Source organism: Microtus oregoni, unplaced genomic scaffold (genome assembly GCF_018167655.1).
Source record: "Microtus oregoni isolate MIOR12 unplaced genomic scaffold, Mior012 000097F_ref0000449, whole genome shotgun sequence".
NCBI lineage: Eukaryota > Metazoa > Chordata > Mammalia > Rodentia > Cricetidae > Microtus > Microtus oregoni.
This window is the reverse complement of record NW_024544710.1, coordinates 2,656,679-2,728,767: the sequence shown is the minus strand read 5'-3', so window position 1 is coordinate 2,728,767 and position 72,089 is coordinate 2,656,679. Positions and strand designations below refer to the sequence as shown.

Sequence of the window (72,089 nt, the reverse complement as noted above, 5' to 3'; positions counted from 1 at the left end):
ACACAGACACACACATACACACAGAGAGAGACACAAATGAACACGCACATGCACACACATGTACAAACATGCACACACATAGACATGCATGCACACACAGACCCAAACATGAACACACAGATACACACACATGCACACAGAGACACACATGAACACACAGAAACACACATACACACAAGACACACACATGAACACATATAGACACACACATGCAAAGAAATACAGACACATATGCAGACACACACATTCACACAAAACAGACACATGCACCCATTCACACATGTATACATACACATGGACACACACATGCGCGCACAAATGCAAACACACAGATACACTCACAGACAGACACACATCACACACAGAAACACACAGACACACACACATACATTTTGAGGCACAGGCAGGTGCTCCTACATCTTCATCAGCAATCACAACTCTCTGTTCTGTTACTTCGTCCTGTGCCCTGCCAAAGACAACTGGCATCCCTGGTTTAATTTTCTCCCTAGAGCCCTGATTTAACTTGACTTCTGACCACCAACATGGAAGTGAATGGATATAGTCATTAGCTCAAGGGATACCATATATTCCCTTCTCTCTGGATTATGGTTCATCCTCAAGCCCCACTTTAATCTTAATAATTCCTTTGATCCCCTTGGAAGTGACTGAACACTTGCTCGTCATGAAATCATGTTCTTCCCAAGCCAACGTGGCTGACTCCTGCCTGAAATCCCACTACACAGGAAGCTGAGGAAGGAGAATAGTGAGTCTGATGACAACTCATAACACCAGAACAACTTGTCTCCAATAATAACCACAGAAAAGACAATAATAATAATAACAAGAATAAATACCATTGTCCTCTAGAATCTTGGAAATCTTCCATTTAAACTCCTCCATCCTCCTTTCCCCCTATATTCTTCTGCTACTGAAACAAATCTTTTGTAATTTTTTTGACACAGGTCCAAATGTTATACCATGTTCAATCCAAGAGATAGTTCCACACCAGGCTGTTTATCTCAGGACGGCATGCTCCCTCTGCAATCCAGAAAACCCCTGCCTTCTGCCATAGCCTCTGGCCAGACTTCTAGATGCTTCTCCACATTTTACAGTGGCACATGGGCACACATTTCTTCTCCTCCTTGGCAAATGCTCCCTGTGTCTGTCTGGATCCTACAGTAGTTCAAAGATACAGGTTCTGCTCAGGAAACCCAGCCATCCATTTCTGCCCCACCTGCATCAAAAGGAGCAGGAGCCTCCTTCAGGTTCCTGAAGTTGGGAACCCTTGCAACCTATGCTCATGAGTGTGCAGGGTAAGTGATGTCTTCAGCGTTTCCCCTTTAGTTGAGTAAGGAGGCAAAGAGCTAAAGAGCCTGGGTTCCCAGAGATGGTGGAGGGAGGAGAACAGGCAAGGAATGGGCAGATCTTATTTTTGATGCCACCCTGTGGGTACCTCAGTATCCAGCGGATCAGAAGCAAGGAGCTCGGTTCTGAGGAAGATGCATGTCCTTCCTCAAGCAACTCAGTTTCCAACCAATGAGCTGCCATCCCTCCTTTTTTCTCTCCTCAGGCCATGATGGTTCTGGACCAATGAGCTTTCATGTTTACTCCCCTCATCCTGACTTTGTCCAGACCTTACGGTTGCTCTGTGACCCACATTGACTTCTAGTGATTCATGTTAGCACCCAGCATCTCTGGGAAGAGAAATGAGACTTGCCCTTCCTAGTGGTCTTTACCCAGGTTTCCTCCTTTTTCACGGGAAATGCAAGGTGTCAGCACTTTCAGCATACCTCCTTGCAAAGCTCTTGTTAACTTTTCAAAGTCAGGTACGTGGGGGCTAAACCTGGGTGTCTGTCTTGCCACATGTCTTTAATCCCAGCAGTAGAGAGGCAGTGCTTGGCAAATCTCTCTGAGTTCATGCCCAAGGTGGCCTACAGAGTGAATTCTAGGACAGCCAAGGCTACACAGAGAAACCATGTCTTGAAAATCCAAAGGAAATTAGTCATCATGTGTGGGCTGGAGCGATAGCTCAGTCTGTACATAGAAACCATGAGGACCCGAGTTTGAACCACAGAACACATATAAAAATGCCAACTGTGGAGAAACGATCTTGCAGTCCCTACATTGGAGAGGCAGAGACTAGAGGAACCCTGGGACTTGCTTACCAGTTCATGCAAATAGGTGAGATCCTGGTTCAGTGAAATACAGTTTCTCAAGAAAGAAGGTGAAGAGGGATTGAGTATGACACCTAAAGTCCACCTCTGGCGCCAATATGCACACATCAAGAGGGGAGTGTGCAGTCACACACACATAACCCACATTCAAACCGTGTTTTGGTTAATTTCAGATAAATAGAAATAATTTGTACTCAGGCCCTATTTAGAACCAGAAGCTTCATTACTTTAGAGTAGCTACCCTGAATATTACCTAACTTCATGATGCTTGTTGCTTCTTAGGCTTTTTTTTTTATTTTGCTCTGTTTTAAAATTTATTTAAAGACTTGCTGTCTTATTCTATGTGTATGACTTGCATCCATTCATGTCTGTGCACCACATGGGTACAGTGCTCTCAGAAGCTGGAAGACCTTGTGGACCCTCTGGGACTAAATTTTGTTGTAGATGGTTGTGAGCTTCCAATACGGGTACTGGGAATCAAACCTGGGTCTCTAGAACTGGCCACCCATCTCTCCAGCCCCTAAAATCCATTGAAAAATGATCTTGTTATGTAGCTCAGGATGGCCTTTTACTTCCTGTGTAGCCCAGGCTGTCCTCTCACTCACCTCAGACTTGAGTGCTGGGATTATAGGCAGGAGCCCCATGGCGTGCTCACAATGGTTCTTGAACACACTGTGTAGAGCACCGTATTTGTAGGGTCAGAATAGAGCACGACGTGTGGAAAGCGGGATTTGAACTTGGGCAACTCCTGTTCTTCCTGCTGATGGTGGTGGTGTTTTGGGGTGGGGACAACCTTTGAGGGTCATGCGGGAAGAAGACAGCAGTTCCCCTTCTTCACTGACACCCTTAATATCTCCATGCAAATCTACTTTCATGCATGCCTTCTGCTCTCCCTATTTCCCAGATGAACTTCAAGTGAATTTCATTAAAAATGTTTATCTGTAGTTCTACAATTGGGGGAATGATCCATTTTTCTCTCCTTCTTTAGTTTGAGAAGGCCCCCTGGAGACCAATACACTAAACACTCTCTTATCTAAACCATACACTCTTATATGGCATAAGAGTTCCACCAGGTTTTTGTAGGGATTGAGGCTTCACCTTGCCATTTCAGCCTTTCAAACCTTCTTATAAAGTATTTTTGCATGCTTCTTCAAAGAATTGTGCTGGGTGAACAGTTGTTTGTTCAATATTAGCAATTGATAAGTACATCTTCCCATGATCTATTGCTTCATCTATCCACTGCCCAGTCAGATCCTTTGTAGCGTCTCAATAAACAATGGCACTGCTATACCAGATGTGTCACAACCACAGGTGAGAGAGAACCTGTACGGTGTGTGTGCTTCTATGGGCACACACGAACACATTTATTAAGTGTGTTCAGGTGCCCACGGAGGCTAAAAGAAAGTATTAGTCCTTCTGGAGCCAGAGTTAGAGGAACTTATATACCTCCTGATGTGAGTGGAATAACCAAACTTGCCTGCTTTGGAAGAACAGTAAACACTTGGACCTGCTAAGCCAGCTCTCCAGCCCATGGTTTTATTTCTTACACAAGACACTGTGAAATGTATCTTCTATGAGTGCTTTATTATCACTTCCCTCCTCATTACCCAATGGATGGCACCTCAGAACATAGTTCTGCACAAGCCACATACAACATCTTGCTATTTGAACTCCCCATTCTATAAACACTCAAATATTCCAAACCTGGAATTCTCTGTCCATAAGTCATTAAAAACATCTGAACATCATATTCTGGCCAGTAGATTTAACATGAGCTGTCCAAGCTTGAAATACACCAGAACTGAAATTCATCCAGAACACAGGAGCGCACAGCTCTTCCCAGACAAAAATCTCAGAGATACCCTATGATAAAGGAGATTCATGAGCAGTGTGCTACTTGATGATTTTTAGCAGCATGGACTTAGAAACTTGCCAAAGTTGGGGAGGTAAGCATAACTCTTGCTGGTATCATGCCTCATTAGAAAGCCAAGTGGAGTGGAGTCAACACCCAAAGCTGTGGTGGTGATCCTACCCATGCCTGCTTAACAGTTTAAAAACCTCTCCTAGTCAAAAAAATGATTACAGATATACAATAGACAGATTCAGACAAAAAGGCCTCTAAATGGGTCACAATGGATTTGATAAATATATATAAGCTTGAGGGAAGGAGGATAAAGGGTAGTGTCATAGACTAAAATTTAATTTTAAAAGATTAAACTGAGATTCATTTCTTGAGTTTGGGTATAGAGTTTATTTACTGGGTTATGGAGGGGAAAGGGAAAAGTGGGAAAGAAAGAAGAAGGTGGAAAAGAGAGTCAGAGAGAAAGGGAGAAAAGAGAAAGATGGGTCAACAGAGAGAGGCAGCAGCTACCTCTTTGGAAGAGGGACAAGAGAGAGATTCGTAAAAAAAAATAGAGTAATAAAACTTATAATAAGCCACATAAAAATGAAAAATATACAGAGTCTAGATTATGTGTACTATTGACACATAATTTTTTAACATTCCAGACTCTTTGGATATAGGGGTGACAGAAAATTGGAATGGTACTTATGACAAACACTTAGGCTCTTTTTGGGAAAAAAGGGCATAGACTCAAATCTGCTTACTTTCTGCGGGCATGGGCAGCGTGGGGAAGGGGAGAGACAGGTGTTCACATTTAGAAAGAGATGTGGCTGGAAAGGCATCCCATGAACAGTCATCCCTGAGAAGGCAGGCATCGGTTCCTTTCCTTGGGGGAGATGAAAAGGCAGGGGTCTAGGAAAAAAATTGTTATCACTAAAGATGAGAGTGCCAGGATGAGGAGCAGGTATGCCCTTCATTGTGGCATCCTGGAAAACTGGAGTGTGGGAGGTCCTGTCTGTTGGACAGACCAAGTGTCCTGAGTAGGTGCCTGCTTGAGCCTGGAGAGATGGTACCAGCATGGGTGTTCCAAGAGCTTGGCAGTCGAGGGGTTGGTGAGCATTATGGTGTGAGGTCCTGTCCATCGAGGTTCAAGAGACCTAGGAGTTAAGTGTTTGAGGAGTACTCTGTCCTCTGGGGAGAGCAGGGCAGGATTAGGGGCATTCGGGTCCACTGGTGTGGTGGCAGGAAGACAACTGTCAGCGTGTGAATGGAGAAGGGACCTTAAAAGAGAGAGAGAGGTAAGGTAGGTAAACTGCCAGTGGAGGGGTTTAAGCTGGGAGGTGATGGTTAAAAAGAAAGGGCCTGCCATAAAGCAACTCAAAAGTGCTGAGGCCCATAGGGGAACTTGGGGTGGCTGGCCCTTAGACGAGTCAGGGCAATGGGAAGAAGGGAGGGCCAACATAACCTGAGTTCAATGGAGAGCTTGGTTAGTTATTGTTTGATGTGTCCCATTGACCAGGATATGTTGAGAGCTTCGGACATGAGCTCCATGACCCTGAGCCATCAGACCTGCTGTTTCCCTGGAGACGGAAATGCTTCTATCCATCCTGTAAAAGTGTCCACAAGTGTTAAGAGATAACAGCATTTTTTATGAGTAGGCATATGGGTAAAATTAACCTGTCAATCTTTGTATGTGTATGTGGAGAGCTCCTTGTGGGTTGGCCTGGGCAGACGTCTGGCAATAAATGCTGTAAAATAGAATCTTTGACATGAGTGGGATTAAAAGGGGCTCCAAGAAGTGGAACAAAGCTTTGGGGAAGCAGTTAAGAATATTTCCACCCAGTAAATGTGCTGGGCAAGCAGGCATTGCTAAGAATGAATGAGAAAAAAAAATATCCTACAAGATGGTAGGCAGTGGCAAAGTTTTAAGGGAGGAGGAATGGGTCCCATCTACCCCCATAGCTGAAATTGGTGAGGGAAACTTAAGGCCTGAGTGAGAATAAAAGTAATGGACTTACCCGCCACTTGTAGCATGACCCTAGGCTCAGAGACGGTTATAGGATATGTCCAGTCTGGGCAGCGTCAATCCTCAGTAAGGCTGAGACTTTTGTAGATTGGCAGTTTCACTTGCAGATGGTGATTAGGCCGGACCTCCGTGGCTTGGCATAGAGGACAAGCCCACATGGGGCCTTGTGATTTCTAGTGTCCAGGTTGCTAGCAGATAGGGCACAACCTCAGAGCAGGTGTAGTGCTATATAATGCCATGTGGCCATTTAGGCCACACGTGACAGATCCCTGTGGTTTGCTTCCCTTGTTCCCATTCCTGTGACCTTAGGGCAGTTGCTAGGGCCTGGGCCTGTAGATTGATGTAGCTTTGTCTTTTGTTAAGACTCAGTGATTCCTCTCGGGCATTAAAACTTTAAAGGCAGCCGGGCAATGGTGGCGCACGCCTTTAATCCCAACACTCGGGAGGCAGAGGTAGGCGGATCTCTGTGAGTTCGAGACCAGACTGGTCTACAGAGCTAGTTCCAGGACAGGCTCCAAAGCCACAGAGAAACCCTGTCTCGAAAAACCAAAAAAAAAAAAAACTTTAAAGGCATTTTTACCAATTCCTATATAGGAGTTTGGGGACCATCATCAACCTTTTTTTTAAAACTCTTTCCCAATATCTAGTACTGACTGAGGAAGCAGAATAATTAGTAGAAAAGGAACCTAGCTGCTTTTCTACCTGAGAGAGATTTGGAAGAGAAAAGGGAGTATGGGAGGGGCTAGCCCAGTGCACAGAAGGCAGCCAGGAGTGGAGCAGTGAGGAAGGAGGGGGAGGGGAAGGTGGAAGTTGACCTTTGACCTCCAAATTGGGAAGAGAGGGGAAAGAATGTTGCTACAAAGGAGGGGGTTGGGAAGTGTGGGCTTGAGGAAGTGGAGGAGGGGCCAGTGCCTCTGGTGCTGTGAGACACTGGCTACTAAGTTGGGGGCAAGAGCACAGAGCCCAAAAACCATGGACATATATAGGTAAGCTCTGTTCATTTGTATCAGACAGGATCAATTTAAAAAGATTTTTGTAAGAGGATTACAGGGGCAAGAGAGGAACTGGCTTTAAACTGTAAGTGCCCACTTTAGAGTCTATGCCCAACTATGTGGCCTAGGTCCATTTTAGCATGTCCACCAAGATGGCTCTTAGGTCCAAAAGGGGGTTCAGAGATTGGATGCCTGGAGTCCCGATACAAACAGATCTCCTCCTCAGGAAAGCACAGTCAAGCAGAAGTGACCACAACCTGGGACTCGAATTCCTGGTATAAGCTCACGACTTCAGCAGGAATCCAAAAACGACAAAAATAAGTACGAATGGGTCCCCCAAAACCCTATAGCATAGAAAAGAAAAGGGACTCACCAAGACACACCCACTGTAGCTCAGAAGCCGGTTTTAAGCATAGCATAGAGATCTCGAAATGTAGACTAGGGGCCTTTCAACACGTGGCCTGCCACATGGATAGGGCCTGCCCTAGTTCGGCAGAACTTCCAAAAATATTAGGAATATTTCCTAATGCGAGCTCCCAGCAGACGTAAAATTCCCAATCAAGCCAAATTAAGCAATATCCAGGTTTAATGGGACTTCTGCACTCTTGGGTGGCCCCAACGGGGAACTGGGCAGCCATGGGAATGTGGCCCCCAGGAGGAAGAAAGGGAGACCACATGTTCCTCTTTTGGGGATCACTTAGATACCCTGGGGAGTGGTCCTAACCCCTCCCTGGAATTTGGAATCCAGACCAGGCCTTGGGGCTGGGATAGATGAGAAGGGCAGGGGCCTATGCTCCCAACTTGACACTTGGATCCCCCAACTCTGCCTGTTCCTGGGGTGAGATGTTGGCCAGCCAGTGGGAGTGTCCCTGCCATTGAGGCTTATTTGTAGCACCCCACCCTGCCCCCCAAGTCTGCCTTTTTGTCTGTGAGGTCCTGGGAGCCTGGGAAAAGGCCCTGCTCCTGTGCTGAGAGGATTGAGAGAGGTGAGCCAGTGGCACCTCAGTCACATGATCCAATGAAACTGCTTACAGGCCCCCTCCAACTCCCTAAGCTTTTCTGTCCATCCAGCAGGGTGTTGCTTGGCTGCTGACTTTCTTTATCACATTCTAGCCTGCCCCAAGCACCCCTTTTCATCTGTGGCTTCCTTGATCCCACAACTCAGCCTGCTTCAGGGCATAGGGAATCTGAGAGCCAGCTCCAGTGCTGAGGGGACCTAAGACAGGGCAGACCAAGAAAAACCCCAAGTACACAGTCAGACACAGCAAAGATTGGACCAAGACTCTGCTGACCTAATTTGAAGGAAGAGGTGGGCAGGCGCCAATGCTAGAAATCCTCCACCAACCTGAGAAGCAACATGATAACACCAGAATCCAACAAACACACAACAGGAACACTTGAACAGCCTAACCCAGAAGAAGTAGAAGAAATCGACTTTAAACCTTATGAAAATGATAGAGACCCTGAAACAGGAAGTGAAAAACTCCCTTAAAGAAATGAAAGAGAACAAATAAAGTTAGAACAAATTAATAAATACCTCAAAGATACCCAATAAAATCAAGAAAAAGAAATCAAACAGATAAAGGAAACAGTTCAAGACTTGAAAACCAAAATGGAGGTAACGGAGAAAACACAAACTGAAAGATGGTGGGATATGGAAAATCTGGGTAAATGAACTGGAACTACAGAGACAAGTATAACCAATGGAATACAAGAGATAGAAGAAAGAATATCAGGATACAATAGAGGAAATAGACTCATTGATCAAAGAATACAGCAAAAACAACAAAATCTTTACACAAAACATCCAGAAAATCTGGGAAACCATGAAAAGACCAAGCCTAAGAATAATAGAGGTAGAAGATGGAGAAGAATACCAGCTCAAAGGCCCTGAAAATATATTCAACAAAATTAGAGAAGAAAACTTTCCCAACCTAAAGAAGGATATTTCTATGAAGGTACAAGAAGCTTACAGAACACCTCTAAAAAGACTGGATCAGAAAAATACCCTCGCCATACAATAATCAAAGCACAAAACCTGCAGAATAAAGAAAGAATATTGAGAGCTGAAAAGGAAAAAGTTCAAGTAACTTATAAAGGGAAACCTATCAGAATTACACCTGACTTCTCAATGGAAACCATGAAAGCCAGAAGGTCTTGGCTAGATTACTGCAGACACTAAGAGACCATGGATGCAAGCCCAGACTACTAAACCCAGCAAAGCTTTATTTCACCATCAATGGAGAAAATAAGATATTCCAGGGCAAAAACAGATTTAAACAATACCACAAACACGGCCTTACAGAACATACTAGAAGGAAAACTTCAACCCCAAGAAGCCAACAACACCCACAATAGCACAGACATCTGACAACTCTCCACCAACACAACTCTAAGAAGAGAAACACACAAACACTACCAACAAAAAAATAACCAGAGTTAACAACCACTGGTCATTAATATCCCTTAATATCAATGGACTCAATTCACCTATAAAAAGGCACAGGTGAAGAGAATGGATACAAAAACAGGATCCAACATTCTGCAGTTTACAAGAAACACACCTCAACCACAAAGACAGACACTACCCCAGAGTAAAAGATTGGGAAAACGTTTTCCAAGCAAATGGACCTAAGAAACAAGTGTGTGTGACTATCCTAATATCTAACAAAATGGATTTCAAACTAAAATCAGTCAGAAGAGATGGAGAAGGACACTTTAAAATCTTAACAGGAACACTTCATCAGGATGAAGTCTCAATCCTGAATATCTATGCCCCTGATATAAAAGCACCCCAATATGTAAAAGAAACTTTACTAGAACTCAAATCACACATCAAACCCTACACACTAATAGTAGGAGATTTCAACACTACTCTCTCACCAATGGACAGGTCAACCAGACAGAAACTTAACAGAGAAATAAGAGAACTAACAGATGTAATGAATCAAATGGACTTAAGAGACATCTATAGAACATTCCACCCAAAAAGGAAAGAATATACCTTCTTCTCAGCATCTCATGGAACCTTCCCAAAAATTGATCACATACTCGTTAACAAAGCAAACATCCACAGATACAAAAGAATTGGAGTTACCACCTGTGTTTTATCGGATCACCATGGAGGAAAGCTAGAATTTAACAATTCCACCCCCAGAAAGCCTACAGACTCATGGAAACTGAACAGTCAACTCCTGAACCACCCCTGGGACAAGGAAGAAAGAAAGAAAGAAATTAAAGCCTTCCTTGAATTCAACGAAAATGAAGACACAACATACCCAAACCTATGGGACACTATGAAAGTGCTAAGAGGAAAGTTTATAGCTCTAAGTGCCCACATGGTCTACGAGAGCTAGTTCCAGGACAGGCTCCAAAACCACAGAGAAACCCTGTCTCGAAAAACCAAAAAAAAAAAAAGAAAGTGAAGAAAACTCACATTAGAAACTTAACAGCACGCCTGAAAGTTCTTGGGGGGAAAAAAGGCGAAGGCTAACCCAGGAGGAATAGAAGACTGGAAATAATCAAACTGAGGGCTGAACCAACAAAATAGAAACACAGAAAACAATCCAAAGAATCAATGAAACAAAGAGCTAGCTCTCTGAGAAAATCAACAAGATTGACAAACCCTTATGCAAACTAATCAAAAGGTGGAGAGAGAACACTGAAATGAACAAGATCACAAATGAAAAGCAGACATAACAAAAGACACTGAGGGGCTGGAGAGATAGATGGCTCAGAGGTTAAGAGCACTGGGCTGCTCTTCCAGAGGTCCTGAGTTCAATTCCCAGCAACCACATGGTGGCTCACAACCATCTGTAATGAGATCTGGCGCCCTCCTCTGGCATGCAGGGATACATCAAAGCAGAATGTTGTATACATAATAAATAAATAAATAAATCTTTTAAAAAAAAGACACTGACTCAGAGAATCATTAGGTCTTACTACAAAAGCCTGTATTTCACAAAATTGGAAAATGTAAAAGAAAAGGACAATTTTATGGTAAATACCATATACCAAAATTATATCAAGATCAGGAGAACAAGTTAAAGAGACCTATAAGTCACGAGGAAATAGAAGCTGTCATCTAAACCCTTACTGATACAATTTTAAGATCAATTTTGGTATACCACGTGCATAATTTTACTCTTGTTTAAGGTTTTATGTTTATGCAGCTCATTTAAAATGTAATGTATAGTGAAAATACAAATCAACTGCTATCTATAATAGTGAAACTCACTCAAAATAATCACACAGATACTGTATTCATTAAAACATTCCTTGGCCCTATAGCTCTAGTTTCTTAGTGGCTAATTCTTACATATTAATTTAACTCATTTCTATTAATCTGTGTATCGCCATGTGACAGTGGCTTACCGGGTAAAATTCCCAGTGTCTGTCTCCTGCAGATTCATGGCGTCTCTCCTCACACTGCTTTCTCCCTCCCAGAATTCAGTTCTGTCTTCTCTGCCTACCCAAGTTCTGCCCTATCAATAGGCCCAAAGCAGTTTCTCTATTAACCTATAAAAGCAACAGAAAGACAGAAGGACCTCCTACAAGAGTTGTTGTTAACTGAAGTATGTCAACCAAGAACATGGTTTTTGTGCTTAAAAAAATCACCCTGAGAAAGGCTCAGTGCTACACTGCGAACCCACACACCCAGTGTAGTCGATGGCCAGCTAAATAAACTTACTGTTGGCTTAAACTCAAGTCTGAGCAGTCTTCTCTGATGAACACCCCACAGCAAAGAAAATAACCAACAGTCATCTCATTATGATTCCTAATTATGGATGTGGTGTGGCCAACTGTTTTAAGCTCCTGCTGTTTTGACTTTCTGCTGTGATGGACTGTGTTTAGCTCTGGGCTGATATAAATCTTTTTTCTCCCTTGAATTCATTTGATCAGGTTATTTTATCACAGCAACAGGAGAAAAGAAACTAAGGCAACACTTCTATGGTCTATTGAGAGGTAGAGAAAGGGTTAAGGTCTAGTTGGGGGAAGTGGGCTATTAAAAGCTATCCTTGGCAGCTTTATTTGTCTTTGTACCCACGCCCTTTCTACCTACATTAAAGGGTCCAGCTTGCTTCACTATGTGCTCTTCACCGCAACATTCAACTGTAGATTAGAAAACCTCTTTTGAAAATTACTTATAGATCAGGACCAGGGGCACAGAGCAGACTCCTTAGATCCCTGGGCACTTTTACCAACACTATTTGCTTATCTTACCAAAGCATAAGAAGCTCCAGTTACCGCAACCAGTTTCAAGAATCTTGACCTCATATATGAATAACAAGGTTTCGATAAGAAAGGCCCAGGCTCCTCCATCCCTCTTTGCTGCCTATACTCTTTGTGCCATGGTCAGCATTACAGGAAGAGGTGTCCAGATGGCATTCCATAAGCAACACAGAAGAGGATCACGGGAAGCACTGGATAGATTGGTCAGAGATTTAGAGCACTTGCTGCTCTTGAAGAAAACCCAGTTTAGTTCCCAGCACCAACAGGGTACCTCTCAACCATCTGTGACTCAAAGTCCAAGGGTTCTGTCTCCCTCTTCCGGCGTTTACAGCTACCAGGCAAGCATGTGGTGCACATACATGTGTGCGTATGCATATGCACACACACATATGCACACATGTGCACACGGGGACAAATAGTCATACATATAAAATAAAAATAAATCTGGACAAATTCCCAGCTGAAGCTTCAGTAAGGAAGATTACCATTTTTACGCTCATCTAGTCCATATCACTTTCTGACATGATTCTTTCTTTAAAAAAAAAAGCAGAAAAAAAACTTTAAGAGAAATAAAATAGTTCCACCCACAAAATATGTTTTTCTATAATCTGAATGTAAAGGACCAGTTTTCCGTGTGGCCTTCCCATACACATTTAGTTATTTTTACTCTTTCCACACAACCACTTGTCTTGCCCATCTCCTTGCCCCCCTCCCCACTTGTTCATTGCTAGCCGCAGTATTCCGCTTTCCACCTTCATATCACATGTGTCCTAGTTCTGTTACCTTCTTTATCCACCTCCTTGGTGCTTCTTTCCCCCTTTTGTGGGCCCCTTTACAGTTTCCTGTTCTCTACCTACACTTAAGCCAAAATATACACATAGAAAAGTTAAAAGTCAGGATCCACATGAATATGAGGTACTGTATTTCTGATCTGGATTTCCTCACCGAGTATAATATTTTCCAATTCGACCCACTTTCCTGTAAATTTTAATTATTTTTATAGATGAATAAAATCCAACTGCGTATATGTATCATATTTTCATTATCCATTTTATCTGTTGATGGCCATCTACACTGATTCTATTTCCTCAATAGCAGGGATGTGCAAATGTCTGCTAGGAGATGGTGGGTACACATCCAGAAGTGATACATGTCGGGTATACGAACCTCTGTTTTAGCTTTTTGAGAAATCTCCACACTGATCCCCATAGTGACTGCACCAGTTTTATACTTCCACTAACAGAAAGGTTTCCCTTTACCCACAACCTCACAGGAATTTGTCATTATATTTTCTTCATGATGGCCGTTCTCACTGTCATGAAATGGAAATTCAAAGTAGTTTTAATTTGCCTTTCTCTGATGGCTATGTATGTTGAACACTCATAAGATACTTACTCACTACGTTTTTTTGAGAACTGTTTGTTCAGCTTATTGGCCCATTATATTGATTGTCAATGTTGAAAATTAGATGTTTTGAAGAATGGGAACAACATATTTGTACACCACATCGCCCTAACCTAGATCAGGACAGATGGCTCAGAGGATGGAGCTTGCTGGGAGTTCAGATTCTCAGTACAGATGGAACATCCAAAAACCATGACCTAAGTCTGTAACACCAGAGCTGCTGCGGGTACAGGTGAATACTGGGGGCTTACTGGCCAACAAACTTGGCCTAGCTGGCAGGCTTCAGGTTTAGTGAGAGTCTGTCTCCAAAAAGTGGAAGAGCTGGAGAGATGGTTCAGCAGTGAAGAGCACTGCCTGCTTCTGCAGAAGCCTCAGGTTATGTTCCCAGCACTCTCACAACCGTCCAAAACTCCAGTTCCAGAGATCCTACCCCCTCTCCTGACTTCCATGGGAGCAGGCACCCATGTGGTGTATACATACATGTAGGCAAAACGATTATACATATAAAATGTTTGTTTCAAGACAGGGTTTCTCTATGTAGTCATGGCTGTCCTGGAACTCACTCTGTAGACCACGCTGGCCTCGAGCACACAGAGATCTACCTGCCTCTGTCTCCCAGTGCTGGTAATAAAGGTGTGCACCACCACTGCCCAGCAGAATATTTTTTAAAGCTGGAGAATGATAGAAGAAAACATTCAACATTGCTCTCTGGACTCCATATGCATTTACGCGCACACTCACGCAAACATAGAAAGGTGAGAACACCCACACACATCCACACAACACATAAAGGGGCAAGAAACTCACACACATGCATGTACCACACAAACAGACCCACAAAAACACCAAATACATGAAACACACAAACACACACACTCAAACACTCACATATACACCAAATACATACACAACAAACACACACACACACACACACACACACACACACACACACACACAAGCACAGAAGCAAACCAAAGCAGCACCTTCTTGGTGCAGAGCTGAAAAGAGTATGAAGTCTTACACCACGGAAAGAACAGGATTTGGAAACATCAGGTATTTAAGGCTTTTGTGGAAGTTCATTTTAAGGCATTCATGTGCATCAGACATTTAACGTCTTGAATGTTCTCTGTATGATAGAGATACTCCACACCATCACCTGCAGAATTACTGGATAAGCAAGTGAAGAAAATAACAAAAGAACAGGCCCAACGTCATCCCCACCTTAGACAAAGGCTCACATTTCCTGTGTGTGTTGACCTTATGAGTATCAACCATGAGATTCCAGCCCTTTGGTGAGTGAAAGATGCTGACAAAAAGGGTTCAAGACAATGAGAAAGATCAGTGAGACAGGTTATATATACATCGGGGTTCCAGACCAGGACTGGACAATCACAAAGAGTCTGGAGATGACAATAATGGAGAGGAAAAGGAAGCTGAAGAAATTCTGGGTTAGCCTCTCCACCTTGGTGTAGCTAGGTAATTCACCTAGACATGAGTATGAAAGGAAATGAGCTACAGAACAGACCTGAAGAACTGATGGACTTGCTTATTACCAATTTAGCAGATACTTTGAACTATGTGCATCATCTATTCATCATGAGCATCTCATGCTTTTGACCTAAAGGCATATCTTTTAGGTAATGAAAAACATAGCTGTTATTAAGTCTAGTTTTTCTCAACACATCTTTATGTTTGCAAGACTCTTTAAATCCTGGGTACGTTAAAATTTTAACAAATCGTATTTTTAACTTGCAGTGAGAATGTATTTTATAGATTTTTCAAAAGTGTCAAATGCATAAGTTCTTGAATGAGTAGTAGCAGAAGAAATTAGAACTCACTTGTAAAGGGTATTAAAGTTTTTGTTGGCTTTTTCAGTCCTCCAGAAGAGCTACTCAGCTGCTGCCTATTGCAGGATTAGGAAAGCTTCCCTCCCCACAATCATCTTAATGTCTCAGAGGGTAAATTTTTAAGATCCACTGAGAGCCCAGTACTGCTCCAGTGACTGGGCCATGCCCCTCCCTGCTCCCGGCTGTACAGTACATCATAGGCCATCATTCTTGGCAGGCTTGGGAACATTGCTTTGTTTGGTTTCCTCAAAAGAGCACAAGAAGCTCTACCAGACATTCAGCTTTATGTTTCCTACTAGGAAAACATCCAATACCTAATATAAGATTGGTATATGACTTTGCCTCTGCAAGATCTTGGACTTGGGGTTCTCGTCATCTGTCTGGCAATTCAAGGAATGTCAGTGTCTTCTTATATGGGTTACGTCACTGGGATAGATGATCTGAATTGCCTGATCTACCGATTCTGCATGAAGAAGTCCAATTCAGAATTTTACTGTTGCCTTTTTTCTTAGATCCTGTGGCTTGAGAATTGAACTGAAGCCAATACTTGATTTGCTGCAGTGGTTTCTGCATCTCCGCAAGGGTTCTACCTCTAGCTACTCATTGATCTCCTTTTATTCACATTGTCATTCCCCACTCAGGGCTGTGCAAGTGTCTCAGGGATTTCATGTCTGTGATACCATTTATGTTTTGTGAACTGTGCACTGTTGTGTGTGATGTACTTTTAATCCACATAATTTGCTGCTACATATCTCGGTCTGTTTTATGCTCCTCGCTTTCACTAACTACACACTTTCAAGTCTTCGTCTATTTAGAAACCATGTGAAATTGATCTTGTCAGTTGGAGAACAGGCAGGAATTATTAGCAGATTTACAGATACTACAAAATATAGCAATATCACCGTGTGACACAAGAACAGTAGCGTCTCGTCTCACAAAGACAGTAGGGAGGTTTGGTGAGTTACTGTGCTCTTTATCCTTCAATCCTGATGTAGTTCTAAACCAGTCTAAAATAAGGACGTCTATTTTGATTGTAACTAATCACATAGCAACATTTGGCTCTGTACACTAATGTGCATTTCAACATACATGACTGACGTTGCACTCTGCTAAACATTTCCAAAACCCTTTTGTTAATAAAATACTACTTTTTAATGGCTCAGATCTGTCCTTCACCTTTATGGCAATACAATGTTAACTGGATCTACTTTGAATAGTCTTCTTGGAAAAGATGGAAAGAGGTGGGCTGCTGGGGCGGCTCTCTTGGATCATAACAGTTAACGGCTAAATTTTCAGGCACTTGAGACCCATTCCTAAATACTGGCAATTGCTATAATAAAAACTGTATAAGCTCACCACATTCATTGTAGTGTAAATGAAGAAATACTATGTGCATCCAAATTCTCTAATCTCTAATTATTGTTAATATCTCACTACTGACCATGTTCAAGCAGTAACTTAAAGTACTAGTGTGAAAAAAGTATCTCCAACTTGGGAGTTCACTGACATATTGGAACTGTGTAATCAGCAAATGAGACAACCTAGAGAATTCCCCTTAAACACCCCTCCCCCTAGAAAGCCTATGCTTGGCTTGCATAACAGCATATATTCTTTTACTTTAACACTTCTTGTTCAAATTGACCCACTCTAGAGATGCTCTGCAATGATGGGTATGTTCAGACCTAACCAATAACGTCATATAACGTACGAGAATCAAAATATAGCAGAGGTGAGGATTTTTAGACTCTGAACTGTGACAGTACATGACAAAGGGAGACAAACCAAAAAGCTTAACACTGAACATTTGCACCGATATCCAAAGAGAACTAAAATATGCCAGATAGAGACCCTTTCATTATAAAACACTGGAGGGCAGACTGTCAGGTCTGAAAACCCTGAAAGAAAGGCAATAGGCCTCACAAAAAATGAAAGGGCCCAAATACTGAGTTTCTATCCTTCCTCAAATGTGTATTGTATTTTTTCTGTTGTCTTCCCTCTCCTTGTGCCACATCCTTCAACAAAAACATACCCTCCCCTTCCCCAAGCTCAACTGTGGAACCAAGGCAAGGCTTGGACCAAACCCTACTGCAGGACCATGGGAACACAGTCATTTGTCACTGGAGGATAATGAACTGGGGGATCATGGGAAGAAAGGGGGTATGAGATGGGCTTCAGTCCAGATTAATTCTCTGAATCCTCATTGATTTTACATGTTTGTTCCTCTGCCATCAGATAGAGAATATAAGAATCCTGACTCTTCAGAGCCTCTGAAGACAAAGGAATTGTGGTGATTGGATAGCATCATCATCACACAGGTGTCATTGGAAACAGAAGCAGGAAGCCAGGCAAGGAGAAGTGTACTAGAATATTAACACTTGAGTGGCTGAGGCAGGAAAATCACCACAAGGTCTTTTTAGGCAAATCTCAGGTATGCAGTGAATTCAAGGCCAGTCTGCACTGCATACTGAGACCCTGATTTTTTTTAAATAAGGCAAAGAAGGAAGGAAGGTACAATAAAAAGTCCAGATCAAGTTATGTTCACTTCGCTAGCTGTCTGCCTGTTAAGGCCTGCAGTGCATGTGTTTGGAACATCAATCGAAGATTCAGAATATTCAGGCTTTAAAAGTGTTCCTAGAAAGTGGGAAGTACTCTACAACACATGGGCACAGGAGACTACTTCCTATGTATAACCCCAGCAGCACAGACATTAAGGGCATCCTGAATAAATGGGACCTCCTGAGACTTAGAAGCTTCTGTAAAGCAAAGGACACTGTCACTAAGACAAAAAGGCAACCCACTGACTGGGAGAAGATCTTCACCAACCCCACAACTGACAAAGGTCTGATCTCCAAAATATATAAAGAACTCAAGAAACTAGACTGTAAAATGCTAATCAACCCAATTATAAAATGGAGCAATGAGCTGAACAGAGAATTCTCAACAGAAGAAGTTCAAATGGCCAAAAGACACTTAAGGTCATGCTCAACTTCCTTAGTGATCAGGGAAATGCAAATCAAGACAACTTTAAGATACCATCTTACACCTGTCAGAATGGCTAAAATCAAAAACACCAATGATAGCCTTTGCTGGGGAGGTTGTGGAGAAAGGGGTACACTCATCCATTGCTGGTGGGAATGCAAACTTGTGCAACCACTTTGGAAAGCAGTGTGGCGGTTTCTCAGGAAATTCGGGATCAACCTACCCCTGGACCCAGCAATGCCACTCTTGGGAATATACACAAGAGAGGCCCTATCATACAACAAAAGTATATGCTCAACTATGTTCATAGCAGCATTGTTTGTAATAGCCAGAACCTGGAAACAACCTAGATGCCCTTCAATGGAAGAATGGATGAAGAAAGTATGGAATATATACATATTAGAGTACTACTCAGCAGTAAAAAACAATGACTTTTTGAATTTTGCATGCAAATGGACGGAAATAGAAAACACTATCCTGAGTAAGGTAAGCCAGACCCAAAAAGAGGAACATGGGATGTAATCACTCATAATTGGTTTCTAGCCATAAATAAAGGACATTGAGCCTATAATAAGTGATCCTAGAGAAGCTAAATCAGAAGGTGAACCCAAAGAAAAACATGTACTCATCCTCCTGCATATTAACCTTCATCACTTGATGAAAGGAGACAGAGACAGAGACCCACAGTGGAGCATCGGACTGAAACCCGAAGGTCCAAATCAAGAGCAGAAGGAGAGAGAGCACGAGCAAGGAACTCAGGACCGCGAGGGGTGCACCCACACAATGAGACAATGGGGCATGTTCTATCAAGAACTCACCAAGGCCAGCTGGCCTGGGTCTGAAAAAGCCTGGGATAAAACCGGACTCACTGAACATAGCGGACAATGAGGACTGCTGCGAAGTCCAGAACAATGGCAATGGGTTTCGATCCTACTGCATGTACTGGCTTTGTGGGAGCCTAGTCTGTTTGGATGTTCACCTTACTAGACCTGGAAGGAAGTGGGAGGTCCTTGGACTCCCCACAAGGCAGGGAACCCTGACTGCTCTTCAGGCTGACAAAAGAGGGGGAGTTGATTGGGGGAAGGGGAAGGAAATGGGAGGCGGTGGCGGGGAGGAGACAGAAATCTTTAAAAAAAAATAAAATAATAATAATAAGAAGAAGAAGAAGGAGGAGGAGGAGGAGGAGGAGAAGGAGAAGAAGGAGAAGAAGAAGAAAATAAACAAAATAAAATGGAAATGTTTTATAAATTAAAAGATTATTCGGCTTCTAAAAAAAAGTGTTCCTATAATTCCTATCAATTACCTGATGTATTACGCTGGGTAACAAATTATTATGGCCATTTTTGGGAAGGCCATGTGACTGATGTCTGCAGCATCAAGTTTTGAAATTTCACCCAATAATTAATTTAAAAAACTAAAGTATTTGTTCACTTGGGGCTTGGTGAAGGTAAACAATCCTCTGTGATATTTGTCTGACACTGTTTAAAAACAGCTCGTGTTGTTCAGTGCCTACATCATGTTTATTATTATTTTTTCACACACACATATGCCTAGACACAGTGACAAATCTTCAGGATTCCACATGGATGATTACAAACAGGCGTGTGCCAGTGCATATACAATCACAGGACAAATAAAAACGCTGAGATGCAAACCCACTAAGAATCCCATTGATCGATCACATTGGATCACAAAATACTGGTTTTCTAAGAATCATAAAAAACCATTATTCCAAAGAAATAATGGATATAGTTCAACATCGATCTTCAGTCAAGTAGACTCCCTATATCATAAAAAGGCCTGAAAGTTTATAAAATTCTTTAACACTTAAAATAATAATTTTAAAAAGGCAGGCATGGTGGTACATGCCTGTAGTCCCAGCACTTGGGAGGTGGAGGCAGAAGGATTGGGAGTTCAAAGTCATTGTCAACTATATACTGAATCCGAGGCCAGGCTGGCTACATGAGAACTTGTTTCAAAAATAAACAATTTAGCCGGGCGGTGGTGGCGCACGCCTTTAATCCCAGCACTCGGGAGGCAGAGGTAGGCGGATCTCTGTGAGTTCGAGGCCAGCCTGGTCTACAGAGCTAATTCCAGGACAGGCTCCAAAGCCACAGAGAAACCCTGTCTCGAAAAACCAAAAAAAAAAAAAAAAAAAAAAAAAAAAAAAAAAAAAAAAAATAAACAATTTACAAATGTTAGTCATTTTAGACATGAAACAGGATACCACACAGGCAGTGCTCTAGAGAGGCCTCCTACTCCCGGCTCTCAGGTCAAGTAGGACATGCACTCCAGATGTCCAGAAAGTGAGACAGAGCTGGCAGGCTTTGGTGGCAGGCAGGAACTAGGAGACTGTGGTCCTCTCTCTCCATCACTACCTGAAAATAAAAGGAAAAGTCAGAGTCAGGTTACATACGTCTCCACGCAGTAAGCCCACACACTTTGGTGCCACACCGAATCTATGATTTGTCACTGAAACCAGAAACAAACACCCCCCATATCTCTGATCCTGGCTCTAGCGTTTCTCAGTCAGGGTCACCATTATTTTTGTCAATCCTGAGGTCTTCAGATAGGATTCTCCCCTTCTCAGAGATGTACTGTCTCTTCACACCCCTCCCCCATATTTTCTGACCCAGCCTGCATCACCCACTCTGCCAGACCTCTGTGAGAAGCTAGGTCTCCAGCTTCCTTCACTGTCCTTTGTTCTTTGATGCCCACCACCCAAAGTGGCTTCCCACTAACACACTTCATCAGGGTTTTTATTTAGGCTTCTCATTGGGGCTCAGCCTTCCCGTCCAGCCTCCCAACTATGCCATTTTCCTCTGAGCAGTGACCACATGGAGCAGTGAGCATGTCGGGAAACATTCTAACTGGAAAGCATCCAAGCTACAAGGGAAATGCCTTGAAGACGCCAGCATGATCTCGTTCCATTGCAGACCCTTATCCTCCATACATGTCTTCCCAGTCTTCCTCGGTCTCCAGTGGACTGAAGATATTGCCATGGGCTGCGAGTTATTACACCTAGTTCTATTCCTTCCCTTGACATGCCCTTGGACTCCAATAAGACTTGGCCACCTTGGACGGGGGCTCAGTCTACAGGGACATTTTGTTGCCACTGTGGTGCTGGTGGTTTTGTTTTTACTTCATGTCAGGCCATTTGCTGTTGAGCAAAAGCACTTCAGAACTGGTGATTCACCGAGAAGCCCCTGATTTCCATCTCCCACCTTGGACTGAGCATCTGAAATGCCTGATCCAGAAGGTCCAAATCCAGGTTTCCACATATTACCACAACCAGTTCACCACAACCCTTCCAATTTCCCAACAACCCCTACCCCAGGCTCCATCTTGAAGAAGACAGCTACCTGGCATGCTGCCACGATGTTGCAGAGAGGCAGAATCACAAGGATCCTGAGAGTTGGCCCTGCAGCCTCCAGCTTCCTCTGCCACTCTAAGAGAGCAACAACAGAATCCTGCTTGGTGGCATTAGGGACCTGCAAAGGAAATGGCATCAGATAATGGCATCTGGGAAACCACACCTCCTCTCACTAACACAGGTGCCCCTTTAAGTATTCAGTTCCATCCAGCACCCACCCCCACCCTAGGCTTTTTTGCTCTTCCCATTCACTAAGCTCATTCCCTCCCAGGGACCTGGACCCCACTACTTTGCCAGGACCTGTGGCTGCAGAAGAAGAGGGCCAGGGGTAGCACTGGGTTGCAGGGTCGCACTTGAAAATCTAGAAACAAGGAGAGGAGAGGCCAGGGGATGAAACCCTCTGGTGGAAACCTACTACTGGAACACTTGGCAGACCAGGGGTTTTCAAACCAGGCTGGGGAAATCTGAACGATTCCAAGATGTTTGTCCTTTTCAACCAGCCACCTTCTTGGCCTGTTTCCTTTTAAAACGTCTATATTTTTCTTGACATGCTAACTTCTACCAAATCTTTCTTCCCTGTGCTGCAATGAAGATGACAAAGAACCCAAAGAGACTATGCTCTAATCTGCACAGCCGCCAGAAAGATGGGTGTAGTAATAAGAGTTTATTATTATTACATATGGCAACCTTATTATTACATATGGCAACCACGAAGGGACAACTGCTTCCACATAAAGCCTGAGACAGCTTGGGAAGTAATTCTAGAACAAAATGAAAGCATTGTGCCTGGTTTCTTGGTAGCAGCAATTTCTCGGTTCTACTCTGCTTGCTAGAGGCAAGCAAGCGCCGCATCTAAGAGAGGCTTCCTGACTCAGCTTTAGCTGCAAAGCCTGCAGCTCATTAAGAGGTTCTGCCACGAAACACTTAAACGGTGTTGACGAAAAGCTGAACACATGCTTTTCAGTTTTTAGCCATAGCAGGAAAAAAGCTGCGCCGTTTAAAAATGCCAGCTTTCTGGGCTGTCCTGCCAGGGCAAACTCTGACTCTTTTACGCAGGCGGTTCATGCCTACAGCCAGTACCTCAGCCATGAGGCTGGAAAGCTAAGGAATGGACTGGATCTAGCTGGCAAAGCCACGCCTTTAGTCCTACTGAGCTTGCTTGGTAAATTAAAGATTCATGTGGTCAGAAAAAGAGAGATATACAGTAAAGAGAGATTCAAAGACAGAGAAAATTTCTGAATGGTTTAAAGTGTGTTAAAAATATATGCAGACTAAAATTTAAAGTTCTTAAAAGTAAAAAACAAAAAAAGGAAGAGAGTTGTTGTGTGTGGTAGCACACGCCTTTAATCCCAGTGCCTAGAAGGCAGAGGCAAACAGATCTCTGTGAGTTCAAGGTGTAGTAGCAAACACCTTTAATCCCAATGCCTGGGAGGCAGAGACAGGCGGATCTCTGAGAGTTCTAAGACAGCGTGGTCTACAGAGTTACTTCAGGTCAAAGATACAGAGAACCTGTCTCAAAAAGCAAAGAGTTAAAAGTAAAAATAAACAAAATAGAGGTTAAAACAAAGCTGCACAAAGATGGAAAATATACAGAGAATTTTGATACTGTATGCTATTATGCTCTCTTTGAATCGTTTGAATGCTGAGGAAGGACCAACAGCTGCTAAAAGATATTTATTTGTAGATGCTGCTGAGCTAATCCAACATGGATGTTTTGATGCCTTGGCTTTGAAATTTGGATCTAAGGACATGATACTTTGGAAAGGAGTTTCTTATTTTGTTTTCACAGAGGATGAGACGCTGTTTATTTCTTCTATTCCGATTTGGTATGATGGACCACGCCCTCCTGAAGGGTTGGTGTGAACACCTTCAGAAAATTGCTTCGCTCAACTGCCAACTGAGATGAAACTAGCACACAGGTTATACCATGAAAGACCTAATTAACGACGCCCCCATTCAGCAGGAAGCAGTTTGGAGAGAAAAAACTGCGCCCATGTTCCCAAATATGGTTTATAAACGTTCTTTTACATTTAAAGGGGGATATGATATAGGTATGAATAATTTGCATTAGTATAGATTTTGCTTTATTGATAGAGATTTAAGGTCAATTTTGTTATATATATAAGTGTTTCTGATTTTGATTAAGGTATCGTGATTGTGTAGTTTATTTAAATATGTACTGTATAATTAAGAAATATAGGTTGTTAATGGATAATCATCGATAATAGTAAAGCTTGTAGTCATGTTAGTTAGATTTTCTAGATATATAGAGATATAGTTTAGATAGATATTCTTCATGTCTTTCAAATATTACAGAATAGGACATTTAATGTTTTAATAACTGAGGACTTTTCATGACAATGAGACACTCTGCTCCTGGCAGCACCAATCTACTTCAAGAGGAAGATGGGCATCGAAGAGGCACCTTATGGAGTTTGATAGCCATTTGGGCAAGAAACTGCTCTTGCCTGGACTATTGCATAAACTGGACACAGAGAACCCGCAGAGAGGGGACTACTGAACTTGCCTAAGGTGAAATGATCTTTCGGGGTTCCTGATTCATTTTGAAAGAGTCTGCAAGACATTCTGCAGGACACAACAGATAGTGACTGAACTGACTTTGAATTTTCCTGCTTTATGGAAATGTCTGCTGGATACCATGGGCCTGAAGGCTGAAGATGGATGCCCCAACAGTACAAAAGAACTTTGGGTGACTGTCCAGGCAGCGAGATGTCTTTGTCATTTCTAGAGTTTGAAGTTTCTTAGTTCTTGTTTACTTAGGTAATATATCTTTCTGGAGTCTTTGATGGAGTTAAGAATAGTTAGTTATAGTTATAGTTTTCCTTAGTTATGATAAAGATTATTGTAACTTTTACTTGATAACTGTTTTGTTATATGTAATTTTGCTATGTTAAAGCCTTTTTTTTTTGTTTAAACCGAAAAAGGGGAAATGATGGAGGAAGGTCATTGGCTAATAAAGGAACTGCCCTGGCCCATTTTATTGGTTAGAGGATAGGTGGGAGGAGTAAACAGAACAGAACGCTGGGAGGAAGAGGAAGTGAGCTCAGAGTCACGACAGCTCTGCTCTCAGGAGAAGACGCCTGAGAGAGACGCCATGCCCCACTCCCGGAATGAAGCTCTGACCCAGGATGGACATAGACTAGAATCTCCCCGGTAAGCGCACCTTGGGGTGCTACACACAGACGATTAGAAATGGGCTAAATTAATATGTGAGAATTAGCCTAGAAGAGAATGGGCCAAGCAGTAATTAAATGAATACAGTTTGTGTGTTGTTATTTCGGGGCATAAGCTAGACAGGCTGCCGGGGTGCTGGGAACGCAGCCCCGCCACTCTTATTACTACAGATGGGAGCCCCTCCTTTTTCAGGTACTGGCTCTTGCTTCCTTTTTTTCCCAGTCCACAGTGGTTATGAATTGATAAGTCAGTCTCTGTTCAAATGGTGTCAGTAACAGACAGGGACCGTGACAACTGCTAATGCCCCCCCCCTTAACTGTATGAGCAGATCTGTGTCTCTGGAATGCTAGACGACTCATAATGGAGTCCCAGCTAACTGCAGACTCTCTAATTTGGCATCAAAGCCCAGGGAGATGCCTGGTTCCTGCCCTTTGTCTGCAGACACACTGCCAGGACATACTGCCCCTATATACCCACACAAGACGTGGGGTGCAAGGCATTTGAACTCATTGGACAGTAACTCAATGTGACCTTAGCTGATTGGGTAATGTATGCATATATGCCAGTGAACATACACATTGAACCAGATCTGCACCTTGATGCTGGTCTGTGGAGGAGGTCTGTTTCCCAGGAAGCTCTGTGACTCTGTCTTTCTCCCCTCTCCCCTACTGAGATGCTAATGAGAGGGGAAACCCACAATGAAGGACAAGCCAGGCCTTTCTCTAGGAAGTCTTCTCTATTGACTTTAGCATTCCTTTAGGCCTCTATAGCATTCCCCATCATGACCCCAAATTCCAACCGAATCTTCTCTCACATCCATCTGTTGTGATATGGAGCAACAGCCCAGGCTCATTCAGGGCTTCCTATGTGGTACACCTTCTTCTACTTCTCTTGTCAATGTCATGAACGTAGCCTGTTGTCCCGGAGTGGCTACCAGAAAACATAGACTTGGAAAGATGAAATCACTTATTGGAACCCTCAAGATTAGGAATTCTCAAGGCGAAGTGCCTTCTCTTCACTCCTCCTTCTGAGGTGATGCCTCCTCCTCCTCCACACTTCCTCTTCTCCTATTACATTTCTTCTTCCTTCTCCTCTTTCTCCTTTCTCATTTGCCAATCTCCCATGGCACCAACCACAGTGCTTAACATGGAGTAATATGGATACAGCTGGATTTAGGGCCATATTCAACTCACCTTTTGGGCCTGACAGATGGATCACGAGGTGCCCAGGAAAAAGAAATCGTTGGTTGCTGCTCCAATTTCACTGGAACATGGGGCAGAATTGCCCATTCTCTCTGCTGGCTAGGCATATGAGTTCCCTGAGAACTTCCCTGCCGGAGTAGAGACAATAGTAGGAATTTGGGTACCCAGCCTACCATGAAAAGAGGAGAGATGAACATGTTGTCAGATGACTACAGCAACTCAGAATGTCAGAACTTGAAGCCCTTGAAGATCATTGAGGCTTACCTTTAATTTTAATTTTCAGTTCACACTAAAATCCAGGAAGATGCAGTTAAACCTGAGCTCACATGGTAAATCACGGCCGATGTGGGGATGGAACCCAAGACTTTAGGACACAGTACAAAGGGTCAGGGGAGGAGCTTCTGGAATCACCTCCCATAAGCACCAGAGTCTCCTTACCTCCTGTGGAACTTTGTGGGACCTGGCCTCCCTCTTGTGCACAGTGCTCTCCTGCCCATCTGTAAAACACCAGGCACAGCTTACATAAGCCTCACTGACACCATCCTTCCAAATATTCCGGCCCCATTTGGAGGGTTTACCACACTATGCCTCTTTCCCAACTCTGGGGTTGCTTTCTTTTTCTAGTGAATGGCCACTGTGGAGCCTGATTCAATAGGGGCAGGAGAACACTCAGGGCTAAGTAGCAAGACAGTGATAAAAGTAACAAACTTACCACTCGGCAACAAATGTCTACCTACAGAAAATATAAGCAAGGGATGTGGACATTTCTCCAAAGCATTTAATTCCTAACATTGGTTTGATGAGCAATTACCAACAGTCCCACTGCAATCTCAAGACAGGGATGCTGACAGAATTACTCATGTTCCCTCCACCTAAATTCAGGTTCCTTCCCTAACCAAAGACACTCACTGCGGCTTTCTGCTACACCAGCCAGCTTCTTGCCATGCTTGTAGAATTTAGGGGCAACAGCCATATTCTTTATCAGTCCTTGATCCAGGTGCCTCTTCAGCCTTGTCCTCTGCTCTTTCTTTGAGGCGATCACAGCAGGCAAGAGCCCATGCTGTTCCCTAAAGTGAAGGATGGAAGGACCAAGGTTAGCAATGTGGAATAGGCCTGACCCTTACCTTGCCAGACATGACACTCACAAGAAGGCAGTGCCCTGTGACATTTGAGGCATGGAAGAGGCAGAAACGCTTTTTATCCCTGCTTTGGGTAGAGAAGCAGTGGTTGTAGAAGTTGTACGAGTGGCCTATAGGCCTTCTGAAGGCAAATTCTTTCCCCCGGGGAGCTCCAGTCTCATGCCCACTGTTACATGTGGAGTCAGAAAAGCAGCGGGGTACAGCAGGTATGAGTTATGCTGCATGGCTTTAGGGTCAGGAGTGGGGGTCAGAGTAGCACCTGGGTCCCCCATCTCCAGGTTACTTACTCTGTCCTTAGAAAACTACATCTTCAGTGACTGGGACTTTTCTCTCTATTGTGCTCACTGTTGGACTAAGCTTTCACTTCCTCGTTTCCCTATGGCTTTCTCAATTTTCACCTAGGTCTTCTTATATAGTACCCTTCACAGAGTCCCACATTGATGGAGTAAGGTCATTGGTTAAATTTGTAGTAATAGGAGCGGCGGGCTTGCATCCCCAGCACCCCGCCTGCCTGGCTAGCTTATGCCCGAATTAACAACACACAAACTGTATTCATTTAATCACTGCTTGGCCCATTTCTATCTAGCCTCTTCTAGGCTAATTCTCACATATTAATTTAGCCATTTCTAATCATCTGTATAGCGCCCCTAGGTGTGCTTACCGGGAAGATTCTAGCCTATGTCCTTCCTGGTTCAGAGCTTCATCGCGTGCGTCTGCCTGGGAGCTGGGAGCATGGCTTCTCTCTGAGGCGTCTGCTCCCGAGAGGAGAGCTGTGGAGTCTGAGCTCACTTCCTCTTCCTCCCAGCGTTCTGTTGTTTACTCCTCCCACCTATCTTCTAACCAATGAGGGCCAAGCAGTTTCTTTTTATTTAACCAATGACCTTCCTCCATCACCACATATACGAAGCTCTTCACAGTCTCACAGATGTTCAACCTGATCATGAGTTTTTCTGTTTATCTTCTCTCCTCACAATCCATTTTCAGGCCCAGACAGTCCTGCATCTTCAACAATCACTACACTCCATCCATTCTGTCGCATCATTAATTGTCTTCCTCATGGCCTTCATTCTTTCACTTTCGGCCTGGGGTTTTATGTCCCATGCTCTCAGACAGGAGTCTCATGAATGCCTTATTTCCCTTACCTTTTCATTAAGGTTGTTTGCACACTTAACCTCAATCTTGATTACCACCTGGATCCCCCTTTACACTGCCTGTCCTCTTGCTTCTCATAAGGAATCACATTAGGCTACTCAAGAAGGTGAGGGAGGGGGATCAGAACTTCCATACCATTCTGGGTTAACTAGGGGGACAGTATCTCAAAACAAAAAAAAAGGTATCATTCAACAATACATAACCTACATGAGATGTAAGCTAAGGACAGAAATAGACAAATCTTTAAAGCATACAAAGGGCAAAGTGAAATATGAGCAAGGAGGTCAAGACCATGATGGGGACACCCACTGAAATAGTTTACCTCAGATACTGGGAGCTCACCAACTCCAGCCAGACAGGGAAGGAACCAGATTACTACCAAATTAGAACCTCTGAATGTGGGACACAGCTGTATGGCTGAGGAAGACAAAAGGGCCCTGACAGTGGCACCAGAATTTATCCCTACTGCTGGTACTGGCTTTTTGGGAACCCGTTCTCTTTGGACGGATACCTTCCTCAGGCTAGATAAAGTGAGAATGCTCTTGGACGTTCCCAAAAACAATGTGCGCTGGATCCTCTGAGAATTGGGGGGTGGGTGTGCAGTAGGTGGTAAGGTGAAGGGAATGGAAGAACGGGACGGATTGGGAATTGGGATTGGTATCTAAGTGAAAAAGACAGCTTACTTTTGAAAAAAAACAATACAACTAAAAATAGTAAGTGGTCATAAACTTGAGTGAGAGTGAAGTGGACATGAGAGGAATTGGAGGTGGAGAGGTAGGGGTGAAAATGATGTAGCCAAACTACTTGATGTGGAATTCCCCTCTGTATGCTGTGAATAACATTGGTTAATAAAGGAAACTGGCTTGGCCTGATTGGGCAGCGTAGAGCAAGGCAGGGAAAACTAAACTGAATAATTTTTAAATAACAAGACTTATGGTTGGACTCAGGAGATGACTCATCAAGTGAACATGCTTGCCATACAAGCCTGACAACCTGAGTTTGATCCCCCTGGGCCCAGAGAAAGGCCTGATGAGGTATCCTGGAAGAGAAATCACAGAACACTTGTAGTGAGATGGGAAGCGGCCCTGGAAGCTTCCTTTCTGCTAGCTAGCATTTACAGTACTAGAAGGTACTATGCAGGCTGCTGAGAGGAAGACCTCCTCAATATTCTTCCCTAGCTGTGAACCCTGTGAACTGCAGAAATGACCACCATGGCTATATATGTCCCTAGGTACCATAGTAAAATGTGTTACAGGGATAAACTGCTTTCTGCTTGGATTTAAGGCCTGCAAATCTGGCCAAGAATCCATGGTTGGGGAGCTCAAAGGTCCCAACGTAAATCTGCTATGGTGATTTTACTGAATAGATATAGTAGGCCTTATTCTTGAAATTTGTATATTTCAACCCATAGACTAGTGTATCTCCCAGACCCTGTCAGAGAAGTGTCTGTGTTTGAACAGTGAATGCCAATTAACTAAGAAACCTGTAACCATTCACGGTGTGGAGAACAAGTGATTATGGGATGCTAAGTCACAAATGGGACATCTATGTCATACACACCCCCAAGGCTATCCCTGGAAGAGGGGGAGGAAACATAAGACTCAGTGGTAGAGGAGGACAAGAATGAGATAATGTCGTCAGGAGACGCCAGGACTACTGCGTCCATGAACTCACAGCAGCTGTGGCTGCCCACCCAAGACCTGCACCAAAAAAAGTCAACATTCGACTATGAAGCAGGAAGGGGTTCTTGAGGGCCCACCTGTAACTGAGGTGTTATGGAGGTGTTGATGTCTTCTGGGGAAGGAAGAGTCACGATTTCTTTTAAGGCTGTGGCTACTGGTAAGGTGACCAAGCTCGGGTAGATGGCCTCATCGCCAGAAGTATTGGGAGAGCCCAAACTGGAGCCAATGGGTTATGAAAACAAACAAACCAAAAAATAGTACTAGAGAGATGGCTCAGCAGTTATGAGTGTGTACTGCTTTTGTAGAAGACCCAAGTTCAAATCCAAGCATTCACAACAGGAAATTGTTCATAATCTCTAACTCCAGCTACAGGGGATCCAACATCTTCTTCTGGCCTTCTTGGATACCAGCAGACACATGCAAAAGGCCCCATGTACATATATATTAATAAAAACTCTAACAGAATAAAAGGTAAGAGTTGGGGAGGTAGGGGTGGGCTTGGGAAGTGTTAAGGGGAGGAGTTGAGGGTAAATGTGATCAAAACACATTATATGAAATTCTCAAAGATGTAATAAAACTATTAAAAATATAAAGCAGCACAAGAAGTATTACAGACAAGTATTTCTCATGAACATAGATGCAAACCTCTCATGAAATGTTAGCAGTTTGAATCAGTGTATGGAAAAACATTCATTAACAAGTACACTTTACTCTAGGAATGCAAGACCATTTTACTATTAATTTTTCTTAGGTTTATTTATTTATGTGTGTGTGCGTATTATACCTGCCTGTACATATGCGCACCATTTGCCTGGTGTCCTCGGAGGTCAGATGAGGACACCAGATTCCCTAGAAGTGGAGTTCCAGGTGGTCATGAGCCACTTTGTGGGTTCTGGGAGTTGAACCCAGATTCTCTGCTGGAGTAACAAGTGCCCATAACTACTGAGCCATCACTCCAGTCCCTAGTTTGACACTTAAATACCACAAATAAAGCTAGCCTGGAGGTGCATTCCTATAATATTATTAGCACACAGGAAGCTGTAGCAAGTGGAACACCATAGGTTGGAGGCCAGACTGGGCGACACTGTGAATTCCAGCACTTTGTCTCCTACAGAGTAAGACTGTATATAAAAAGAAAGGGCAGGAAAAGAAATCCATGAATGAATTTTACTGTATTAGTGGGATAACAGAAGAGTGGTCACTAAGATGTGTGCCGGAAAGGGGATGTGATAATCTGAAAACTCCAGTGATAAAAACATCAAAAAAGAAGGTATGCTAATTTAGGAACATAGGGGAATATTCTCAATCCCATAATATCTATCTGTAAAGAAACAAAAAGCAAAAAACAAACCATAGAGGAAATGTTTCATGGTGAAATGCTAAATACACTTCTATTATTTTTTTATGATTTCACACAAAATAATGGGCCTAATGACATTTTCACAATGGTGTATTATACTTTGCTCACATTGACCCCCATTACCCTCTGCTGTTCCCTGTCCATTGAGTCCCCTTCATCCATATAGAAAGGATCCCTTGTACTTCCAGGTCCTGCATACACACCCTTATCACATTTACAGTGGAAGGTTGATTCCTCACATCCAACAACATATGACACCTATCTTTTTTTTCTCTATTACCTTCTTTTCACACCCTTGGCTTTCCCTTCTTCCCTCAAATGTTCTCACTTTTACCTTGATGTATGGTCTAGGTTGTATTGTGACAGAAAACACGTGATAAGGGAAAGACAGAAATTTCCTGTCAATATCTAAGAAATGTGGCAGAATGTTGCTCCAGATGCTCACCACATGCACCCAGCATCATTCTTTAAGCCATAGCTGGTTCAGTCAGGCATGAACTGTAGACAGAGGCACATAGATTCAAAATGAAAAGGGGGAATCTTGAGGGAGGGGCAATCTGGGAGAAGTGGAGGATGGGAATAAACGTGATAACTGTGTGAAATTTTCAAAGAATATTTTTTGAGGGGTGCAATGAACTTTATTGATGGTATTCAAGAGAGTAGGGCTCCCTAAGCCCCCTCCTGCTATTCTGGGGGTCTGGGATGGAAACTGTGACGGAGATGCTCAGTGTTAAGGGTTAGTTAGGACAGGGACTGCTCAGCAGCCGAGGACCTCTCTCTTGCTGTGTCCTTGCTGGGATGGGTGGTCCAGGGCGGGCTTCTTACTCCTTGGAGGCCATGTAGGCCATGAGGTCCACCACTCTGTTGCTGTAGCCGAATTCATTGTCGTACCAGGAAATGAGCTTTACAAAGTTGTCATTGAGAGCAATGCCAGCCCCAGCATCGAAGGTGGAAGAGTGGGAGTCACTGTTAAAGTCACAGGAGACGACCTGGTCCTCAGTGTAGCCCAGGATGCCCTTTAGTGGGCCCTCGGATGCCTGCTTCACCACCTTCTTGATGTCATCATACTTGGCAGCTTTCTCCAGGCGGCATGTCAGGTCCACGACGGACACATTGGGGGTAGGAACGCGGATGGCCATGCCCTTGAGCTTCCCGTTCAGCTCTGAGATGACTTTGCCCACAGCCTTGGCAGCGCCAGTGGACGCAGGGATGATGTTCTGGGCAGCACCATGGCCATCTCGCCACAGCTTCCCAGAGGGGCCATCCACTGTCTTCTGGGTGGCCGTGATGGCATGGACTGTTGTCATGAGTCCTTCCACGATGCCAAAGTTGTCATGGATGACCTTGGCCAAGGGGGCTAAGCAGTTGGTGGTGCAGGAAGCGTTGCTGACAATCTTGAGGGAATTGTCATACTTGTCATGGTTCACACCCATCACAAACATGGGGGCATCGGCAGAAGGGGCGGAGATGATGACCCTCTTGGCCCCACCCTTCAAGTGGGCCCCAGCCTTCTCCATGGTGGTGAAGACACCAGTAGACTCCACAACATACTCGGCACCGGCATCCCCCCATTTGATGTTGGCGGGATCTGGCTCTTGGAAGATGGTGATGGCCTTCCCGTTGATGACAAGCTTCCCATTCTCAGCCTTAACTGTGCCTTTGAACTTGCCATGGGTGGAGTCATACTGGAACATGTAGACCATGTAGTTGAGGTCGATGAAAGGGTCATTGATGGCAACAACGTCCACTTTGCCAGAAGTGAAGGCAGCCCTGGTAACCAGGCGTCCAATACGGCCAAATCCATTCACTCCGACCTTCACCATCGTGTCTCTGGAACGAGGCTGGCACTGCAGGAAAAGAAGCGGCTGTCTCTAGAACAGGGAGGAGCAGAGAGCCTCAAAGAATATTTTTAAAAATATTTCCAGAAACCATGAAAAGTCATCACCTGGTTGTTAGAAACGGTTTTGGCAAAGCTAGAAGATAAATTAGTATGAAAACAACAATAAACTACAAACAAATACACCAAAAGAGAATTTTTTAAAATGACAGTAACATTAAAATAAACAAAATATCTGTGAAGAATATGGGCACAAGCACTGGAACATTTGTTTAGAGAAAACTATTAAAATCTTGCTAATAGGTATTAAAATAAAGTATGCTCTGCTCACTGTTTAAAGCACTCAAAAGTTTTCCACTCTCTGTAATCATCAAGAGAAGGAAAAGTTATCGCTCAAGGATCTATAGCAGTGCTTATGACATAAAAGGGCCAACGACATGTGGAAGAGGACAAAGATGGAGAATGGCTGAACCCCAGCATTTCACTATCATGCTCCAACACGGAGGTAAGCACCACAGCACGGAGTCACCTTAGGACAGGACACACACTCCAGTGAGATCAGAGGCAGGTCACAGACAGCACTACATAGACTCCACGATAATAGGAAATGGGACAGAAAAAGTGGGTGCCCTGAGGGGAAAAAGCAAACAAAGATCGATGGCTCCAACAGATTCCAAGATGTAACCCAAAGTGAATCTCGATTCTAAGAGTAAACTGCTAACCTTTAATACCTACGACCTGAGGACTGTCCTGCACAAATACTTTCCATCATTCACCAGAAGCAGATGCTCAGATATGCGGGTAACCTGCACAGAGCAAAAGCCTCAGAGAGAAGAAGTAGGGTCCAGGCCTTCCAGCCTCACAGCGCCATGACCAGACGTTGTTCTGGAATTTTATGAACGCTTTGAACCATGCACCAAGAGAGCACCATGAGAAACCTCACAGTCCTAACTAAACAGGGCGACCACAGACAGGCATCATGAGCACGTTTGTCAGCGGAGACCCCACGCAAAGTGAACTCACCATGTACCCGAAGTCTTCGGCATTTTCAGTTCAGTCTGCAGAACTTCATTCAGGCTGGCCAGAGTGAAGGTGAAATGCAGAGGAAGAAACAGAAAGTTCTGGGGGCGGGAGTTAGGACGAAGGTCATGCTCCAGAAATGTATCTACTGGTTGAGCAGAATGTACTGAACTGAAGCAGGGAGGAACCATGGGCAGGAACAATGGGGCTTAGGGCCATGGAGGGGTGGAGATTAGGGCTATGCAGGGGGCAGGTCTCGGTTCCACAGCCAGCACAGTGGGGACCTCAGCAGAACTGTGGATAAATGTTCTGAGTGGGGCGTCACACTCTAGGAAGATGATATCCTTTCCCTTCTTTCCACCCCCTGGGCAGGTGAGCTTCATGTTCATGTGCTCTGGAACATCCTCCAGGGGTACTGGGGTTCTTCAGGCCAGGGCTCTCAACTTTTCCATCCTCAGCACCTCAACCAGTAGTGCAGATACACATCACAGTACCCACCTGAGGTAATGGACAACAGTCATGAGGGACCGCAAACATGAGGTCTCAACTCTCTTTTTCAGACTGTGAGAAACCCACAACAATACTTCCAGGAAGGTAATGTCTTTGCTCACAACATGGAGGACTCATCCAATGGCCCAAGAGGAACCGGGAAGGCTGCTCCTCCAAGAAGGCCCTGGAAGGGTCGGTTCCAGAGAGCCCTGGCACGTGTGTCCAAGTTCTTCAGGTGGGGCTCTGAGTCAGCCTGCCTCTTACCAATCATAACAAGTTGCAATTACTCTCTCCCTCTCCCCTAGAGAACACCCCAGCCCTCCTCTCCATTCCCACAGGGCTTGTGAGGGTCCACTTGTCTCTCTGTTTCCTTCTCGGGAGAGGCCGCTGGGCAGAAAAAGGCCGAGTACGGGGCCATGGCGTTCTGCTGCCCAGGCCCTTACCCCCCTGAGAATCTTGTTCAGTGCGGTTGAAATAAAGGCCGTCATGCTTTACAATGTTTTGGCTTCATTATATTTTATTTACATTTCCTACTGACATCAACTTAAGATGTGCTGGGGATGATGTCTTGGTGATGGGGGTGGGATATCTTGGAGGGGAGAGCAAGTGTCTTTCTGAGTTCTCCTAGGACATCAGGTTCCCCCTCTGAGGCAAAGATACTTGCTCCGGTCTTTGTAGCAAAGCAGTCTCACTCAGAACTGTTTCTATATCACAGCTGGCACCTCTGACCCACACTTCCATACATCCAGGAGGAGCAGTTTGCAGGCCTCTCCCCTTGCAGTCTATGCAGACTTCATAGCTGAGAAGTCTTGAGCAGAGATTATGGGAGAGGGACGCATACACAAGGAATACGTGGAGCCTTTAAAAGGGCTTTAGACTTTTTGCTCACAACACCACCCAAGCACCCACAGTTCCTTGGGACAAGACAGGTTCCAAAAAACAGCCTTGTTTGTCTCTACTACACAAGGTCACTCTCCACTTTATGAGGGTTTCTTGTCTTCCTAGGGCGACCCTGAAAGGTCTTGAAACATTTATCCCAGGTCAAGGCTGCATTGAGGATAAAACACAACTCATCTTTACCCTTAGGCAGTTTTACTGACCTATAAAATGTATTTTGACTACAGGAGGACATAAATAGGACACAGAAATCACAAATACCATCTCCCTTCAAATGACAATCTCCAATATGCTTCAAACTAATGGAGTAAAAAAATGCTTGACCAGGACCAGCTGTAAGAAACCAATGTCCTTCCTTGCTGTGAAGGGGTGGGTCCTTCCTTGCTGAGAGAAGGAGGGGGTTCTCAGAGGCCAGAATGTGTACAGGGAGACAACAGAATTTCAAGCTTCAAGCCCTTCTCTCTACTTCTGTAGGACAGCCAGAGTGGGACCCACAGATAGAGAATAGTTGGAGTTTGTATTGGTTATGTTTTTCATTGCTTTCAAAAATAGCTCACAGAAAGAATATATTTTAGCTCACAGATTAAAAGGGTCTAATCCAGGCTGCAGGGGAATGTGGAAGATTTCACAGTGGCAGGAGCAGGCAGCCGAGACTCCACAACTGGGTAAAAACAGAATGCATGGAGGAGGGGACACTGGCAATTGCTTTTTCATTTTTATTCACTCCTGGAACCCAGTCCATGTAATGATGCAGTCCACACTCCCGGGCAGTCATTCTCTCTACAGATAAATGTTTCTGGGAACATCCTCCCAGACATCCTTGGAGATGTGTCTCCCAGTTGATTCCAAATCCAGTCCGATCGACATCACCGACTAACCATCACCAAGTAGCTAATCCCAGTGTGATCAATGACTTAGAAGTGATCTTTCTGTGGCAGGTCTGATGGGCTGAGCATCATCTCCCCTCACAGGTCCTCTGTCTACTGACTTTGGTCCTGTGATTGTGGTTTCTATTAACCCCATACGCTTAAAGCAAGCTGGGGAGAAGTGGCCTGTTTCAACCCATGTCTTAGGGTCCTAGAATTGATTGAAGACAGATAGGAACTCAAAGCAGGAACTGAAGCAGAGGCCATAGGAAAGGCTTCTCGTTGCCGAGCTTTTGTGGTTTTCTCGGGCTACTTTCTTTACTTTGCTTACATAGCACAGGATCACTTGCCCATGGATGGCACAGCCCCAGCTGGCTGGTTCCTCTGCCAGCAAGTGTTCATCAAGGAGACCTGCACACCAGTCTGATGGAAGGGTTTCCTCCACTGTGGTTCCCTCTTCTCAGATGACCCTCGTTTGTGTCAAGTAGATCCAAACTCAGCTGAGAATGTGAGCTCTGTGTCACAACTTCTCCAGTCCTAGCCGAACCTCAGATACATGGCTCGGCACTACCAACCCAAAAGAGAATTAGAAATTTCACCTCCCAAGAGAAAGGCAGTCTGCCCAGAGGTTATGCCTTCTGAGTTTGTCAACCTCTCTATGTCCATGTGTGTGAGTGGGGGGGGGGTGCGAAGGGAGTGGAGAAGAAAGGGAGAAGAGACAGAAATGAAACAACGAATGTCTATTGAAATAATTGGTGATATTTGGTTCCTTTCAGTAGCTGATCTAGAACGCAGAAACAGAGGTGGGATAAAGGCAGCTGGACAGATGCATAAGAAGCCTTCACATCTGTCCCTCCGACCAGACAGAGACCCATCCTGCCCAACACCTCCCAAGCTGACTAATCGTGACCACAGAACTAGCTGTCCACTGCCCACACAGGGCTCACTGGGATACTCAGCACTACATTTTGTTTTCCAAATGACGTACCTCTGCTGTTGATCTCAGCTCTTGCCACAATCACCTAGCATGGTCCTTTTAGGTCAGCAGTCCTCAACCTGTGCGTCTCGATCCCTTGGAGGTTGCATAGCAAACATTCTACATACCACATGTTTACCTTATGATTCATAACAGCAGCAAACTTGGAGTTATGAAGTAGAAAATAATTGTATGGTTGGGGTCACCACCAGGTGAGGAACTGTACTAAGGGATTACAACATAAGGAAGGTTGAGACACACAGTTCTAGGCTTTGGTGGCCCTGTGTCCTGCCTCCCACTCTACAGAACTACAGAGTCCCGACTTCCGGGGAGAAGATACTTGCCACTGCCCACCCCAGTCACAAGTGACTCTCTGTACTCTCTCCAAGAGCACTCTCTTCTCCTAGCCTGTGAACTAGGGCATGACCAGTTTAAGTGTTGCCACTTCTAAGGGCTCAGCGCTTGTGGGTTTTGAGCCCTGGGTTCTCACAGCTGTGTCGATGTATCCCCCCCCCAGCTTTCTCAAAAATAAAAAATCTCAAAATTAAAATTGTATGCTTTTGGGTTTCCAGGTGTGTAAACCATTGTGACACGACTACTACGATCAAGGTAAATCCCATCAGTCACCCTCAGAGTCACCATTATTCCTCTGTGGAGAAAGCATTTACGATCTTCCACCATGCACATTTCCTGTACAGTGAAGTCGTAAACAATAGATGCTGAACATACATGTTTGATATGTATTTAAACTTAAAAATTTGTATCTTATAGGAACAAAAAGTAGAACGTGTTGAAATGGTTAATTTTATAGACCTAGCCCAGACTCTTTATTATGCACACAGTGCTCACATTTACAACCTATACATACTTCAAAGCAGGATACCAAGGTACAGTATAGATTATATACTTAAAATAAAAAATATGTTTTTGCGGTTTGGCTGTATTTACACCTCTATGTTCACATTGTCATCTCTATGCCACCTTCAGGTCACTGGCAACCACTATTGTACACTTTCCTTCTCTTGTGTCCTAATGAAATGGGTCCAACCCAATGCCATGCTTGTAGCCAACAGCATTTGGAAACTATAGTAGTAAGTCATTGCTGCCCAAGGGCAGGCTGTCAAAAGAATAAGCCACCCCTAACAGGCAAACTTCCTCCCTCCAGTACTAACTGCACATGTCTCTGTGGAGATGAACAGCTTATAATGAGTTGGTGGCAATCATACCTCTATCAGACAGAAACAGGCTAAGGCCCTCATGCTGCAGCCCATTAGGAACTGGATCCTGTCAACACCTGGCTCACCTTCAGTCCACCTATGAGATCACAGTCCGTGGGCATCTGACACCTGGATTACAAGTAGGTGTCAGAAAGGGTGAAAAGTGGAGGACCTAGACAAGTCATGCAGATTCCCCAACCAAAGAAAAGCTGGGAGAATAACTATTCTGTAATGCTGGTATATTTGGTTAGATGGACTACATGTCAGTCACTAATGCTGAAGATAACAGGACTACCTGAGGGCTGGGACTGTGGGCAAGTGACAGAGGGCCTGAGTCAGACTGGGAGAGTTTCATGTGGCTCAGTGGACACAGGATGTGCACACCTCTCAGTCAGACTCAGGGTCAAGTCCCAGGTTTGGTCTGAGTCATCTCTGTGACTTTGAAGAGGTCATGTGATGCTCTGGACTGGGTCAGTTCTTCCATGAACTTGACTGACACCACCTGGCAAGACCGGTTGAAATCCACACAATTGAACTATCTAAGGATGTATTTGGCATCTTCTTGACCTGAACCCACAACTCTGCTTCTTGTCGTGGTTTCCATATGAGCTGGGAACTCTGTCCTTTTCTGAGGCCAGGCCGGTGAATGGATTAAGTACTATCAATGTCATGACTATATGACTCCTTCTGGCTCCACCAGGTCACAGAGGATATGATCTGTGCACTGCCACTTGGGCAGCCACTCAGGTGTGCATTGATTTAGCCTTTCTGTCATGACCCTCAGATGGTTCATTAAGAAAGCCCAACATCTACATGGCTGGATACATTCCTTACCAGCCTGTGGAGGCTTCTCTTCCATCAGGCATTTCCAAATGAAAGGATTCTATAAGAGACTTTACCTCTCACTCCACACACCATCAATCTACCCTTGGGAATCTACACAAGGGTCTCTAGTTTGCCTTCAGTGGACACAGAGATCTTCCAATTCTCCTCGCCCTGGGGGCCTCGGACTTAGAGTTCCCTCTAGACCCACCCTTTCCCTACAAGGACTTTCATTTACTTTCTGGGTCTGGAATGCTCACAAGTAGCTGCAGACTAATCTTCCCAGCACATAGCACAAAAGCAATTGTTCTCTGGACAGGGGGCAGATCAGAGTGGATACATTTGCAAGCAATTCCGGGTGGTTGGAGGAGCCTTATCAAAAGCAGAATGAGGCCATGATGCTGATGCTGAGAGCAAATGTTTCTCTATCTCCCCCTGGAAGCCTGTCTTCTGCCCTCCCTTTCCATTCCTGTCTGTTTTCCTAGTCCTTCCCAGTTCCCCTCCCACCCCCTTCTTTCTTCCCACAGCACTCCAGATATGCGGACATTTACTGTTTCTGCTCTGCTTGTGAGTGCATGCAGGAGTGCACACGCCCAATCACACATAACATACTCTTTGTACAGCTGTAGCTGTTGCCCACTGATGTGTGGCTTCTGTTAGGAACACTGCCATAATTGCCATATTCAGACTCCACTCTAGGGAAGAGCTTTGTCTTGCTGATTTCGGAACAAGCAGTCCCTGTCTTAGGGCACCTTGTACTGACCAAATGAGATGGTAATTATGTATCCACTAAAGTGTGCGGCTCCTAGATTCTGCTCTGGAACATTAACGCATACTCTCCCATTTGCTGCCCCCAACTCGAAGCCCAGACACCCACAGAGTAGATGTTGGACAGTGTGTGCAGGTGGAGAGCCAATTTCTATGCGGATTTTGGGCATTCGAGAAATGAATCTTGGATAACCAAATTAACACAGGCCCAAGAGTTGAGGTTCTGAAGCTTCCTGCGCCTTTCAGCCCTGAGGACACTGCAGGAAAGAGGACCTTTAAAGGGAGGGGACCACACCTTACCCATATATGGCTAAGGAGGAGGTGTCACTGGACTAAGAATAATCCCAGTTGGCAGCTACGGTCTTAATGGAGTAGAGCTTCATAATAAGCAGTCCTCATCACTTTATCCCTGCCCAGCACACAGAAAGAGTTCCAGAATCCCCACTCCCAATTCCCCAGAGCCAGCTGTCCCACCTATACTAGCACAGTCCTGGCTGACTTGATAGAAAGCCACTGATTTTGGTGCCATAGCTAGCTAGAAAACACCCTCCTGCACTCTCCTTTTCATGAGGGACCTTTTCACAGTCCCTTGGTTTCTGGACCCTGTGAGTTGCTAGGAGGCATGATTCATGTGTCACCACTATTCACACTCATGGTGTTCTCATTTGACTCTCTTGCCTGTGATACCACATCTCTCTGTGACCTTCAACAAGGTGGTACAGTTTCCAGAGCTGACATTCAGTATCACATCTACAGTGAAACCTTTCATTGAGAGCTCTCTGAAATCCTGAATACCTGCACATTCTCTGATCCCAAAGCTCGGGGGACTCGGACACTGCAGCCCAGCTGCAAGGTTCCTAAGGTTATTGCTCTCATGAAGGTCTGTCTCTGATGATCCCTCCTGCATGAGTCCATAGGCTAAGATGCTATTTATCTTCCTGACCTGCTCCTCCCATCATAACCATGATGGTCAATTTTCAAAGCTCAGAGCTACAGTGTAGGTAGACTGAGTAGTATCTGACAGACCAGGTCCTTAGAAATCATCACCCCTGAAGTCACAAGACAGACCCCATAGACTCCAAACCATTCCTGATATGCCCTGCAAGTATCTCAAGGGCTGAACAATGGGTCAGTCCAATTGTTGATCAAGCACTATCATTTTGAGCATCCATCGTCCCAGAGTCTGTATGAGACATAAAGATGTACCCTGCTGCCTCCTGGTAGCCCTGTTTAAATCCTGCAAACATACCATGGAGGAAAAGGCAGCTGCCTATCTTCAGGTTCAAACTCACTGCAGCTGCCTGGTCTTGTCCCTCCAGAGCTGTTCCTCCTCCTTCCCCACTGAAACCAAATGTTCACACATACCAGAAAGCTACTCCTCTAGAAAACATCCCTGACTCAATGACAAACACCAAGCCTGAGGAGTTTCCTGACAGCCAGCAACCCCATGGTCCCTGATCTTCCTCCATTCCTGTCTGCTGTCCTTGTGACTTTCCTGATCTGACCCCGGCACAAGTCCTGGAGGCCACCTCTTAGTACTGCCTGCCTGGGATGACCCACCCACCCTGGGACCTCAATTTCTATCTAAAAGACATTTCTCAATACCTCTCAATATGTCACCCACCAAAGTAGCAAAGTTTAAGGCTGAAGACAGTGAACACCACCCTGGGCTTACAGATTCACAACTCCTTCTTGGAGATACACTCACCCGAGGTTCTTTAAATATATGCTTAGTGTGGCCTTCATTTTCTGTGTCCCTGTTTCTCCTCCAGAGAAACAGATTCTGGAACAAGTGTACTTAAGAATCACTTGAAAAGCTGAAATCTGTAAAGAGCCAGGTCAAGGTCCTTACATCTGGACATAAACAAGGCAGTACATTGCATGTTATGAACACCATGTGATGGTGTTCCATGAGACAACAGATAAATTCACCTAGTCCTGAAAAAAATGATAAAAACCAAATGTTTGACACTCTGAAGTATGAGCCTACTTTATGCCAAGAAAAACAGAATTGTGTGTATGCATGTGGACACATGCATGTATGTAATGCATGTTTACAGAATTCTTGAAGATACATACCTGCTTGTTGTAAGAGGGCTGGTGACAGTGGAAGGTACATGGCAGGACTATTCTTTGATCTGACACTGTTCCTAGTCCTGGTGTACGTAAGCAAGCAAGATTTAAAGCATTGAAATGTGTCCTAGGAACTGAATGTGCTACCCTGGTGATAAGCAAAGGGCTTCCAACCTTTAAGAGGCTCAGGGAATTTACTTGTGAGGCACAAGGCTGTAGTGGGATCCACCATTGCATGTAGTACTTTCCACAAATAATTACCCGTAATTTATCCAGGTGTGATTCAGGGCTGACAGGATCCTACTGACCTCTCTTCTGTGTAACAGCACTCCAACTGAAAAGTTCAACATTCTCTCTCATCCCTATTCCTTCCCTTGGTTATCTCTGCACGTGATAAAGCTGAGGCTGCCATGAAAACCACTCTCTTCTCATATGTCATGTTTCACATAAGTAAAATTTCAGACAGACTGTAATCACTCATTGATGAGAATCAATCCCACAATGGGAGACTCCTTTTATCATGATCCACCACCTCCCACCCGCTCCCACTCCCTGAAGACCTACGGTACCCTTCAACGCAGGTACATGAAGACAGCTTTTGTTTTCCAAGCGGTGTCAAAGGGAAAACTTGATGCCCGTGCGGCACCAGTTTTTCAAGGAGTAAGCTGCCTTGTTATCCAAATGAACACCACACTCATTTTTCAGAGAAACCCAAAGATGGGCATACCATTCTGCTTCATAAACTGCCATAAGAAATTATCAGAGACAAGATGATTAGAGCAAGGGAAATTTATTTTCTCTTGGTCCTCCAGACTGTCCAGTCCAAGATCAAAGTGCTTCCCAGCTTGGTTTCTGTCGGGTTTCATGCTTAGCCTTCTTCTCAGCAAGTCACCCCATGGCATCTCCATGAGGATTCCTGCACACATAGAGCAAGTCCTCTGCTGTCTCCTCAGATAAGGACTTCAATCCCCTTAAGTCAGCTTCCCACCTAGGGATAACTTCTTCCTTAATTCCACACTAAAGGCTCCAAATCCAGTCAGCTCTGGGGCAGGACTTCAACAACAAAATTGTGAGGGGGCATAGTTCAGTCCAGACTGACACTGATCCATGCTGTCAAATGATGGACACATGTATTATTGCCTTGAGACAGGGCCAGATGCTACTGACCCTCGTCCTGCCTAAGCAGGTAACTGCCACACTCCAGTACTGGTAAGGAAGCGAACCCACAGCACTACCCACATGTGTCAGCCCCTTGAACATCATTGCAGATTTCCGAATCTCCCAACCAGACTCTCGGCATGTCCTAAAGTGGGACAAAATCTTGGCATGGGCCCTTAGCTTAGGATTGAGCCCTGAGTCCCGGGAAACCTCACTCAGAGGCTGTATCATAATGGGCTCAGGGGTTCTGCCTGAGACAGTTCTCATGTCTCGTTCTGCCCCCAGGTGGAGGCTGAGGATGGCACCCAGTGCAGGCAAGGAAACCAGGAGTTCTACTATGGATGCAGGACCAAAAGGTGGTTCTTCTCCTTATCAGCACAGGGCTCTTTGCAGGAGTTTGGAAGAAGCCCCTGCTTGCCACTTCACTTTCCTTACATGAATATGGACGTTGGAAAAATGACGCATAGTTATGAGGCCTTCGTTTCTAGTCCTCACCATTGAGGTCAGAGAATTAAACCCAGATTTTTATTTACATCTAATCATGACATACGAACCCCATATTGTATTCACACAGATGGGCATGAATAGAAATGACAAGCATCGCTTCAGTCCTTCATTGATTCACATGCCAGTAATTCCAAGTTCCCATGGAGCACTGTGAGAGGAAACCCATTTGAGTGCATGGACGGGGAAAGGAGAGAGGACCAAGAAACCTACTCATTTCTTGGGGGAGGGGGATGATGGTCTGCGATTTGGTCAAAAATGTACCTGGAAATTCCTAAGCTTCTATTGGGGTGCTTGGGAAAATTCTGAAAAGGCACAGATGAAAACTGTGGGCTCTTTACCTCCGATGTGCACAGGGACTCTACTCTTCAGGGCACAACAGAGGAGCAGCAGGCACACCTGCTTGCACATCTCCAGGGCTGCTAATCATCTCCTCAGGGACCAGAGGTGGCTTGTCTGGAAAAAGACTTGGTCTGGCAAATTTCACCTACAGTGTCTGCTCCAATGGCAACCCCACCCCCAGTTCCTTCTCATGATGTCTCTCCCACCTGGAGTCCACCTAGAACTCTGGAGTGATGCCCATAAAGACGGCAGAACAGAGGTGATGGCTGAAGGCCAGCAGCAGCTTTACACAGCGCTATTCAAAGGCCTAAGGGACCACTCTCCATTCTCCTCCTCTAGTTGGAACTGAAAGGCACTGGAGTAGCCATCCGTTCCTCACAAATGCCGCATCTTCATCATAAGCATCAGTCATGATTTCCCCTACAAGCTTCACAACTCAATGTGGGAAAACCGGTCAAGAGGGGAGAAAGATGATACTGCCTGCTTGAAGCCGGGTACGAAACACCCGGATTGAGTGGCACTAAAGCATTTCCAAGGACTTAGGAAAGACAAGAAACCAGAGCAGTGCACACCATGACCCGGAGAGTCCACTAAATGATAAGGATCAAATGCTGTCATCCCAAATGAGGTATGGCTAAAATATCAGTGTGCTTTCTTCTCAGAGTGAGGTCTCTTAGTACATCTCTGCTCAGGAAGCTGCATGTGGCTTGAGCCTGTTGCGGGGGAGGGAGGCAGAGAGAAAACAGAGAAAGACACAGAGAGGGCAAGAGCACCTGAGGAGGAAGAGAAGGGAGGGGGGTGTAAGGAGCAGAGAAAGAGACAATGGGAGCGGAAGGGAGGTAGGAACATTGGAGAGGTGGGAGTGGGAGAACAGGAACAGGACAGGTCACATGTCAGCAATGTATCCACTGGATGTGCTGGATGTCCAGAACCGAAACAGGGAGGAACAATGGGGAGGGGCAGAGTGGGCAGGCACTGTGAAAGGAAGTGCTTAGCATTTACACTTGGCCAAGCAGGCAGTTCAGCAGATCTCTCTAAGTCAGTCCTGGAGAAGAGGATCACTGCTGCCATCACACACTCTCGTGCAAGGAAGTCCTAGGAGTCACTGTGGCTGGAACACACACTCCTGGAAGATGATCTTCATTCCCTTCTTTCCACGGCCTGGGCAGGTCAGTTTCGTGTCCATGGGCTCTGGAACATCCTCCAGGGGGCTGGTCTGGAACATCCTCTGGGGATACTGGGGTTTGGTCAGGCCATGGCTCCCACTTCTCCATCCCCAACCAGTAGCCGAATGGGGTAATGGACAACAGTCATGAGGGACCGCAAAGATGAGGTCTCAACTCTCTTTTTCAGACTGTGAGAAACCCACAACAATACTTCCAGGAAGGTAATGTCTTTGCTCACAACATGGAGAACTCACCCAATGGCCCAAGAGGAACCGGGAAGGCTGCTCCTCCGAGAAGGCCCTGGAAGGGTCGGTTCCAGAGAGCCCTGGCACGTGTGTCCAAGTTCTTCAGGTGAGGGCTCTGAGTCAGCCTGCCTCTTACCACTCACAGCAAGTTGCAATGACTCTCTCCCTCTCCCCTAGAGAACACCCCAGCCCTCCCCTCCATTCCCACAGGGCTTGTGAGGGTCCACTTGTCTCTCTGTTTCCTTCTCAGGAGAGGCCGCCGGACAGAAAAAGGCTGAGTCCACTGAGGTCCGAGAACGGGGCCATGGCGTTCTGCTGTCCAGGCCTTTGCCCTCCTGAGAATCTTGTTCAGTGCAGTTGAAATAAAGGCCGTCATGCTTTACAATGTTTTGCCTCCATGACATGTCCTTCACTTTCATACTGACACCCACCTCAGATGAGATGATTTGGGTATCAGACTGGATGTCCCTGGAGTGTTGGTGCGAATGGCAGGAACTAGTGTCTTTCTTACTCCAGCTGAGCCATCCACTCACCTTCTTGAGGCAATGATGCTTGCTGCTTGGAGGTGGTGGTGGAGTCCTTGTTCAATGTGCAGTGAATTTCCCACAGCTCTCAGCTCTGACCCCAAGGGGTACTTGCATGTACTGAAAATCCTTGAGGCGTGATGGAGGTGGGTCTTGTATCTTATCTGTTGCTTTCATTGGTTAACTAATAAAGAAAACTGCTTGGCCTGATAGGACAGAAAATTAGGTAGGCGGAGTAAACAGAACAGAAGGCTGGGAGGAAGAAGCCGAGTCAGGCAGTCGCCATGATTCTCCCACTCCAGACAGACGCAGGTTAAGTTCTTTCTTGGTAAGCCAGCTCGTGGTGCTACACAGAATATTAGAGAATATTATCAATATGTAAGAGCTAGCCAATAAGAGGCTGGAACTAATGGGCCAGGCAGTGTTTAAAAGAATACAGTTTCCGTGTAATTATTTCGGGTATAAAGCTAGCCGTGCGGGCGGTCGGGTGCCAGGAACATAGCCCGCCGCTCCCCACTACAGAGTGGCACCCAACGTGATGGACTAAATACACTTAAAAACCTGAGAGGGCTTTAAAAAAGAAAGGAGAGAGAGTTTAACACAGCTTTTGGGTGTTTGTGGGTGGCTTGCCACAAAGAAATTGCCCTGACTCAGCAGCAGGAAAAAAACTGGTTGTTTTAAAATGCCGGCTTTCTGGGCTGTGCCACCATTGCAATCTCTGTCTGGCTCCTAGGGGAGACAGAGTCTTTGAATGGAGCATTTGGAATAAAGTGCTACGGCTTGCTTGATGGCAATGTGGACTGCTGTGTGCCTGGAACTGTGTGTGGTTCAGGGGCACCAAATGGCTCTAAGGTAGGAGTGGCTCAGCTCTGCCATGCTGAACTGTGCTGGTCTTGGGCAGGAACTGCTGTAATTATCATAATAACAACGCAGTTAAGGTTTAGACTGGGCAGGAAACAGGCTCTACCTATTACGGTATTACATCTACATGGCGCAACTTAAGTTTTTAAGAAGTACTTAACATTTTAAGAACTGCTCCTGGATAGTAAAAAAAAAATACAGATTCACAATAGGACAGATTCAGACCACTAAATGGATCACAATGTTGGATGAGTGTATGTAGGCTTGAGAGAGAGAAAAAAAATAGAGAGAGAGAATAAAGTTAATGCCCTTAAAAAAAGGGTAAAGTCTTGAAAGAGACAGAGTACAGATAGTTATAGATTAAAAGAAATAAAGAAAAATAAACCACGTAAAAATGGAAAATTCACAGAGAGTCTGGATTATGTACATTGTGTTTTCTTTAAAATATTTGACTGTGAAGGAGCTAAGCACAGAGAGACATTTCATTATATGGGCTGCCAAGTGGAACCAGAACGGATATCATGAGGGTATGACTTCAGAATTTGGGTCTAAGGATATGATGCTTTGAAAAGGGTCTTCTTTTGTTTTCACAGAGGATGAGACCCTGTGGATTGTGTCTATCCCAATATGGAATGATAAACCACACCCTCCTGAAAGGTTGCTGTGAACACCCTGAAAAAATTACTTTGCTCAACTGCAGACTGAGATGAACCTAGCAGACAGGTTATACTGTGAAAGACCTAAATAACAGCGCCCCCATTCAGCAGGAATCAGTTTGGAGAGAAATAACTACGTCCATATTCCCAAATATTGTTTATAAATGTTTTTTTACATTTAAAGGATGGTATGATATAGATATGAATAATTTTCATTGGTATGGATTTTAAGGTCAATTTTGTTATATGTATATGTATTTCTGATCTTGATTAAGGTATTGTGATTGTATAGTTCATTTAAAATGTAATGTATAATTATGAAATATAGGTTTTTAATGGATAATCATCAATAATAGTCAAGCTTGTAGTCATGTTAGTTAGATTTTCTAGATATATAGAGATATATTTCAGTTAGATAGACATTCTTCATATCTTTCAAAGACTGCAGAATATGGCATTTAAATGTTTTAATAACTTAGGGCTTTTCATGACAATGAGACATGTCTGCTTCTGGCAGCACCAATCTACTTCAAGAGGAAGATGGGCATTGAAGAGGCTCCTTATGGAGTTTGTTTAGGCATTTGGGCAAGAAACTGCTCTTGCCTGGACTGATGCATGAACTGGACACAAAGAACCTGCAGAGAGAGGACTGCTGAACTTGCCTAAAGGTGAGATGGTCCTTTGGGGTTCCTGACTCATGAAAGAGTCTGCAAGACATTCTGCAGGACACAGCAGATAGTGACTGAACTGCCTTTGAAATTTCCTGCTTCATGGAAATGTCTGCTGGATACTATGGGCCTGAAGGCTGAAGATGGATGCCCCAACAGTAGAGAGGAACTTTGGATGACTGTTCAGGTAGCGAGATGTCTCTGTCATTTCTAGAGTTTGGATTTCTTGTTTGCTTAGGTAATATTATATCCTTCTGGAGTCTTTGATGGAGTTGAAGAATAAATAGATAGTTATACTTTTCCTTAGTTATGATAAAAGATAAAGTAGATATAAATATTGTAACTGTAATTCTTACTTGATAACTGTTTTGCTATATGTAATTTTACTATGTTAAAGTTAAAGCCTTTCTTTTTTTGTTTAAACAGAAAAGGGGGAAATGATGGAGGTGGGTCTTGTATCTTATCTGTTGCTTTCATTTATTTTCAATAAAGAAAACTGCTTGGCCTGATAGGACAGAAAATTAGGTAGGCGGAGTAAACAGAACAGAAGGCTGGGAGGAAGAAGCCTAGTCAGGCAGTTGCCATGATTCTCCCACTCCAGACAGATGCAGGTTAAGTTCTTTCCAGGTAAGGCAGCTCGTGGTGCTACACAGAATATTAGAAATGGGTTAGATCAATATGTAAGAGCTAGCCAATAAGAGGCTGGAACTAATGGGTCAGGCAGTGTTTAAAAGAATACAGTTTCCGTGAAATTATTTTGGGTATAAAGCTAGCCGTGCAGGCGGTCGGGTGCCAGGAACGTAGCCCGCCGCTCCCCACTACAGAGGAGGGAATAGCATGTCTCTGCCCCCCTTTCACTGCAAAATATCCTCATATGGAGAAATACTTTGCCTCATTTATGAATGGGTAGTGGACGAGTCAGTTTGGGGAAAGCTACATGGTGGAGGATGCATAATGGGGAGCAAGTAACTTGTAGAAACACTCCCTGGATCCTGCAAAAGGGCTTTAGACTTCCATGCTCACAAACAGTTCCCAGACAACCCCCTGCCTATCAAAACAGTCGCCCTCCAAGGGACAGCCTTTTCTCTAACTACACATGGTTTGTCCTATGTGGGCCTTTCTTGCATTTCCTTGGTGATCTTGAAAGATAACAAAACATAGTTTCCTCAGGACAAGACGTCAGTGGAAGATGGAGCATAGCTGAACCATTGATCCAACATGGAGGAGACCATGCTAGAAATGGCAACAGCTGAGCTGGAGATATGGCTCAGTAATTGAGGCCCTGCTGCTGTTGTAGAGGACCTGGGTTCGATTCCCACCACCCACATCATGGCTCACACCTGAGTATAACTCTAGTTCCAAGAGATCTAACTGACCCACTCTTTGACCTCTCTGGGCACCAGGCACCCACAAGGTGCACAGATGTGTGAAAAACAACCCTGCACATGAAATAAAAATAATTAAAAACAAATTGCAACACCAGTTATCAGAGACTAGGGAAACAATGTTGTGGACTTCAGAAACAACAGGGAATTGGACATCATGGGGGATCCTCAAAATACATTATTTTCTGTGTAAATGGAGACCAGGACTCACAGTTCCTCCTGGAGTGGGCTCAGCCTTGTAGAAATGGTGAAATTATTGTCTCCACTTGTTCAAGGGAGAGCAGAACACTGGGGTTGCTTGTTCTTCTGTTGGCTCACCCTTTTCCATTCTGCCACATCAGGCTTTCTCATGTTCTTTTGCATCTAGGTAGAAATAAGTCTTGATATATCTGTTGAGTTCTGTACCAATATTATTCATACACCTCTTCCAAAAAAGAGAACAGTTAATTTAGGTGGGATGACCTTGGTATTTGGAGATTGGGGGAGGGGAAGAGGTCATTTACAATGTAGGCATGGAAATGGACCACATCCTTAGGACTCTTCATGGGACAGCCGAGCTTGCTGAGGTGCCTATTAGGACTGTGGGCTATAGACAATGAATCCTCCATGGCTATATTTGAGAAAAACTGACTGTAAGAAGTACAAAATGTACAGCATCCACTATGCAGCCTTCACCACTGACAATGAGCTGTGAGGCTGCAGATGCAAAGGAAACCTTTTGGCATCCCAAAGACAGGGTTTAGATTGACATCCTCATATCCACACCCAAAAGCCCTATTCTAGAGAAAAACAGACCATTCCCACAACACCCACCCCACTTCAACCTCAGATTCCCATAGCACCATCGCCCCCAGTCCCCCAGAAAATATCTCTCCTTATTTCCTTCACAGGAATGAACCAATGAGGGTCTTTAGATCCAGTGCTCTCTGGACCCCACATATCTCATTGGAGGCCCCAAGATTGCTGCTACTAGATTCCATGGAGTTTGTGCCTAGAGGACAAGAAGTTTCTAAAGGGGCACCAGCACATAAATGAAATGTGACCAGCAGCCTGCAAGGGTCAAAGTATTCACAGGGCAGCTACTAGGCTCCTGATATCCACTAGAAGCTATCCTAAGAAAGCACAGGAAATGTGGGTCCTTCAAAAGCCATGCTGTATATACAGGCCATCAACTTTGGGTGATGTGGGATTCCTCTCTGTATAATGTGAATACCACTGGTGAATAAAAAAAAAATGCCTTGGCCTGTTGATAGGGCAGAACTTAGGTAGGTGGGGAAAACTAAACTGAACTCTGGGAGAAAGGAGGCAGAGTCAGGGAGAAGTCATGGGACTGCTGCCAGAGAAAACATTCTGGAACCTTGCCAGTAGGCCACAAGCCTCATGGTAAAATAAAAAATAATGGAGATGGGTTATTTCTAGACATAAGAGCAACCTAGCAATACACTTAAGTAACTGGTCAAGCAATGATTTAATTAATACAGTTTTGTGTGATTATTTCAGGGCTGAGCTGCCAGGAAACAAACTAGCAGCCTCCCAACAACAAATTGGCATGCCAATGTGGTGGACTAAATCCATGTAAAACCTAAAAAGCTTAAAAAGGAATCCTAGACACAAAACAGAGTTAACCATGGTTTAGTAGCAGCATGTTCTTGGGTGGGTTCTGTTTGCCAGAAGCAAGCAGAGGCATGGCTCCTTCAAGAGAGATTTCCTGATTCAGTGATAGTAGAAAAAAAAAGCCATGCTTTTGAATTGCTGGTTTTCTGGACTGTGCTGCCAACATGACCTCTGGTGTTTTCAGGAGGTCCGAGCATTTAAATGGTGGTTTGTGAGCAGATTGCTACAACTTGCTTAATGGCAATAGAGATAGGCTGTGTGCTTAAAAATGAGGCTGTGAGCATGACTCTCAGAGGTAGCAAACAGCTCCACCATGCTGGACTGGACGGAGCAAACAGAAAGTACCATATTTCCTCGAGCAATGGTGCCGCTTAAATTCATAACAAGCGCTTATCATTTTAAGAAGCACTTTTGGTCAGAAAGTAATTATAAATACACAAGAAAGACAAATTCAGATGGAAAAGACCTCTAATTGGGTCACAGTGTTGGATAAATGTACATAGGCTTGGAAGAGATAGTAAAATGAATATAGACAGTTATAAAAACAAGTAAATGGTTTAAAAAAACACAGTCTTTAGAGAGACAGAGTATAGATAGTCATAGATTAAAGGAGTAAAGATAATAAAATAAATATTAAAAAGTAATAGATTTAAAACAAATAAGCCACGTAAAGATGGAGAACACACACAGAGACTGGATTATGTATATTATTGTATTTCCTTTGAATTTTTTGACTGTGAAGGAGCTAAGTAACCAACATATACACTTTAAAGTATCTTGACTTCAGAATTTGAGTCTAAGGATATGTTGCTTTGGAAAAGAGGTTCTTTTATTGTTTCCTCAAAGGATGAGAACCTGTGGATTGCTTCCAGACTAATATGGTTTGATGGACCAATACTCCCCGAAAGGTCACCTTAAACACCCCTCAAAAATTACTTTGCACAGTAAACAGAATGAAGCAGCTTGGAAAGAACTATGCCCATATTCCCAAATATTGTTTATAAATGTTTATTTACATTTAAAGGGAGATATGTTATAGAGATTTGCATTTGGTATGGATCTTGGTTTATTGATAAAAATTTAAGGATAATTTTGTTATTCTGTGTATATGCATTTTTGTTCTTGATTAAGATATTGTGTTTGTCCAGCTCATTTAAAAATTTAATATATAATTAAGAAATATAATAGAGAATCATCTATAATAGTCAAACTTGTAGTCATATTAGTTAGGTTTTCTAGATATATAGAGATATATTTCAGATAGATAAGCATTCTTCAAACATTTAAAAGACTACAGAATATGGCATTTAAAATGTTTTAAGAGCTTAGGACTTTTCATGACAATGAGACACATATGCTCCTGGTAGCATTAATATATTTCAAGAGGATGATGGGTATCAAAGAGGCTCCTTTTGGAGTTGGCTAGACATTTGGGAAAGAAACTGCTCTTGCCTGGACTGCTTGATGAACTGGACATGTAGGTGCCGCAAAGATATATCTGCTGAACTTGCCCATAGGTGAGATGATCCTTCAGGGTTCCTGCGTCATGAAAGAGTCTGCCAAACATTCTGCAGAAATACAGAAGAAAGTAACTGAAAAACTGCTAATATACGCAGAAGTATCTTTGAAATTTCTTGCTGAATGGAAAAGTCTGCAGGATACTATGGACTTGTAGGCTGAAGATGGATGCCCCAACAGTACAGAAGAACTTTGGGTGACTGTCCAGGCAGTGAGATTTCTGTCAATTCTAGAGTTCTGGAAGTCTTTTACAATGTATTCCCTGTTTACTTAGGTAATATTACATCCTTCCTGAAGTCTGTGATGGAGTTGAAGAGTAGATAGTAATAATATAGTTTTCCTTAGTTATGAAAAAAGATAAAGTAGATATAAATATTATAACTGTAATTCGTGCTTGATACCTGTTTTGTTATATGTAATTTTAATATGTTAAAATTAAAACCTTCCAAGGTCCAAATGAGGAGCAGAAGGAGGGAGAACATGAGCAAGGAAGTCAGGACCAAGAGGGGTGCACCCACCCACTGAGACAGTGGGACTGATCTATTGGGAGCTCACCAAGACCAGCTGGACTGGGACTGAAAAAGCATGGGATAAAACCGGACTCTCTGAGCATGGCAAACAATGAGGGCTGATGAGAAGTCAAGGACAATGGCACGGGGTTTTGAACCTACGTAATGTGCTGGCTTTGTGGGAGCCTAGCCAGTTTGGATGTTCACCTTCCTAGATATGGACGGAGGGGGGAGGACCTAGACTTCCCACAGGGCAGGGAACCCTAACTGCTCTTTGGACTGGAGAGGTAGGGGGAAAGGAATGGGGGGGAGGGGGGGAGGAGTGGGCGGAGGGGGGAGGAGTGGAGGGAGGGGGAGGAAAATGGGAGGCGGGGAGGAGGCAGAAATTTTTTCATTAAAATAAAAAAATTAAAACCTTCCTTTTACTTAAACAAAAAGGGGGAGGGGATGTGGGATTCCCCTCTGTATACTGTGAATACCATTGGTGAATAAAGAAACTGTCTTGACCTGTTGATAGGACAGAACTTAGATAGGCAGGGAAAACTAAACTGAATGCTAGGAGAAAGGAGGCAGAGTCAGAGAGAAGTCATGGAGCTGCCAGAGACAGATACACTGGAACCTTGCCAGTAGGTTACAAGCATCGTGGTAAAATATAAAATAATAGAGATGGGTTAATTCTAAGAGCTAGCTAGCAATATGCTTAAGTAATTGGCCAAGCAGTGATTTAATTAATACAGTTTCTATGTGATTATTTCAGGACTCAGCAGGCAGGAATGAAACAAGTGGCCTCCCCCAACATTTGGGTAGAGCTACACTTTCATCAGATCCCTCTCTATTCATGAAAACCTCTGTAGCCCAACCAGATTGGATTGGTGCTGCGGTCTGGCCACCAAGGCTTATGCTGGCTCTGCTAAGACATAGTTCTCTCTCATTTCTGTCAACAGTGGTCCACAACACCAACAGAAAGCTTTACAGCTGCCCCCACACAAGCCTTTTTCTTTTCCAACTTATGGAACCTCACTGTAATCCTACCACTGCCCTCATAACACACTGGCTCTCCCTGGCCTCAGGAGACAACCTCTGCTTTGTGCCCTTGCCTCAGGGGACACTCTCTGTTCTGGTGAAGAAGCACTTGCTCCTTGATGTAGGTGTTACTTTCTATGTGTTGCTTTCATTGGTTAATTAATAAAGAAACTGCCTTGGCCCTGATAGGACAGAAATTAGGTAGGCGGAGTAGACAGAATAGAATGCTGGGAGAAAGAAGCCAAGTCAAGCAGTCGCCATGATTCTCCCACTCCAGATAGACTCAGGTTAAGATCTTTCCTGGTAAGCCACCTCGTGGGCTACACAGAATATTAGAAATGGGTTAGATCAATATGTAAGAGCTAGCCAATAAGACGTTAAAACTAATGGGCCAAGCAGTGTTTAAAAGAATACAGTTTCTGTGTAATTATTTCGGGTAAAGCTAGCCGGGTGGCGGGAAGCAGCCCCTCCGCTCCCACTACTACAGCTCCTTTCCTGCCACTCATTGGAAAGGACGGGTCAAGGACCCAGAGTGTACAGGGAATGAGCTGCACGTGAGCCAGAGTCCAGAGCACGGACCACAGCTGCTGCTGGTGGGCCTTCCCTCTGGCAAACCCCAAGTCAAGAGTGTCTAGTCCCAGTTGATCCTCATTTATCTCCTCTCTCGGCCACAACTCGAGAGTGTGTCTCCTGCACACGTGTTCTTGCCCTCTCACCATCCCTCCAGTATCCTCTAATTCTAGCCTTCCAGTTCCACGGAAGCAGTGAGTCCACCAGTTGTCCACAACATCCCGACAGGGGGTCACTGGCAGTTTTTACATCTCTAGTGCTGCCTCTCTTGGGGGCCGTTACCTAATGCCAATGAAGCCTGCTGCCTCCCAGATGCCTGTCCTCTGGGCTCCCTGACCACCCCGGTCAAGCCTGCCTGCCGCATCTACCTCAATTATTTACACTGAGAGCCCCAACTAGACTCTCAGATGTGGGGCAGAGCCTGAGTCTGCTGCCTTGCTCTTCCAGTGCCCAACACAGTGCCTCACATAATGGTCACTAGGACACGGGTTAAATAAATGAGTCCATGAGCAAGGTGTCTAGTTCAATTTTATTTTCCCCTACATTCCAGCTCTAGGTGAATACAAGTAAACATTAGCTGGTTCTGCTGTGCCAGGTGTTGGCCACATTTGTGTTTTACCTCTGAATATCTGGAGGGGGAATCACAGCGTTACGACTTCCGTCAGCATCTCAAGGAGCTACTGACTCGACCCCAGGATGTTTCAGACATAAAATGACAGTGTCACAATTGTTTTGTATAAACAAAGAAATCTCCCGTAAATAAGGAACAAAGAAACCCTGGATGTATGCCAAGCATAACCATGGATGCTCATACTTAATCATACGTCTAGAAAAGCAAGGCTTTGGGAAATGTTTTACTATGCCTTTGCTTCCACTCTGATCTGACATGTACATATCGAGGCACTTTTGACTTATCTTATGGCTGCGGGGATGAAACCCACAGCCTTGCCCATTTGAGGAAAGTCTTCTACCACTCAGCCACATCCTCAGCCTTCATCACTTAGTTCTCATGCCTTGAGGCTTCGCAACTGTTTCTCAATGAGAAAGAGGGTAGCTACAGAGAAAGCACAACCTTGCCATGTGCAGACTAGGCACTAAGTCACCAGGAAGCACAGCCCTGGAGCAGAATGCTATGTGTCCTTCCTCACCCTGCTCTAGCCCTGCACTTCCTAATCAGAGCCACAGGGCCTACTGCTCCAGCACCCCTTTGACTACTCACAACAAAAGCAAGGAAGCCTCAGCCATCCCTGGTGGCGGCAGAAGCCCAGACTCCGACCTGAGATGGTGACTGGCCCCTGCACTGTCCATCACTCCGGCATGGCTCTAGCCCTGGCCCTGGCACTTGCCCTGGCACTGGTGCTGATGCTTGCTTGCTTCAGCCACGGCAGGGGCCCTGGAACTGGAACTCGCACTAACTCTCGCACCTGTCACATCATCACCAGCAGCTGCTTCTCGGCCACCGCACTGTGAGCACTGGGCACTTCCTCCTCTTCTTTCAAGGCCTCATTTACTGCCACAGCCAAGGCTCTGGGCCGGGTGTCATTCACTTGGGCCACAAACTCCTGGCCTTCCATCTGTCTTGTTTCCTTGGAGGGCCCCACAAGAATACTGAGAGACAGTACTGGACTGCTGGAGGGCACCTCCTCGTGCACCACAAACTTGTGCTGCACACAAGCTCTGGCCATTCCCTTTGGTGACGGCTCCCCAAGGACGGGATGCTTTTTAGGCGAGCATACCTCCAGCACCCTCCACACCTCCCCGAACACCTCCTCTGGGACACAGCTGGCCTGCACGAAGATCAAGTCCGGGATACTCAGCAGAAAGCCCAGTCTTTGGCGTGCTTGCCCTGGTCTGGTCGCCTGTCAGGCCCCCAAGGCAGGGCAGGCTGATTTTTTTTTTCCTGTTAGGGACATAGGCGTGCTCTGGAGGGCCAAGTTCCTTTACCTAGACCCAAAGACTAACTCGGGGAGGTCAGAGGTTCTCTTGAAAATCTCGGGGAAGAAGCTCCTGCACCTTTAGGATGAAACACTTCAGCATGTCTGCCCTTTTGATCCACACAGTCTTCGCATTCTTAGCCAGCAGGTACTGCGCCAGCAGCTCAGCTACTTTCTAGCTCCCAGGGCTCTGGGCATGCGCGCCAGGGGTGGTGGGGCCCGCGGGGTGCTCGGCGGGGGATCCCCTAGGGGCTTGGGGGGTCCACAAAGGAGCTCGCAGAAGCACCTGGGCGGGGGAGGGGGGCTACGTGCCTCAGAAGAAATGCTCTTGGGGCTCCGGGCAGCACTTAGCGTCCCCGCTGCCGGCGCCCCCGCGGGGTTTCCTGGGCAAGGAGGAGAGAAGGAGGCCAGGGGCCCTCTGAGACCCGCAGGCCCTGGGTGCCACCTCTACCGCGGACGTTCTCACCTGCGGCTTTGGCTGGCCCGGGAAGCAGGAACTCGGGGAGGAGATGCGCGTCCACGGGCATTCGGCGGCCGGCCCGAGCGCTGGCTGCGAGGCCGCGAGGACCGTGCCGTCGCCGCGGACGCTGCGGCGGCCGCCGAGGACACCCGCAGCCCCTGGGTCTGGAGTCCCAGGCTGGGGCCCTCACACCCCGAGGACCAGGAAGCGGGCAGGGGAGGGGGCGCAGCCTCCGCCGCGACCTGTGGGAACGCGCTGGCGCCGCCCCGCAGCGCCTCTGCCGGCCGGGGACGGTACTGCAGCCCCGGGCCGGAAGGGTGCGGGGGCGCTGCTCCCAGAGGTGGGGGCCGCTGAGGCCAGCCTTTCAAGAGACCAGAAGCCTCGGGACCACACTCAAAGCAAGCCTGCCTTCCTCCCTATTGGCTGTTACTGGGAAGAATCGGTCCTCTGGGATCACCTGTGTCTCCCTCCCCCTGCTCCTCGAGGAGCCAGCTCCCTAGGAGACAGATGGCTCTGCTCCTGAGTGGAGGGAGGCCTTTCTCCAGCAACAGGCCCTCCTGCTTCCTCTAGGCGTGCTCCACTTGGGAGGGCTGCGGTGGTCGCATGCCCTTTCGGTATGTGGCCTCTCCACTACACAGTCCAGAGAGACATTAAGTAGTATAATCTAACTTTCCAGAGCCCATGGCATCTTTGTTTACTTAGTCCTCTGCCTCCCACCTCACTGGACCTCTTTGTTCCCCCACACAGTACTTTCTTTCCTCAGGCCTGTCATCTGACATTCAGGAACCTTCAATAAACCCTGAGCACAGAGGTCAGCTCCCAGGCAGCCCACAAGGAACCAGAAGATTTCTCCACCCCAGCCGTTGGCTCTTTTTGTTGCAGCGTGTCCAACAGGTTAGAATTCCGTTTAAAGCCTACCCTTTCTAGACAGTAAGCTATCAGCCTCTTTTTCTTAATGTCTACGACTGGCTCTGTATCCCTATGAAATGGTCCCTGAATTTCCACATGATGCCGACGCTTCTGTTTTTCAAATTTCTCCCGCTGCTGGCATTTTATTGCTGCTCCTCCTGTTATGGAGACTTGAGCATGTTTTATCGTCTGAATAAAATAATTTCCCCTCATTATTCTGTTTTCAAATCTTTTGAAAAATCTTGTCCTCTATATGAATATCATGGTCAAAATTTGCTAATATCAAGACGTCCATGGCTTGATTTGCACCAGGATAGCCGGGTATGTAGAGCTCAGCACCAAGGACAGTTAGCATCTGGAAAATGTGCAGGTTATCAACCACAAAAAACGTACGTCCTGCCATTGATTCTGGCTTCTATTCAGGGTACTTCAGTTTTCTTTGTAAGTTGCCTTGAGTACCTATTGCATTTTTCTGATGTTTTTCAATGCCCCCTTTTGTTTTACTGTTGCTCTGAGTTGGATATTTCCCCACCGTGTGTTCTAATTATTTTTGACATGTCAGAAGCCCGGTTGTCTCCTATCTTTAACTGATCTGCTATAAAGCCATATGAACAACAACTGCCCTTAACTGGAATTCGCTCTCAGTGGGTGTTCATTGCATGCTGCAGTTCCTTTATGGCTTTCTTCTTTCTAGTCACTCTGACTAGGACTGTGATACTTTGTTGTCTAATGTTCCTCCTATGAAATTTCTGCTGTTGTCTTTATCCAGAGGGAATCTAGTGCATTTAAACTAAATGCAGTAGGTTGTGGGTTCCTGATGTCCCTAGAGTTCATTTCCTATCTATTGTTTGTCCTGGTCCAAATCAGTTTTCCTTTGTCCGGCCTGGTGGCAGAGGAGCTGGTAACGGTTACCCTTTCTCCTGTGCCAGCTAAGCAAGCGCTAGGTGCTGTAGGTGTCAAACACTGGAGTGGTCCGGCAAGTCCCAGCAGGGACGTACTTCCCTTCCATTCCAGCATCCAGGTTAGGGTGTTCACTGTGGGGAGGTCAGAGGTCAGCACAGATAAACTCCAGCTGCCCCTCAGGGCTTGCTCGCCTTCCCATGGTTGCCTGTCTTAGGGTTTCTATTGCCGTGAAAGACACCATGACCAAGGCAACTCTTCTAAGGAAAACATTTGATTGGGGCTGGCTTACAGTTTCAGAGGTTTAGTTCATTATCATCATGGCAGGACATGGTGGGGCATGCAGGTGGACATGGTGCTCTGAGAAGGCGCTGAGAATTCTACATCTTGATCTACAGCAGCAGAAGGAGGCTACATCACTGGGTGTAGCTTCAGCATATGAGACCTCAAAGCCCACCCCCACAGTGACACACTTCCTCCAACAAGGCCACTCCTGCTCCAACAAGGCAACACCTCCTAATAGTGCCATTTCCTATAGGCCAAACATTCAAACACACGAGTCTATGGGGGCCATACCTAATCAAACCACCACACTGCCCCTGGGGGACCCACCCCTCCATGGACCACCACGCTCCCCAACTCTGTAATGGAGGTCTCTTCTATAGAGTCACACAGACCCTTATTCTCTGGCAAGTTTCTCCATCCCGGGACAAAAAGATCTTTTCACATCCATGCTGTCTCCAAGAGGTCTGATTGCAGCCAGGGAGGGAGGGAGTGCCTTCTCTTACTCCCGCGACCTCTGTCCTTTCTCATCCTACAGGTAGGAACTACTCTTTTGTAGCCATAACTTTTGAACTCTTAAAGGTGCTTTTTCACTCTCTTGACTGCTCAGGCAATCTTATACTCCACATAACAGTATTGTCTCTGCCTCCAGATTGGACCCTCACCCGCAAGATAATCATCACCAGAAAAATTTTCCACTAAACAAAACCCTGTGGAGTTTTATTTGGACAGGAATTTTAAATCCCACTCAAAGGTGTTTCAGTATCAATGATTCACATCGTTTCTCTTCGGGTGGCTTTTAACTGTTAAAAACAAGAAAGAAAAGAAGAAGAAAGCAAGCCAAGGGAACATGCTGGAACCTCTGACTTTGCACTCATTAAAATTCTGCCAGCAGTACACAGTCTTCTCTGCCTTGGTCACTAAGCACAGGTAGTTGGACACTTGACGGGTTTCACCTATGTTCTGGACTGGAGCCCAGGCACCTCCACTGAGAAACTGTGCCTTCTCGTTACTTCACCCCTGATAAAATCAACCATCAGCCCAGCGAGATGTCTGCCACTTACCTCTGCCCACAACCAGATGAGACTGTGTTCTGCAGTCCAAGAACAGGCAAAAAGCCAAGGCCAATGCACTTGCAATTGCAGAAGAGCCACCATACAACAACCCACACTGCCAGCAGCCTGCTGCTAGCCATGCTCATAGGGAAGGGATGGAGTCCCAGGTCTGTCCTGCTCTGTGCATCACTCTATATGCTGTTGCTGAGACTTAAGGCACTCCAACCCACACCATTGCCACATACAGCTCATGTTCGCATGCTCTAGAAATTCAAGAGGCAGAAACAACAACAACCAAAACAAAAACATGTCACCAATCTGTCCTCAGTCAGGCAGGAATTGAAGTAGTGACAACTATTTTTTAAGTGGTTAAACCCAGGGAAACATTCAGGTGGAAACAGAGACAGGTGTGACCCAACATACTGGCCATCAAATGTGATAGAAGACTGGAAATGAGTTCATGACATTTACTGATGTTTTCAGGGAATAAGCACTCACCAGAGGTGTTCACATGCAGATGCGCATCCTGGCTCTGGTTGCCAGAAAAAAAATACAGGGTGTCCAGGCAGGTTTGAATCTCAGAGCAGCAGCAAAGACTGTTTAGTGTGTGCTTTTTCTGTGTGGAGAGGAAGACTTGTAGGAGGCAATTTCAAAATCCAGAATAAGTATTATTTAGGTGAAAATCAGTGAGCTAGATGATCTGTACTGTGTTTGCCCAGTCTACAACAGTAATCCCAGAGAAACAGTCCCATAATTGGTGCTGTGAAGGAGAATTGCTATTGCCGTGTTATGTGGAATAACTGGGAAAGTGAAAATAACTAGTAAAATAAAATATTCATGAGAAGAATGTTTTAACCATTTCCATTGTGCTTAAATACCACATGCCAATTAAAAGATCTAGGCATATATATTGAGAGAGATGAATATATATACATTGACATGAAAAATATATTATTTGGTTACAAATGTGGAGTGTTGATCATGGTGGCAGACATCTGTACTCAACAAATGAGAGGGACTTGCAAGAGAATCAGAAGTAGTACAAAGCCAGAATCTTTACCATAGTGATTTCCAGGCTAGCCTGGGCTAGTTGTGATCCTGTCTCGAAGACAATTTCCTGGAGCAATTTTATACCGCTTAGTAACAAAAAAGAGCAAGCATCACATGACAAACTGTTGTACATCAGTTAGTGTAAGTGCATAAAGGTCAGGCTAAAGGGATTTCTTCGGTGAGCATTGAAGTATGCACTGATATTTTTGAGTCTTAGTATAAATATTATCTAAACTTACCAAATTACATGTCTACATTGCTTTAGGTCTGGGATCTGGGATTTGTAAAGATTGTTGATATATTTATCTCGATGCAACACAATCAATCCTAGTCTAGGTATTCTACCTTTGGGGAATGGGACTAGGTCTGACATGTGGAACTCACTGTGTAGACCAGGCTGGCCTCTACTTACTGTGATTGTCTACCACTGCCTACCATGCTGGGGTTGCAGGCATGTACACAAACACCTCGCTTCAATTAGTGTATCTCTAGACAATTTGTATTCATGCATGTGTCCCTCGTTTCTTTTCTCTTCCACCATGGCATAACAACAGGTTTACGCACATCGCTCTCCCATCTACTAGAAAATCTTCCATTGATATGTTATCCTCCTTTTCTTCAGGGAAGCTTGAAATATTGAGGATTGTTAACCGATGCATTGTCCAGAGGTGATGGCATAGTACAGGTCTAATAAGCCCTAACATAAAATGATCGTGATGAATAGAATTCTAAATCTCTTAAATTCAACAATTAAAAGGGAGTCTTTGCATTTTAGGAACACATGATTTCCAGGTGCAAAGTCTTAAATTCAACTAACACCATCAAAACAGAAACAAAATCAAGAAAGAGGGAGAGATTGAGGATTTGAGTGGAAATATAAAGTCAGAAATAAAGCTTGCAGACAGACCTGTGTGAGGTTAGTTTTGTGCTGAGATAATTCAAATTGAAGCATCAGTTACATACTGTAAAACGAACAAGTGCAGGTGGGAAGTCTACAGGTAGCTGATTATTGCAAAATGCACTGGACCTTGTAGCTAAAGCACAGATCAGAATAGAGATAACTTAAATCACTCCCAGAATTCCCCCATGTTCCTTTCTAATCAGTACCCACTGCCTTCCCCAGGCATAGCTACCTTTCTTCTTTGTATCCGCATAGATTAATTTTGCCCATTCTGTACCCGTTTACTTATTGAACCATTAGATGTTCTTTTACCTGACTTCTTTTTCTCAGTATAATGATTTTAAGATTCGTCAGCATCATGCAGATCCATAATACTTCCCTGTTTCTAATGCTATCCAACTTGCAGATGAATATATCCCACCCCTACTACAGAGGGGATATTCTGGCCAGCTGCCAGCTCTGTGATTCCCTGTCCTTAGAAGATGTGTATGAAAATCAAGATAATTCACACACTTCATCTAGCACTAGGTTACATGATGTGAATATTTACTGCTCACCCAGGCACACTCAACATGAGGTTAGCCCCTGAAGGAGACAAGAGTATGGCAAATGCTGGGAAACATTCGAGACAGGAAAAGCCTGGGAGGTTTTTGAATAGTGCCGAAGGAGCTATCTGTCTCTTGCAGCACATTACAGTCATGGAGAAAGGAGCAGGGAAATCTGGGTTGGCAGATTGTGGGTGAAGCTGCTAAGAGAGAGTTTAGCAAGGTGGGATATGGGACATGAGTTGTCAGAGGCAGGGCAAATGAGTCAGTTACTGTTCAAATATTGTATTGCTCAGATTCCTTTCACATGTGGGGAAGAGGAGTATGTTACAGCATGTAAGCATGAGAAACCAAACAGCCATGTGCAATTATGTGGTTCCTGATCCATATTCACGGCAAAGAAGGTGGCATGATCACCAGAGCAGATAAGAGGTCTGACATTAGGAGATGTAGCTACAGTGATGTGTATGTGTTGGTTAGCACAGGGCTATCCCTAAGCAGTAGCTTCTCCACTGGAGGTCCAAGGGACAAGAGGGAGCCCTAATGTTAATGGGGTTTGTATTCCTAAGGTGGGAGTATGCATGTAAACCATGTGAGGAGTGTTTTACTACTTGTGATGTGGAGAACAAGGGAGAAGACAACTGTGACCCAGGAGCCTGGAATATGGGTGTTGTCTGAGCCATAGTCATCCTTTGGGATTTAAGGGTTGGCTGGCTGTGCCAATGGGCTTTGAAGATTAGTCCAGCTCTTGGGCCAGATCCAGGAGTCAGTCATGAAAACTAATATGAAGATGGGTCAGAGGAGGACTACAAACACAGGACCACATTATGTCTTGTCCTGATAGTACAACGTGCCTTGTGTGTGATAGTGTAGAGGAATAGCTGTACACTGAAGATAAAGATACTGTGGTATTGTATAGGTGGGCTAGCAATTAGCCACAAAAACCAGACCCTAGATATTTATGTGCCCATAAGTCAGTGGGTAACACCAGGCCAGTGCTAGCTACAAGCCCCACAGGAATGTTTTCAAGATTTTAGAGAGTTCTCTGCGTGTACAGTGTCTACCTGTAGTGATAGGTGCCTTCTATGTTCTTGGGCTCACAGGCAGCCCAGATTTAGGATTGAGGGTGGTAAATAAATAGCATCAGTTATGCTATTATAAAATATTAACATCAGGGCCACCTTGGGGTCTTTTTACCTTTCTGCAAGGTGTGCATGATGCTAGACATTGGCCAATATACAATATATATATATATATATATATATATATATATATATACAAAATATATATTTCCTGGCAGAAAGGACTTGACAGCAGATAACCTTTAAGCCCATCATAACTGGTGAAAGTTTTAGAATAGTAACACCTGCTTCTGGAAAAATACTGCCAGATGAGATATTCTATGTTCCAAGTAGGGTCAGGTAGTTCCAGTCCCCTATGTGTACTGGGTACAGGTGATATTCCTTTGTGGATCAGGCTAGCACTGAAACAGAATACAAACTGGAGTAGTCAGATTCGAGGATGGTGGGGTACCAGTGAGACTCCATGGCATGGAGCCCCTAAATGTCTCCACTGGAGGTTCAAATTTTGGGAATCTAAGAAATCCCACTGAGGTTCATTTGGCTTGCCCAGTATTTAGCAGGGTCTCCTTTATTTACCAAGACTTACTTTGTGGGTCAGGACATGGGTGCCAGATGTTATGAATGCCACTTTCAGGGGCCTCTGATCATCACAAAGCTCAACAGAGTCATGGTGATGATGGTGTACACTAGAGTGGTCTGTTACTTCTGTGTTTCAGTTTACAACTACCTTGGAGTAGCGTATTACCCAAGGAAGGATTTCCTCTGACTCACAGTTTCAAAAGGGTCAGTTGATCATGGAGGCAGAGGAAACAATACCTAGTGGCAGACAGGAAGTAGTGACAATATGAGAGAAAGGGGACCAAGGATCATGTGGTGTAGGAGGTTCTTCTGTTCATGTATTGCTTTTATTGGCTAATGAATAAAGGAACTGCCTTGGCCTAGTTGATAGAGTGGAACTTAGGTTGGCAGAGAAAACACAACTGAATGCTAGGAGGAAGAAAAGCAGAGTCAGGAGAAGCCATGGATCCTCCATCTCAGACAGACACCGGTTAGAATCTTGCCAGTAAGCCACAGCCACGTGGCAATACATAGATTAATAGAAATGGGCTACATCAAGATGTAAGAGTTAGCCAATAAGAAGTTAGAGCTAATGGGCAAGGCAGTGTTTAAATTAATACAGTTTCTGCGTGGTTATTTCAGGTGTAAGTTAGCCAGGCAGAAGGAACAAACAAGGGGCTGTTGCGGGAGGTCCTTCTGCTCCTCCAGCCAATAACCGCTGAGATACCAGCCCATTGGGGCCTGGTCTCTCTCCCTTTAAAAAAGCGGCCACTTCCCTTCTCGCTCTCTATTACTTCCTGCTCCGCTTCCGGCAACTAGACTCCCTTCCTGATTGTGCAGAGGGCTGTTGTCTGGGACGGTGATCTGTACGTTTTTTCCCCTTTAAATAAATAACCATTCTATTAATCATAATTCTAAACTGGTGTGGGATTGTTTTTGACTTACACCTTTGCCTTCAAGGAGCCCTCTCCATACAACAGTTGGTGCTTCAACATGGTCAACTAACTCCATGTAAAACCTGAGAGGGCTTAAAAAGGAATTTTAGAAGAAAAAAAATAGAGAAAGTTTAACACAGCAGTTTTCTGTTTGAAGGCGTCATGCCTTAGCTCCTTTAAGAAAGATTTTCCTTACTCAGCAGCCATAGCAGGAAAAAAAGCCATGCGGTTTTAAAACGCGGCTTCCTGGGCTGTGCCACCAGCATGAACTCCAGCTATGAAGCACTTCAATGGCATTTGTGGGCCTGGATGTTTCTGTGCCTACTAGTTTTGGGAGGAAAGTGGCTGAGACCATGCCTGTGGCTCAACACTCCCTGCCTAGGCAGGTAGTGGAATCAGGTCTACAAGGCATGCACAAGCAGGAGAGCATGATGGATTTCTGCTGCCATACACAGAGATGTTTCCAGGCTGTGCAGTGCTCGGCATGGCAGATTTGGCTGTAACTCAGATAAAAAGGGTTTATGTGCTGCATGCTCATTCTCAGGGTTGGACTGCTGAGCCCGGCTCCTGCCTGGCAGCCCCAGAGCTAGCACTGGTGGTGCCCCCACTATTTTAAATTTGGAGAGAGGCAGAGCCAACATCCAGAGCAGCTGCAACCAAGCTGCTTAGCATTTTAAAAGCTCTTCAAGAAAGTAGAGAATTACAGACAATGCAATAAGGACAGATTCAGACATAAAAGACCTAAAAATGGGTCATGGTGTTATATAAATATATCTAGCTTGAGAGAGAAAAGAAAAAAAGAGGATACAGAGTCATAAAATAAAGTTAATGCTTTTAAAAAAGGGTAAAGTCTTTAAAGAGACAGACTACAGATAGTGATAGATTAAAAGGAGTAAAGAAAAATAAGCCATGTAAAAAGGGACAATTTACAGAGAGTCTGGATTCTGTATATTATTGTGTTTCTGGATATTACTGAATTTTTTACTGTGAAGGAGCTAAGTACAGAGGAACATTTCATTAAATGGGCTGCTAAGCTAAACCAGCATGTATATTATAAAGGAATCATGACTTCCAAATTTGAGTCTAAGGATAAGTTGCTTTGGAAAAGAGGTTCTCATTTTGTTTTCACAGAAGGTGAGTTAGCCAATAAGTAGTGAAAGCTAATGGGCCAGGCAGTGTTCAAATTAATACAGTTTCTGTGTGGTTATTTCAGGTATAACCTTGCCGGACAGCAGAGACAAACAGGGGCCCTCTCCATACAACAATCATGTCTCTCCAATGACCCAGCCCAGTAACCTGGTTTCTTCAGCTAGATCTCTCCCAAAACTTTTAAAACCTCTTCACACAGCAACACCACTGGGCATTAGCCTCAATACAAGAGCTTATGGGGAGGAAGGCGGGCATTGTGTCCAATCTGTAACAGGTATTGTTATATACCCTTACTGACATGGCTTTTAATCACATGGTACAAAAATCATCTCTTGTTTCAATTTGGATGGTTCCATAGAAATACATGTAACTTGAGGCTCTTTAAAAATTGGGGTTAAAATTCATTGGGCATTATGAAGGAACCAATGGACTACCAAGGTAGCAAATTCCAAGTGACCCTGGGTAGCAACTGAATTGCCACAACCCTGTTCGTTATGTAGAGATGGTATCCTTGAGAAAGTCTGGGGAGGCTAGATCATTGTGTGATTGGAAGACTATTTTGGTTGCAAGACTATTTTGGAATTAATGTCCCCATGTTAGTCCCAGAAATAGGACTTGTGGATTGTGGAATAGTTCAATTATGGATGTACTCCAGTTCTGAAACAGGTTTTCCTGGATTAAAGAGGCTGAAACAACCTAAAAGCAGAATATTCTAGTGTCAGAGGACTTGTTTGGATCTATTAATATCTGAGCTCCAAGAGCCTTTGTACTTAACCTTTTCAGAAACCCTTTTGGTTAAAAGGGTTTCTTTGTGTTTGAGATCAGCATGCAGTGGAGTCCAGGATGGCCTCGTGGCTGCCCAGCAAATACAGTCCGTCCAGGCATTTCCTCCTTTGTTGTAGTAGGCTGCTTGTTTGTTCGCAGGTGCCCAGAACCAAAATAATCACTCAGAAACTATATCATTTAAATCACTGCTTGGCCTGTTACCTCCAGCTTCTTATGGGCTAGCTTGTAAATCTTAATTTAACCCATTTCCATTATTTTATATTTTACCACGAGGCTCATGGCCTACTGGCAAGGTTCCACCTGACAGCTCACATCTTTCTTTGAGTCCTGCTCTTAAAAAATAGGTGCTGTATCTCTGCAGCTTAGCAGGCTTGCCTAAGGTTAAAAGGTCATTTACTCCAGATGTTGGCCAAAGTAGCAGATTTCATGGAACTACTGGAGTTTAACACAACTGCTGTCTGTGTTCATCAAACCATGTTCAGGTGCCATGAACCCAAACATGGCATGGCAGAGTCATCTGCTCACAAGCCCATAAAACACAAATGTAAGAAGGGAAATTGGGTACTTGTCTGGGGAATATAGTGTTCTAGAAGAACCATTGCAGGAGATCAGAAGGGACAGTCAAGAGGTCATTAACCAAGAGACCACATGAAATACAATCTGATCGAGTTTAGAATAGGACAACCGCCATGCAAAATTAGTGCTGAAAGGAATAGTAACCTATCAGACCCTTACAATTCACTGACTGAATGGGCTATTTCATCAGCATTCCAAGTTTGAATTGAAACAATCATTGATTCCATCCCTTTCCATAAAAAAAAATAAACCGTTACTATAAAAATACTTCCAAATACAAAACACCACATACCAAAATAAACCAACCTCAAGGTCTATACAACTTAATGAGGGAAGCTGTGAAGCATGATATTAAATCTTACACTTTCAGTAGCAAATATATATTATCCACTTACACACATACACAAACACACACACACACACACACACACGCACACACACACAAATTCATGTGCACTGGCTAGTTTTATGTTAACTTGACACAATTGGAAGTCATTTTTTAACAGGGAACCTCAATGGAGAATATCCCCATTGGTTTTGTCTGTGATGCAGTTCCTTGATTGGTGGTTAATGTGGGAGGGCCCAGCTTATTGTGGACAGTGCCATCCATTGACTGATGGTCCTGGGCAGTATAAGAAGGCAGGCTGAGAAAACCATAGGAAGTAAGCCAGTAAAGAGCACTCCTCAGTGACCTCTGTATCAGCTCCTGTCTCCAATTTCCTTCCCTGTTTATGTTCTTGCCCTAACTTTTACCGAAGATGGACTGAAGATGTGGAAATGGAAGTGAATAAACCATTTCCTCCCTGAGTTGCTTATGGTCATGGTGCTTTATCACAGCAATATAAACCCTAACTAAGACACTATGACAGAATTGGGACTAGAAAAATAATTATCTTTATATCCCTTTTCCTATCTTGTGTCCATTCCCTGAATCCACTCCTTCTTCATCCCTTTATATTAAGCTTTCTTGTTCTCGTTTCTTCATGGTTTGCAGTGCCATACATGTACACTTTGCTATAACAGGCTTCATGGTCTTTCCCGTTTTTTATGCCTTTTGAAATGGATTTATAATAACAATATGTTCTTATGGCATACAATGTAATAATTTGTCACATGTATGTACTTTATGATGATCAAATCACAGAAAAACTAAAATTTCTATGATCTGTACACTTAACATTTTTCTAGTGGGACCCTATAAATTTTGCTCTTGAAGTTGTTTGTAAGGGATGAACTGCATTCACACTAGTGTGTGGTTGAGAAGCAAAGCCTTTCCTAAGCAACTGTATTTAAGTACCAGGTGTCTAGCCTCCTCCATCCCCTTCCTCTCTTGCTCTTGGATCATAGCTCTGTGGGTGAGCGTGGTATTAATCGGTCAGTGTCACACATCCAATGGACAAACCAAAACGGAAAATCAAATGGACAGTGTCAGATACCAGTATGTGCATCTGCCGAAGTTCACACACACAAGTAACACTGTATAGCCTGTGCAGGGTATATTTAGGAGTGTGTGTGTGTGTGTGTGTGTGTGTGTGTGTGTGTGTAAAAATAATTAATAAAACAAAGGTCATGGATTTGAAAGTAGGCAAGGAGGGGTATATTGGTGGCAGGAAAGGAAAAGGGAAGTACTCAACATGTGTATACAAATCAAGCATTCAGTATCGCTAGAGTAGCAGCTCAGTAGTTAAGACCACTGGCTGCTGTTAACAGGACCCAGGTTCAATTTCAGCACCCACACGGTTGCTTACAACCAGTCCCAGTGGATCTAGTTCCAGTGGATCAGCTCCTTCTTCTGGCCTCCACAGACACTGCATATAAGTGATACACAGATACACAATTGGGCACAAAACTCATGCACATAAAAAAATGAATAAAAATCTCAAAACTACCCACTGTGCAACTGAAGCACTTCTCTCATCCTACTAAAGGGTGACTCCAAAAAAGCCAGAGGAAATATCTCACATAAAAAGGCAAAAATTAAACAATGATAAACCAAAAACATTATATCATATTAGAATACCATATTTCTTATAATTTCTTATCACTCGGTAATAAAACGACTATAAGTTTAGTGGTTCAATATAGAGGTTTAAATAAAAATTTCATAAAGGATTGAAAAAAAGTCAAAAATTATACCTTGTTAAAGTTAAAAATGCCTTTTAGAGATCTTGTTAAGGCAATGAAAAGTAAAGCACATAGAGAAACGATTTTTGGTTCATATATTTCATAAAGGAATTACAGTTAGAATATGTTCAGAATTCTCATGGCTCAATCATATGAAATCTAGTAATCGATTAAAAAAAAGAGAGGGCAATTTATTTGAAGAGACATGTCACTAAAGAAGATACATGGGCTTTTAGGTATGTGTATGGCAAAGTGCATCTTATGTAAGTGTCCATTAAAGCAGCAATAACATTCCAGGTTGAGCATGACTCAAAATTCCGTTACGAGGTTGGTGGGATGTCAAATGGTTCAACCACAGAAAATGTTTGGTAGTGTCTTTAAAATTAACCACACACCTACCACATGAACCAACCATTCTCCTCCTAGGTATTTACCTAAGAGAAATGAAGCCATGCATCTTTATTGTCACTTCAACACAATTGTTCATAGCTGTTCCACTTATGAAAGCTAAAAAAAAGCTAAACCAGTCTTCCACAGTTTCCTTTGTTTTGAAGTTATTCAAAACTACAATGGCCTTCTACTCACATTGTGTAAAAGCAATTCACACAAAGGGAGTTCCCCAAGAGCCAGCGGAAGCTCTCATCATGTTGGCCTCAATCACAGGGTGCACATCTGAGACCTCTTGGGTGTCTCTACATATTAGTGATGCATCTGACTCACGGCTTGTGCAAATTCATGTAGAATTAAGCTGCAGTCTTGTTGAATCTCTTCAACATTGCTTTCATTTTGTTTTCCTAGGATTAAGGTTCCTTGGGATTTATTTGATTTAGAAACCAGAATTGCATTGTTCCTTGTCAAATCCTTATCTGACCTTCTAACAGCTACCTTTAGATACTAATATCTTGAGTGGCAGTTGTCCACAAGATGAAGTAGTTGGTCCACTGAAAGAAGCAAACGCCAGGTCAGTTTTGTCCTCAAGGAGGCACTGGGGCTGAGGTTCTTGAAGGACTCCTGAGGCAGTGTCCCTTTGACTTTTGTTGCTCAACTAGCAACTGAAAAACCTGTCCAAACTCCCACAGCCTTGCATTTTTGTTCCAAAAACTAACCTATTTTCTTTCCCTTATCCAGAATCCACTGGTTCTATGCCCCACCCCAACTCCTCCACCAGTGACAATTGGCCTTCCACCAAACTTCATAGGTACCAAGTTACACAGGCACCATCCTGGTACTGGATTGGTCTCAAGGGGACATATAATCTAAAACTGCATTTCTTCCTGTTGACTGAGTTTTCTGTCCTGCCCAGTTCCCACAGTTGTTGAGTCCCAAAGAAATCACACAGAGGTCTACATTAGTTATAAACTGATTGTTCCATTCGCTCAGGCTTCTTATTAACTCTTATAACCTATATTAGCCCATTATTCTTGCCTATGTTAGCCACATGGCTCGGTATCTTATTCAGCGAGGCAGTCACATCTTGCTTCTTCTCTGACTGGGTCAGAACTGCAGACTAGGACTTCCTTCTTCCCAGAATTCTC

The 72,089-nt window shown here is 44.4% G+C and overlaps 2 protein-coding genes across 2 annotated transcripts; both read right to left on the bottom strand.

The window, feature by feature from the left end:
* Positions 1 to 21,901: 21,901 nt before the first annotated feature.
* LOC121442871 (doublesex- and mab-3-related transcription factor C1-like) lies at positions 21,902 to 57,860 on the bottom strand (the record flags this gene model as incomplete). The annotated part of the gene is made up of 6 exons (XM_041644516.1): positions 21,902 to 21,988; positions 22,171 to 22,231; positions 26,259 to 26,395; positions 26,706 to 26,764; positions 27,177 to 27,334; positions 57,709 to 57,860. Coding segments are annotated over 6 exons (654 nt in total), but the record flags the coding sequence as incomplete, so codon positions are not given.
* On the bottom strand, positions 32,422 to 33,423 carry LOC121442884 (glyceraldehyde-3-phosphate dehydrogenase-like). Its single transcript, XM_041644528.1, has one exon. It carries the CDS (start codon positions 33,421 to 33,423, stop codon positions 32,422 to 32,424), a length of 1,002 nt encoding a protein of 333 aa, XP_041500462.1.
* Positions 57,861 to 72,089: the final 14,229 nt, after the last annotated feature.

Coding starts and splice junctions, on each gene's coding strand:
- LOC121442884 (XM_041644528.1), bottom strand. CDS start 33,423: ATGGTGAAGGTCGGAGTGAATGGATTTGGCCGTATTGGACGCCTGGTT.